Below are 60,948 nucleotides of genomic sequence, written 5' to 3'. Positions count from 1 at the left end.
GTACTTGGTACACACTGACCGTACCTCAGGGTGGGAGAAGAGAGGGGAAGGAAGCAAAGAACAGCCCCTCCTTTCCTGGTGCACCTTCAGATGTGCCGATGGGGCCCAGAATCACCACAGATGGCCCCCTTCCCAGAGACAGGGAGGATCCTCCACCCACTCCCCAGTCTCCATGACCATCCTGACTCCCGCCTTCAGGCACTCAAGTTATTATGCGTCTAGACATGTGGATATATTCAAGCTGGGCACAGCACAGCAGCCCCACCCCAGGCGGCTTGAAGTCAGAGCTGGGGTCCAAAGGGACCACACCCCAAGGGACTGTGTGGGGGTCGGGGCACACAGGCCACTGCTTCCCCCGTCTTTCTCAGCCATTCCTGAAGTCAGCCTCACTCTGCTTCTCGGGGATTTCAAATGTGCAGAGACTCCAGCACTTTTGCAGAAGCCCCTTTTGGTCCTAACTTGCACCCGGATGCTGTGGGGCTGCAGCTGCTGCTCGGGCTCCGGAGGATGCTGGGGGCCCGGTGCTCATGAGCTTTTGAAGCTCCCGGAACTCGGTTTTGAGGATGTTCAGGTCGAGGAGGACACCTGGGCTGTCCTTGTCCATGCATTTGATGACATTGTGTGCGGAAGTGAAAAGGAGTTAGGCCGGGCGTGGTAGCTTATGCCTGTAATCCCAGCACTTTGGGAGGCTGAGGCCGGTGGATCACAAGGTCAGGAGTTCAATACCAGCCTGGCCAAGGTGGTGAAATCTGTCTCTACTAAAAATACAAAAAAATTACCTGGGCATGGTGGCGGGCACCTGTAATCCCACCTACTGGGGGGGCTGAGGCAGAGAATTGCTTGAACCCAGGAGACAGAGGTTGCAGTGAGCCGAGATTGTGCCACTGCACTGCACTCCAGCCTGGCGACAGAGCGAGACTCTGTCTCAAAAAAAAAAAAAAAAAGAAGTGAAAAGGAGTTGTTCCCGTCCTCCCTCCTGAGGGCAGGCAACTGCTGCGGTTGCCAGTGGAGGTGATGCGTCCTTGGTCTGTGCCCGGGGGCCACCCCAGCAGAGGCCATGGTGGTGCCAGGGCCCAGTTAGCGAGCCAATCAGCGGGACCCAGGGGCAACCTGCCAAAGTCAACTGGATTTGATAACTGCAGCGAAGTTAAGTTTTCTGATTTTGATGATTGTGTTGTGGTTGTGTAAGAGAATGAAGTATTTCGGGGTAGTGTGGTAATGCCTTCAACTTACAAACGGTTCAGGTAAACCACCCATATATGTACATATACATGCATATGATATATACACATACAGGGATGTGTGTTCATATACATGAGGGGAGAGAGAGAGGGGGAGAGAAAGGAGGTCAGGGAGAGGGAGAGAGAAAGGAAAAGAGGAGACAGAGAAGGAGACAGCAAGAGAGCGGGGAGTAGAGAGAGGGAAAGGGTAAGAGAGAGGGAGAGGAGGAGAGAAAGGGAGGAAGAAGCAGAGAGTGAATGTTGAAGGAATAAGCAAAACATAAACAGAAAATCTGGGTGAAGGGTATATGAGTATTCTTTGTACTATTCTTGCAATTATCTTTTATTTAAATTGACATCAGGCCAGGCACAGTGGCTCACGTCTGTAATCTCAGCACTTTGGGAGGCCGAGGCAGGCAGATCACCTGAGGTCAAGTGTTTGAGACCAGCCTGGCAAACATGGCGAAACCCCGTCTCTACTAAAAATACAAAAATTAGCCTGGTGTGGTGGTGTGCGCCTGTAATCCCAGCTACTCGGGAGGCTGAGGCAGAAGAATAGCTTGAACCCGCGGCGGGGAGGAGGTTGCAGTGAGCTGAGATCATGCCACTGCACTCCAGCCTGGGCGATAGAGCGAGACTCAGTTTCAAATAAATAAATAAACATCAAAATAAAAAGTTACTGTATTAAAGAATGGGAGCGGGGTGGGGGGGGTGGGGAGAGGTTGCAAAAATAAATAAATAAATAAATAAATAAACCCACCCCAAAATGAAAAAGAGAGTGGAGGCGTCAGGCCTGTGTGGGGCTGGAGGGCTAATAGGGCCAGGCTTCTTATCTCTGGCCATAGAACCAGAGAAGTGAGCGGATGTGAGAGGTGCCAACCTCTAATGCCCAGCTCCAGAAGTGACTCCAGAACACCCTGTTCCAAAGCAGAGGACACACTGACTTTTTTTTTTTAATAGGCTGCAGGACTTACATGTTGGTGGGACGCCCTGCTTTGCGAACGGAAAGGAGGAGTTTGCCCTGAGCACAGGCCCCCACCCTCCACTGGGCTTTCCCCAGCTCCCTTGTCTTCTTATCACGGTAGTGGCCCAGTCCCTGGCCCCTGACTCCAGAAGGTGGCCCTCCTGGAAACCCAGGCCGTGCAGTCAACGATGTACTCGCCGGGACAGCGATGTCTGCTGCGCTCCATCCCTCCCCTGTCCATTTGTCCTTCATGCCCATCTGGAGTGGTTGCTTTTTGCAGAGGTGGCGCCCTTTTAAGCCCTCCTGTCTGACTTTTTTTGTTGTTTTTTTTTTAGACTGAGTTTTGTTCTTGTTGCCCAGGCTGGAGTGCAATGGCACAATCTCAGCTCACTGCAACCTCTGCCTCCCAGGTTCAAGCGATTCTCCTGCCTCAGCCTCCCGAGTAGTTGGGATTACAGGCATGCACCACCACGCCTGGCTAATTTTTGTATTTTTAGTAGAGACAAGGTTTCACCGTGATGGCCAGGCTGGCCTTGAACTCCAGGACTCAAGTGATGCTCCTGCCTAGGCCTCTCAAAGTGTTGGGATTACAGGCATAAGCCATTGCACCCGGCCTGCACGCGCTCTTTGAAAGCAGTCGAGGGGGCGCTAGGTGTGGGCAGAGACGAGCTGGCGCGGAGTCGCTGGGTGCCCAGCGACCAGGGGCAGAGCCACGCGGCGGGAGGACTACAACTCCCGGCACACCCCGCGCCGCCCAGCCTCTACTCCCAGAAGGCCGCGGGGGGTGGGCCGCCCAAGAGGGCGTGCGCTCCCGACATGCCCCGCGGCGCGCCATTAACCGCCAGATTTGAATCGCGGGACCCGTTGGCAGAGGTGGCGGCGGCGGCATGGGTGCCCCGACGTTGCCCCCTGCCTGGCAGCCCTTTCTCAAGGACCACCGCATCTCTACATTCAAGAACTGGCCCTTCTTGGAGGGCTGCGCCTGCACCCCGGAGCGGGTGAGACTGCTCGGCCTCCTGGGGTCCCCCAGGCCCGCCTTGCCCTGTCCCTAGCGAGGCCACTGTGACTGGGCCTCGGGGGTACAAGCCGCCCTCCCCTCCCCGTCCTGTCCCCAGCGAGGCCACTGTGGCTGGGCCCCTTGGGTCCGGGCCGCCCTCCCCTCCCTGCTTTGTCCCCATCGAGGCCTTTGTGGCTGGGCCTCGGGGTTCCGGGCTGCCGAGTCTACTCACGAGCTGTGCTATCCCTTGCAGATGGCGGAGGCTGGCTTCATCCACTGCCCCACTGAGAACGAGCCAGACTTGGCCCAGTGTTTCTTCTGCTTCAAGGAGCTGGAAGGCTGGGAGCCAGATGACGACCCCATGTAAGTCTTCCCTGGCCAGCCTCGACGGGCTTTGTTTTGAACTGAGCTGTCCAAAGATTTGAGTTGTGAAGACACTTTGTATGGGAGGGTTGCTTTCCAGCCTCACTGCTTCTTAAACAGCTGTTGTGAACGGATACCTCTCTCTATGCTGGTGCCTTGGTGATGCTTACAACCTAATTAAATCTCATTTGACCAAAATGCCCTTGGGGTGGATGTTAAAGTCTCATTCACGTAAGATGCCTGATGCCTTTCATGTTCAACAGAATACATTAGCAGACCCTGTTGTTGTGAACTCCCAGGAATGTCCAAGTGCTTTTTTTGAGATTTTTTAAAAAACAGTTTAATTGAAATATAACCCATACAGCACAAAAATTACCCTTTGAAAGTGTGCACTTCACACTTTGGGAGGCTGAGGCGGGTGGATCACCTGAGGTCAGGAGTTTGAGACCAGCCTGGCCAACATGGCGGAACCCTGTCTCTACTAAAAATACAAAAATTAGCTGGGCATGGTGGCGCACGCCTGTAATCCCAGCTACTCGGGAGGCTGAGGCGCAGAATCGCTTGAACCTGGGAGGCGGAGGTTGCAGTGAGCCGAGATCATGCCAATGCACTCCAGCCTCGGCAACAGCGCAAGACTCCGTCATAAAAATAAAAAATTGAAAAAAAAAAAAGAAAGAAAGCATATACTTCAGTGTTGTTTTGGATTTTTTTCTTCAAGATGCCTAGTTAATGAAAATGAAATTCTGTATTCGGATGATATCTGTCTTTCCAAGCTGTAATGCCATATTCTTTTCTCACCTTTTTTTCTGTCAGATTCAGTTGCTTCCACAACTTTAATTTTTTTCCCCTTGAGAATCACCCCAGTTGTTTTTCTTGTTGGCCAGAAGAGAGTAGCTGTTTTTTTTTTTTCTTAGTATGTTTGCTGTGGTGGTTATACTGCATCCCCGTAATCACTGGGAAAATATCAGTGGCATTCTTCTTGAAAATGAATAAGTGTTATCATATTTTCAGATTAGAGTTACAACTGGCTGTCCTTTTGGACTTTGTGTGGCCGTGTTTTCATTGTAATATGGTTCTGGTAACAGTGATAATCAGTTATGCAGGGAGACTCCCCTAGCAGAAAATGAGTATGAGCTGGGGTCCCTTGGGGAACCCTGGGCAATAATGCCCTTCTCTGCCCTTAATCCTTACAGTGGGCCGGGCGCGGTGGCTCACGCCTGTAATCCTAGCACTTTGGGAGGCCGAGGTGGGCGGATCATGAGGTCAGGAGATCGAGACCATCCTAGCTAACACGGTGAAACCCCGTCTCTACTAAAAATACAAAAAAATTAGCCGGGCGTGGCAGCAGGCGCCTGTAGTCCCAGCTACTGGGGAGGCTGAGGCAGGAGAATGGCGTGAACCCAGGAGGCGGAGCTTGCAGTGAGCAGAGATCACGCCACTGCACTCCAGCCTGGGCGACAGAGCGAGACTCCGTCTCAGAAAAAAAAAAAAAAAAAATCCTTACAGTGGATTACATAACAATTCCAAGTGAAATGAAATGACTTCAAACAGCTCCTTGAGAATGTTGGAGGGATTTGACATGTAATTCCTTTGGACATATACCATGTAACACTTTTCCAACTAATTGCTAAAGAAGTCCAGATGAAATGGATACATTAGCCACACAGATGTGGGGGGAGATGTCCAGAGGGAGAGAGAAGGCGCTAAGAGGTGCCATATGGGAATGTGGCTTGGGCAAAGCACTGATGCCATCAACTTCAGACTTGATGTCTTACTCCTGAGGCAGAGCAGGGTGTGCCTGTGGAGGGCGTGGGGAGGTGGCCCATGGGGAGTGGACTGCCTCTTTAATCCCTTCAGCTACCTTTCCGCTGTTGTTTTGATTTTTCTAGAGAGGAACATAAAAAGCATTCGTCTGGTTGTGCTTTCCTTTCTGTCAAGAAGCAGTTTGAAGAATTAACCCTTGGTGAATTTTTGAAACTGGACAGAGAAAGAGCCAAGAACAAAATTGTATGTATTGGGAATAAGAACTGTTCAAACCCTGTTCAATGTCTTTAGCACTAAACTACCTAGTCCCTCAAAGGGACTCTGTTTTCCTCGGGAAGCATTTTTTTTTTTTTTTTCTGAGATAGAGTTTTACTCTTGTTGCCCAGGCTGGAGTGCAATGGTGCAATCTTGGCTCACTGCAACCTCCGCCTCTCGGGTTCAAGTGATTCTCCTGCCTCAGCCTCCCAAGTAGCTGGGACTACAGGCACGTGCCACCACACCCAGCTAATTTTTGTATTTTTAGTAGAGATGGGGTTTCACCACATTGCCCAGGCTGTTCTTGAACTCCTGACTTCATGATTCGCCCGCCTTGGCCTCCCAAAGTGCTGGGATTACAGGCGTGAACCACTGCGCCTGGCTTTTTTTTTTTTTGTTCTGAGACACAGTTTCACTCTGTTACCCAGGCTGGAGTGGAGTGGCGCAATCTTGGCTCACTGCAACCTCCGCCTCCTGGGCTCAAGTGATTTGCCTGCTTCAGCCTCCCAAGTAGCCGGGATTACAGGCATGTGCCACCATACCCAGGTAATTTTTGTATTTTTGGTAGAGACGAGGTTTCACCATGTTGGCCAGGCTGGTCTTGAACTCCTGACCTCAGGTGATCCACCCGCCTCAGCCTCCCAAAGTGCTGAGATTACAGGTGTGAGCCACCACACCTGGCCTCAGGAAGTATTTTTATTTTTAAATTTATTTATTTATTTATTTGAAATGGAGTCTTGCTCTGTCGCCCAGGCTGGAGTGCAGTGACGTGATCTCAGCTCACTGCAAGCTCCGCCCCCTGGGTTCAAGCCATTCTCCTGCCTCAGCCTCACGAGTAGCTGGGACTACAGGCGCCCGCCACCATGCCCGGCTTATTTATTTATTTATTTATTTATTTATTTATTTTCGTAGAGATGAGGGTTCCCTATGTTTTCCAGGCTGGTCTTGAACTCCTGAGCTCAAGGGATCCTTTTGCCTTGGCCTCCCACAGTGCTGAGATTACAGGCATGAGCCACCGTGCCCAGCTAGGAATCATTTTTAAAGCCCCTAGGATGTCTGTGTGATTTTAAAGCTCCTGGAGTGTGGCTGGTATAAGTATAAGTAAATCCCACATTTTGTGTCAGTATTTACTAGAAACTTAGTCATTTATCTGAAGTTGAAATGTAACTGGGCTTTTTATTTGAGATGGAGTCTCACTTTGTCACCCAGGCTGGAGTGTGATGGTGTGATCTCGGCTCACTGCAACCTCTGCCTCCCGGGGTCAAGCAATTCTCCTGCCTCAGCCTCCCGAGTAGCTGGGACTACAGGCACGCACCACCATGCCTGGCTAATTTTTGTATTTTTAGTAGACGGGGTTTCACCATGCGGGCCAAGCTGGTCTCAAACTCCTGACCTCGTGATCTGCCCGCTTTAGCCTCCCAGAGTGCTGGGATTACAGGCATGAGCCACATGCCTGGCCTTTTTAAAATTTTTTTTATTTTTATTTTTTGAGACAGAGCCTTGCTGTGTCACCCAGGCTGGAGTGCAGTGGCACGATCTCGGCTCACTACAAGCTCTGCCTCCTGGGTTCGCGCCATTCTCCTGCCTCAGCCTCCTGAGTAGCTGGGACTGCAGGCGCCCGCCACCACGCCCGGCTAATTTTTTTTGGTATTTTTAGTAGAGACCGGGTTTCATCATGTTGGCCAGGCTGGTCTCAAACTCCTGACCTCAAGTGATCTGCCTGCCTCGGCCTCCCAAAGCGCTGGGATTACAGGTGTGATCTACTGTGCCCGGCCTGGGCGTCTTATATTCTTATTTGCTAAGTCTGGCAGTCCCACACAGAATAAGTACTGGGGGATTCCATATCCTTGTAGCAAAGCCCTGGGTGGAGAGTCAGGAGACGTCATAGTTCTGTCTCTGCCACTTGCAGACTTTGAGTTTAAGCCAGTCGTGATCATGCTTTCCTTGCTAAATAGAGGTTAGACCCCCTATCCCATGGTTTCTCAGGTTCCTTTTCAGCTTTAAAATTGTATTCCTTTGTAGAGATCAGCGTAAAATAATTCTGTCCTTATGTGTGGCTTTATTTTAATTTGAGACAGAGTGTCACTCAGTCGCCCAGGCTGGAGCGTTGGTGGTGCGACCTTGGCTCACTGCGACCTCCACCTCCCAGGTTCAAGCGATTGTCGTGCCTCAGGCTCCCAAGTAGCTGAGATTATAGGTGTGTGCCACCAGGCCCAGCTAACTTTTATATTTTTAGTAGAGACAGGGTTTTCCCATGTTGGCTAAGCTGGTCTCGAACTCCTGGCCTCAAGTTATCTGCCCGTCTTGGCCTCCCAAAGTGCTGGGATTACAGGCGTGAACCACCACGCCTGGCCTCAATATAGTGGCTTTTAAGTGCTAAGGACTAAGATTGCGTTTTGTCAAGAAGAGGGAAGAGGCCAGTTGTGGGTGAAGCATGCTGTGAGAGAGCTTGTCACCTGGTTGAGGTTGTGGGAGCTGCAGTGTGGGAACCGGAAAATGGGCTGGGGATCATCTTTTTCCGGGTCAGGGGTCAGTCAGCTTTTCTGTAGTGTGCCATAGACCATCTCTTAGCTCTCGTGGGTCAAAGTCTGTGTTGCATATTGTCTTGTTGTAGTTTTTCACGACCTTTTAGAAACATAAAAAGCATTCTTAGTCCGTGGGCTGGACAAAAAAAGGCCACGAGGGGCTGGATGGATTTGGCCAACAGGCCCTTGCTTGCCAAGCCCTGTTTTAGACAAGGAGCAGCTTGTGTGCCTGGAACCATCATGGGCACAGGGGAGGAGCAGGGTGGATGTGGAGGCGTGAGCTGGAAACCAGGTCCCAGAGCGCTGAGAAAGACAGGGTTGTTGCCCTTACAAACAGAGCAACTGAAATCTGATACCATCCAGTTCCAGAAAGCCCTGAAGTGCTGGTGGACGCTGCGGGGTGCTCTGCTCTAGGGTTACAGGAATGAAGATGCAGTCTGGTAGGGGAAGTCGACTCACCTGTTGGAAGATGTGATTAAGAAAAGTAGACTTTCAGGGCCACGCGTGGTGGCTCACGCCTGTAATCCCAGCACTTTGGGAGGCCGAGGCGGGCAGATCACAAGGTCAGGAGATCGAGACCATCCTTGCTAGCACGGTGAAACCCCGTCTCTACTAAAACTACAAAAAATTAGCCGGGCGTGGTGGCAGGCGCCTGTAGTCCCAGCTACTCGGGAGGCTGAGGCAGGAGAATGGCGTGAACCCGGGAGGCAGAGCTTGCAGCGAGCCGAGATCGCGCCACTGTACTCCAGCCTGGGCCACAGAGCGAGACTCCGTCTCAAAAAAAAAAAAAAAAGAAAAGAACAGTAGACTTTCAGGATGTGTGAGCTGAAGGAGCAGGAGGCAGAAGTAGAGGCCTCAGCCCCCAGGAGACCCCTCGGTCTCCGTCTCCTGATAGTCAGACCCAGCCTCACTGGAATGAGGGGAGACATTCCAGCCTGGGAGATAAGTGGGGAGATTTTAAAAACTGCTTGGCTTTTATTTTGGACTGTTTTTTAGTTTTCCTCAATTCAGAATACAGAATGCTTTTATGGATTTGTTTTTATTACTTTAATTCTGAAACAATATAATCTTTTTTTTTTTGAGACAGGGTCTTACTCTGTCACCCAGGCTGAGTGCAGTGGTGTGATCTTGGCTCACCTCAGCCTCGACCCCCTGGGCTCAAATGATTCTCCCACCTCATCCTCCCAAGTAGCTGGGACCACAGGTGCGTGTGTTGTGCTATACAAATCCTGAAGACAAGGATGCTGTTGCTGCTGATGCTGGGGATTCCTGAGATCCCAGATTTGATGGCAGGATGCCCCTGTCTGCTGCCTTGCCAGGGTGCCAGGAGGGCGCTGCTGTGGAAGCTGAGGCCTGGCCATCCAGGGCGATACACTGGGTGCTGATTCTTGTTCCTGCTGCTGCCTCGGTGCTTAGCTTTTGGAACAATGAAATAAATTAGAACCAGTGTGAAAATCGATCAGGGAATAAATTTAATGTGGAAATAAACAGAACAACTTAGTTCTTCGTACGAGTTTACTTGGTAAATACTTGTGATGAGGACAAAACGAAGCACTAGAAGGAGGCGAGTTGTAGACCTGGGCGGCAGGAGTTTTCTGTTTGTTTTCATTGGCAGCGTCTTGCTCTGTTGCTCAGGCTGGAGTTCAGTGGCGCAATCACAGCTCACCGTAGCCTCGACCTCCTGGACTCAAGCGATCCTCCTGCCTCAGCCTCCTAGTAGCTGGGACTACAGGCACATGCCACCATGCCTGGCTGATTTTAGATTTTTTTTGTCTTTTTTTTGAGACGGAATCTCACTCTGTCGCCTAAGCTGGAGTGCAGTGGCGTGATCTCGGCTGATGGCAAGCTCCGCCTCCCAGGGTCACTCCATTCTCCTGCCTCAGCCTCCCAAGTAGCTGGGACTACAGGTGCCCGCCACCATGCCCGGCCAATTTTTTTATATTTAGTAGAGATGGGGTTTCACCGTGTTAGCCAGGATGGTCTCAATCTCCTGACCTCGTGATCCGCCCGCCTCGGCCTCCCAAAGTGCTGGGATTACAGGCATGAGCCAGCGTGCCCGGCCTGTTTTGTTTTTCAATAGCGAGAGTTGTGTTTGCTTCGCCCCTCCCTTTAGTGGAAAAATGTATAAAATGGAGATATTGACCTCCACATTGGGGTGGTTAAATTATAGCATGTGTGCTAAGGAGCTTCGTTAATTTTAGGCTTTTTTGAAAGAGAAGAAGAAACTGAATAATCTATGTGTATATATATATTTTAAAAGCCATGGTTATCTTTCCATATCAGTAAAGGTGAGGCTCCCTGGGACTGCAGAGTTGTCCATCACAGTCCATTAAAAGTGCGCTGTTGGGCCAGGTGCAGTGGCTTGTGCCTGAATCCCAGGACTTTGAGAGGCCAAGGCAGGAGGATTGATTGAGCCCAGGAGTTTTGAGGCGAGCCTGGGCAATGTGGCCAGACCTCATCTCTTCAAAAAATACACAAAAAATTAGCCAGGCATGGTGGCACGTGCCTGTAGTCTCAACTACTCAGGAGGCTGAGGTGGGAGGATCACTTTGAGCCTTGGAGGTCAAAGCTGCAGTAAGCCATGATCTTGCCACTGCATTCCAGCCTGGGTGACAGAGCGAGAACCTGTCTCTAAAAAAAAAAAAAAAAAAAAAAAAGCAAATGGTGCACCATTTTCTTTTTTCTTATCAATTTATTATTTTTAAATTGAATTTTCTTTTGATTAATAATTTATAAATTATAAATTTATATAAAAATAAATGACAAATTATTATACATGAGATAAAACTTAGGATATATTAGGATATATAAAGTACATATTGAAAAGTAATTTTTTGGCCAGGCACAGTGGCTCACACCTATAATCCCAGCACTTTGGGTGGCCGTGGCGGGCAGATCACATGAGATCATGAGTTCCAGACCATCCTGACCAACATGGAGAGACCCCATCTCTACTAAAAATACAAAATTAGCCGGGGTAGTGGCGCATGCCTGTAGTCCCAGCTACTCGGGAGGCTGAGGCAGGAGAATCTCTTGAACCCGGGAGGCAGAGGTTGCGGTGAGCCGAGATCGTGCCTTTGCACTCCAGCCTAGGCTACAAAAGCAAAAGTCCGTCTCAAAAGTAATTGTTTTTAAGTTAACCTCTGTCAGCAAACAAATTTAACCCAATAAAGGTCTGTTTTTTAATGTAGTAGAGGAGTTAGGGTTTATAAAAAATATGATAGGGAAGGGTGTCCCTGGATTTGCTAATGTGATTGTCATTTGCCCCTTAGGAGAGAGCTCTGTTAGCAGAATGAAAAAATTGGAGGCCAGATTCAGGGAGGGACTGGAAGCAAAAGAATTTCTCTTTGAGGAGGAGCGTGATGTTTGCCAGGGTCTGTTTAACTGGACATGAAGAGGAAGGCTCTGGACTTTCCTCCAGGAGTTTCAGGAGAAAGGTAGGGCAGTGGTTAAGAGCAGAGCTCTGCCTAGACTAGCTGGGTACTTTGAGTGGCTCCTTCAGCCTGGACCTCGGTTTCCTCGCCTGTATAGTAGAGATATGGGAGCACCCACCGCGGATCACTGAACATAAATCAGTTAAAGGAACGAAGCAGGTGGAGTGGTGCTGGGTGCATACCAAGCACTCCGTCAGTGTTTTCTGTTATTCGATGATTAGGAGGCAGCTTCAACGAGAGGGAGTTGAGCTGAATCAGGATGTTTGTCTCAGGCAGCTGGGAATCTGCCCAGCCCAGTGCCCAGTTCATTTAGGTGCTCTCTCAGTGTTCCCTGATTATTTTTTCGTTTGTCATCTTATCTACAGGATGTGACTGGGAAGCTCTGGTTTCAGTGTCATGTGTCTATTCTTTATTTCCAGGCAAAGGAAACCAACAATAAGAAGAAAGAATTTGAGGAAACTGCGAAGAAAGTGCGCTGTGCCATTGAGCAGCTGGCTGCCATGGATTGAGGCCTCTGGCCGGAGCTGCCTGGTCCCAGAGTGGCTGCACCACTTCCAGGGTTTATTCCCTGGTGCCACCAGCCTTCCTGCGGGACCCTTAGCAATGTCGTAGGAAAGGAGATCAACATTTTCAAATTAGATGTTTCAACTGTACTCTTGTTTTGTCTTGAAAGTGGCACCAGAGGTGCTTCTACCTGCGCAGTGGGTGCTGCTGATAACAGTGACTGCTTCTCTCTCACTTTTTGGGGGGCTCATTTTTGCTGTCTTGATTCCCGGACTTACCAGGTGAGAAGTGGGGGAGGAAGAAGGCGGTGTCCCTTTTGCTAGAGCTGACGGCTTTGTTCGCGTGGGCAGAGCCTTCCACAGTGAATGTGTCTGGACCTCATGTTGCTGAGGCTGTCACAGAGTCCTGAGTGTGGACTTGGCAGGTGCCCATTGAATCTGAGCTGCAAGTTCCTCGTCTGTCACACCTGTGCTGCCTCAGAAGACAATTTTTTTTTTTTTTTTTGGTAGATGCATGACTTGTGTGTGATGAGGAGGAAATGGAGACAGAGTCCCCGGCTCCTCTACTGTTTAACAACATGGCTTTCTTATTTTGTTTGAATTGTTAATTCACAGAATAGCACAAACTACAATTAAAACTAAGCACAAAGCCATTCTAAGTCATTGGGGAAACGGGGTGAACTTCAGGTGGATGTGGAGACAGAATAGAGTGATAGGAAGCATCTGGCAGATACTCCTTTTGCCACTGCTGTGTGATTAGACAGGCCCAGTGAGCCGTGGGGCACATGCTGGCCGCTCCTCCCTCAGAAAAAGGCAGTGGCCTGAATCCTTTTTAAATGACTTGGCTCGATGCTGTGGGGGACTGGCTAGGCTGCTGCAGGCTGTGTGTCTGTCAGCCTGACCTTCACATCTGTCACGTTCTCCACACGGGGGAGGGATGCAGTCCGCCCAGGTCCCTGCTTTCTTTGGAGGCAGCAGCTCCCACAGGGCTGAAGTCTGGCGTAAGATGATGGATTTGATTCGCCCTCCTCCCTGTCATAGAGCTGCAGGGTGGATTGTTACAGCTTCGTTGGAAACCTCTGGAGGTCATCTCGGCTGTTCCTGAGAAATAAAAAGCCTGTCATTTCAAACACTGCTGTGGACCCTACGGGGTTTTTAAAATATTGTCCGTTTTTCATCGTCGTCCTTAGCCTGCCAACAGCCATCTGCCCAGACAACCACAGTGAGGATGAGCGTCCTGGCAGAGATGCAGTTGTCTCTGGGCGCTTGCCAGAGCTGCGAACCCCAGACCTGTTTGTATCATCCGGGCTCCTTCCGGGTAGAAACAACTGGAAATGCACTTCAGACCCACTTGTTTCCGTCACATCTGAGTTGGCCTGAGATAGACTTTTCCCTCTAGACTTGGAGAGTATCACAGTGGGTTTTGTTAGCAGAAAGTGCACTCCAGCCTCTGTATTCATCTAAGCTGCTTATTTTTGATATTTGTGCCAGTCTGTAAATGGATACTTCACTTTAATAACTGTTGCTTAGTAATTGGCTTTGTAGAGAAGCTGGAAAAAGATGGTTTTGTCTTCAACTCCTCTGCACGCCAGGCGGTGATGTGGATCTCGGCTTCTGTCAGCCTGTGCTGTGGGCAGGGCTGAGCTGGAGTCGCCCCTCTCAGCCCGCCTGCCACGGCTTTTCCTTAAAGGCCATTCTTAAAACCAGACCCTCATGGCTGCCAGCACCTGAAAGCTTCCTCGACATCTGTTAATAAAGCCGTAGGCCCTTGTCTAAGCGCAACTGCCTAGACTTTCTTTCAGATACGTGTCCATGTGTCCGTTTTTCAGGTTCTCTGAAAGTCGGAGTGGAGTCTGGGAAGGGTTGTGAATGGAGGCTTCTGGGCTGTGGGTGAGGTTCCAATGGCAGGTTAGAGCCCCTCGGGCCAACTGCCACCCTGGAAAGTAGAGACAGCAGTGCCTGCCGCCCAGAAGAGACCAGCAAGCCAAACTGGGGACCCCATTGCAGGCTATCGCCATGTGAAAACAATAACTCACAATTGCCAATAAAGTCTCATGTGGTTTTATCTACTTTTTTTTTTTTTTTTTGAGACAAGGCCTTGCTCTCCCAGGCTGGAGTGCAGTGGAATGACCATAGCTCACTGCAACCTCAAATTCTTGTGTTCAGGTGAACCTCCCACCTTAGCCTCCCAAGTAGCTGGGACTACAGGCACATGCCATCAAACCCGGTTAATTGAAAATTTTTTTTTTGTTTAGATGGGATCTCACTTTGTTGCCCAGGTTGGTCTCAAACTCCTGGGCTCAAGTGATCACCCTGCTTCAGCATCTGAATTGTTGGTATTATAGGCGTGAGCCACTGTGCCTGGCCTAGCTGCCATTTTTTAATGCAGAAGTAAAGACTTGTAGAAATGAAATAACTTGTCCAAGATAGTAGAATAAGATAACTTTTAGGGCTGGGATTTGAACCCAGGCAATCTGGCCCCAGAGCTGGGCCCTCGCTGCTGAAGGACACTGTCAGCTTGAGGGGGTGGCTATGGTCAGCTGTGTGATTCTAGGGAGTGAGGGCTGTTTTTAAAGCATCCCTATTCCATTTTCAGACAGCTTTGTCAGAAAGGCTGTCATATGGAACTGACACCTGCCTCCCCAAGGCTTCCATAGATCCTCGCTGTACATTGTAACCTTTTATTTTGAAATGAAAATTCACAGGAAGTTGTAAGGCTAGTACAGGGGGTCCCACATACCGTTCCCCTCCTTTCCCCCGTTGTGAGGACAGTGCACTGTTTTCACTTTCAACCTCCAAGGTCTGTGTTGAGAGAGTGAGTTGTGTGGTCCAGCTTGCCCCAAGCCCGTATTGCCATCATGAAGGATTTCCTGACTCAGCTGAATCTAGCTCAACAAAGCAAAGGACCAATTAAGCTGCAGATTTTCTCTCTGCTGGTCTTAGCCTGCATTATTTACACCTGTTTTCAGCTGGATGGGACCAAACTGGGGCCTTGACTTCCGGGGTTTCCACGTGATCCCCAAAGGGGTGACATCTATTCGTTCACTCAGGTATTTGCTTGTGCACCTACTGTGCGCCAGGTGCCAGGTCCAGGAATTGAAGCCCAGGAACAACTCTTGCAGTGAGCTTCCCGGGTTTTTGTTTTCTGAACGGTGGGAAGACAGGTCAGCAAATAGCCATGCACGTCTGCACACGTGTGGCTGGTGTCTGCAGGAGTACCGAGAAGATGGTGAGCTCTGCCCTGGATGGCGACAGGAAAGGGCATCCCTATGCTGCTGTTTGTCCTGGCACAGGTGGCAGGCTGCCAGTGGGACCAGGAAGGGAAGGGGAGGATGCACAGCCCGGAGGGAACGGAACGGGCACCGCAGGTGCGCTCTGCAATGTGGGGAAGGAAGCACAGGCTGGTTCCAGGATGTCAGAGAAGCCCTGCAGCCTAGGGCACTGCCCATTCCACGTGACCCAGTGAGTCAAAGCCTCCCAGAAAGACATTTAGTCACTCAAAGCCAGTGCAGGTCTCAGCTTTGTCCGGGGAGGAACTTTCACTCTAGAAAACACGAACTCATTTCCCTTTGAGGAAGTTGTTTCTCCAGGATATCATTTCCAGCCACCATCCAGGATGCTGGGCAGGTGCTGCGGTGCCCAAAGCACGGCTGCCCAAGAAGCTTGTCCCTTAGAAACCCCGTGTGGCCTCGGAGGCGCCCGCCTGCCTCCCTGAGAGTGGAACCCTGTTGGTCCCAGGCTCGCTGGGCAGGTGCTGGGGAAGCCTGGGTGACCGTGCGAAGCCCCTCACAGGCCTGGGAGTTGTGCTTAAGGAGGAGACCTCACAGCTCTTCGGCTGCCTCCCAATCACGGCCACATCTCACAAACGATACCACTGTCCACGAAAAATGAAAAGGTGCCTGGTTCTAACCCATGGCCCCAACCTTGCAAGAGCCCTTAGAATTTGGGGTTTTGACTCGAACAGTGGCTTTGAGTCTACCAGGGGGGATTAGCTTCCTAATGCCCTGAGTTACTGAATTAACCTGTTGGACAGGGAAACTCAGTGAGGTTCATTTTCTGTGGGGTGATGTTTGTCAAATGCTGTGAAATCAGTTGTAGCATAGGTGACGCTCAGCTGCTCCAACAGTGACTCAGCCACAGCTCCAGCTGCTTCCCCAGCCCTTTGGTGGAGGTGGCAGATGGTGTCATCAGCCTGGAGCAGAGGGCTCTGCCCGCTGGCATCACAAGGGCCAGGCCTGCTGGTCCTCCAGCCGCTGGTTCCAGGTAGTTACATATGGGTTTAAAAGAAGAGAGGCAGGGCTGGGTGCGGTGGCTCATGCCTGTGATCCCAGCACTTTGGGAGGCCAAGGTGGGTGATCATTTGAGGTTAGGAGTTCAAGATCAGCCTGACTAACATGGTGAAACCCAGCCTCCACTAAAAATACAAAAAAATTAGCCGGGCCTGGTGGTGGGCGCCTACAGTCCCAGCTACTCAGGAGGCTGAGGCAGGAGAATTGCTTGAACCCAGGAGGCAGAGGTTGCAATGAGTCAAGATCATGCCACTGCACTCCAGCCTGGGCAACAGAACGAGACTACGTCTAAAAAAAAATATCAATCAATAAATAATAAAAATAAGAGAGGCATGGTGCGGTGGCTCACACCTGTAATCCCAGCACTTTGGGAAGCTGAGGTGGGAGTATTGCTTGAGGCCAGGAGTTTGAGACCTGCCTGGGTAACAAAGCAAGACCCTGCCTCTACCAAAATAATAATTTAAAAAATTACCCGGGAATGGTGTGACATGCCTGTGGTCCCGGCTACTCTGGAGGCTGAGGTGGGAGGAACACTCGCACCTAGGAATTTGAGGCTGCAGTGAGCCGTGATCACACCACTGCACCACTCTAGCCTGGGCGGCAGAGCAAGACCTCATCTCTGGAAAAAAAAAAAAAAGAAGAGGCTTGGATGCTACATTGTTTTCTGTCACTTATAACTGGAGTTTCGTCCATCAAAAGCCCATTCTGCACTGATTTCAGTGATAGGGGTCTGATGCTGGCTTGGAAGAGAGCCTGACAGCCTAGAGACAAGCTTGGAGTTCCAAGTTGATGAAAGAACGATGAATAATGAAAAATAATGGGTTGTTCTAAAGCAGCGCCTTTTCATACTGGGCTAGGTTATAATTTGGGTCCATTTCAAGGGAAATATACTAGCAGAATTCATCAAAGCAGCCCCTCGAAGACTGGTGCCTGCTGCCTATGGGACAATTTAATCAGTGGTTCCAGCTGCACATCTAGGGTTGGAAACACTGAACCCAGGCTTTCTCATGCAGATGGGGTATGGATTGCTAATGTGGCTGTCTCCTAGTGCTGCAGCATGAGTGAAACACGTGTCCATTCTACAGAGATGCGGCTCTATGATGCTGAAACCTCCTTCTTCTTTTTTTTTTCTTTTGAGACGGAGTCTGGCTGTGTTGCCCAGGCTGGAGTGCAGTGGCACTATCTTGGCTCACTGCAACCTCCGCCTCCTGGGTTCATGCAATTCTCCTTCCTCAGCCTCCTGAGTAGCTGGGACTACAGGTGTGTGCCACCACACCTGGCTAATTTTTGCATTTTTAGTAGAGACAGGGTTTCACCGTGTTAGCCAGGATGGTCTCAATCTCCTGACCTCATGATCTGCCTGCCTCGGCCTTCCAAAGTGCTGGGATTACAGGCGTGAGCCACTGGGCACGGCTGAAACCTCCTTCTAGATAACAGCAGCATTAAGCACTTTTTTTTTTTTTTTTCTGAGATGGAGTGTTGCTCTGTTGCCCAGGCTGGAGTGCAGTGGTGTGAGCTCGGCTCACTGCAACCTCTGCCTCCCAGGTTCAAGCGATTCTTCTGCCTCAGGCTCCTGAGTAACTGGGATTTTAGGCATGAGCCACCATGCCTGGCTAATTTTTGTATTTTTAAGAGACAGGATTTCACCATGTTGGCCAGGCTGGTCTCAAACTCTTGACCTCAAGTGATCCACCCGCCTCGGCCTCCCAAAGTGCTGAGATTACAGGCATAAGCCACCACGCCTGGCCTTTTTTTATTTTCTTTTTTGAGACGGAGTCTCGCTCTGTCGCCCAGGCTGGAGTGCAGTGGCACGATCTTGGCTCACTGCAACCTCCGCCCCTGGGTTCAAGTGATTCTTCTGCCTCAGCCTCCCGAGTAGCTGGGACTACAGGCACACGCCACCAGGCCCAGCTAATTTTTGTATTTTTAGTAGAGACAGGGTTTTACCATATTGGCCAGGCTTGTCTCGAACTCCTGACCTCGTGATCCACCCGCCTCGGCCTCCCAAAGTGCTGGGATTACAGGTGTGAGCCACTGCACCTGGCCAAAACCTCCTCCTAGATAACAGTGGCTTTAAGCTATTTTTTTTTTTTTTTGAGATGGAGTCTTGCTCTGTTGCCCAGGCTGGAGTGCAGTGGTGTGATCTCAGCTCGCTGCAACCTCTGCCTCCCGGGTTCAAGTGATTCTTCTGCCTCAGCTCCTGAGTAGCTGGGATAACAGGCATGAGCCACCATGCCTGGCTAATTTTTGTATTTTTAGTAGAGACAGGGTTTCACCATGTTGGCCAGGCTGGTCTGGAACTCCTGACCTCAAGTGATCCGACCACCTCGGCCTCCCAAAGTGCTGAGATGACAGGCGTGAGCCACTGTGCCTGGCCTTTTTTTGTTTTTTAAGACAGGGTCTCGCTCTGTTGATCATAGCCACAGCTCACTGCAACCTCAACCTCCTGCCTGGGTTCAAGCAATCCTCCCACCTTGGCCTTCCAAGTAGCTGAGACCACAGGCACGAGCCACCACGTCTGGCCCTACGTAAGCTTTATGTGGGTGCAATAACAGATCTCAAACCAGCTCTCAGCTCAAGAGAAGGGGAAGCTGGGCACAGTGGCTCACGCCTATAATCCCAGCACTTTGGGAAGCCAAGGCAGGAGGATCACTTGAACCCTGGAGTTTGAGACCAGCCTGGGCAACATAGGGAGACCCTGTCTCTAACAAAATAAATCGATAAAAGAGAAAGAGAGAGAGGGAGAAAGGGAAGTCATCGGGAGGACACACGTGGAGCACGCAGCCCAAATGGGGCTCCTCTGTTCTCCCCGCACAGTCACTTCGTATCTTTCACATGCACAAAGGTGTTGATCCAACCGAAGCAATACTGATTCTTGTTATATTGCTTTATTGCGGGGTCAGTGTCAGAGTACCACGAGTTTTCATCATGCACCGTTCTTTCCCCAGCTGTAGTGAGTTTAGGGAGGGAAAGAGGCCCCACCCCCTATCCCTATCGCCTCTGCCTTCATGGCGGCTGCTACTCTGAGCACTGCTGAGTTCTTTCACCTTCCAGATCTAACATGCTAGCCCCTCCCCTAGAGAACAGGGCTGCTGGATGCCACGAGGCTCCCAGAGAGGGGCTGTGGTCAGGGAAGATGAAGCACCATGTCACTGTCCTCTGGCACACAAGCTCCAAGGGGGCAGGAAAACCCCAGAGCTGCCCATGTGCGGCAACACAGTCTGGTGCTGCAGGTGTGAGGATGGCTACAAAATACCTGAGCCATTCTGTCACTCTGTCTGAACTCCGTTTGAAATATTGTTTCAATAACTGCTAGGCTGGTTTTTCCTTCCTGACTATATTCCTCAAACCAACAAGAGCCTAGCAGAGGAAAGCATGGCCAAAACACCCCAAGAGGAGAGCCTTGGCTTCACCTCCACGGGCCACCATCCGGGAGGATGTCCTCAGACCTCTGACCCCCTCTCTGCAGGCTCTGCCCAGCCCTGTGTGGCGACCCAGAGGAAGCCTCCCCTTCGTTTAAGATTTAACCCCAGACCTTAGGCGATGGCTGCCCAACCTGTCCCTTCCACCTGCGTGGCTGCCCACGCGGGGGTTGCTCATGGGGCTAGTCCTGGGTGGGTGGGGTGGGGGCCTCTCGGCGGCTCCTCTGCCTCCCACCCCCACTGACACCCCACGCCTGTCCTAGAAGGTTCTCTCTGCCTGTTTTCTCCGTGAGTGGCTGGACAGGCAGAGGCCGGCCTTTCTGGAGGGGGCATTTGTGACTATGAGCGAATCCAAAGCAAGGTTTTTTCCTTGCGCAGCCCCCCGCCCAGCCGCGGGGCTCAGCCACTGCACTTCACCGGATGCCGTCTGGTTGGTCCTCAGGACTGATACAGACCAGGACCCCAGGGCCAGCCCGTGCCAGGCTCCTATGCTTCCAGGAGAGCGGGTGGGTGGTCCTGCTGCCTGACCGGCCATCCTCCTGGGGTCGGTCTCTGGCGGACCCTCCCTCCTCCTCTCAAGCCCTGCACAGCCCGGCCAGGCAGGTGCATCCCGTTTGGCTGTTGAAGAGCCGGGGGTTCAGGGAGATTAAGGAACGTGCCCAAGGACCCGGGGCCAGCCCGTGGGGACGCTGGGATTGGAGCCCAGGTCCCAGGTTCGCCGCGCGGCTCCCGACTTCCTCTCCTTTCCCCCAGGGGCGAGCGCGGCGACCGCAGAGAGGTGGGGTCGATCGCCCTGCGACCCCAGGGGGCCCGCGAGGCCAGTGCGCGGGCAGGAGCGGGGACGTGCTCAGAAGAGCCGCGCGCCGCCGCGCCCGCCCGCCCCCCCGGCTCCAGCGCCCCCCCCGTCCCCCGGCTCCCGGCTCCGCGCGCCCCCCGCCGCCCCCGGGGCCCCGACCCGTCCCCACCCGCCAGCCGCCCCCATGGCCCGGCTGGGCGCGCTGCTCAGCTTCGCGCTCCTGGCCGCCGCGGTCGCCAGCGACTACTGGTACATCCTGGAGGTGGCGGACGCCGGCAATGGCAGCGCCTGGCCCGGGCGCGCAGAGCTGCTCTCCTCGCACTCGGGGCTCTGGCGCATCTGCGAAGGTAACCGGCCACCCAGCTGGCCCTCCTCCCTCCGCGACCTCTTCCCTCCTACACCCCCCAACCCCGCCCTGCCCGTGTTGCCCCGCCAGACCCCCTCCCAGGACCCCTCCCTTGCATCCCGCTCTGCCCCAGGGTGTCTCTCAGCTCCCTCCCCATTACCCTCCGTCTCCCCCAAAAACTGACAGCCCAGGGGCTACGGGAGGGAAGGCGCCCTGTTCGGGGCCCCTCACAGCCGGAGGAGGGGGCTGTGGGGCGAGAGTGGGGGAGGGAAGCCTCGAGGTGCGTAGCTGGGGGGCCTCATCCAAGTCACCAGGGGTTGTTTCTTAATCACGCTCCCCGGGGTTTGGGCCCGGCAGCCCCTTGTCCCCCTCCCTGTCAGGCACTGTCCGAGCTGCTCATCCCACACCTCCTGGTGCGGTGGGGGCAGGGGTTCCAAATGTGTACAGAGGCTTCAGAGTCCGGGGAGAGAGAAGGGGATCCCAGCAGGCTGGAGGGTCCACAGGGCCCCCTCCATTCCCCCCAGCTCCCCTCAGGAGCTGGGGCCAGCCTGGGGAGCTTCCCCTGCACAGGGCGAGGGCTGGCACAGCAGGGATGTGTGTGTGAGTGAGCATGTGTGTGCATCTGAATATGTGTGCATGCGCTGAACATGAACATGTGTGAGCACCTGGCTGTGTATGTAAATGTGAATGTGTGAGTGTGTGTGTAGTTGTGTGTGCATGTGAATATGAGTGTGTGTGAGCATGTCAGTGTGCATGTGTGTGCATGTGAGAGTGTGTGGGCATGTATATGAGTGAGTGCATGCGTGGGTGGTGCGCGTGTGCTGGTCTTCTTCGGTGCAACTGGGGAGGAGTTAGGAGCCGTGTGTTCATCCATCCAACAGACTGTGCCTAACTGTGCTCCAAAGACCTCCTGACATGCACCTGTGTGCACGTGTGCACAGGTATGTGCCTATGCAGGTGGCTCTGCACGCGTGTGAGAACCAGAGAGTATGTATGCCCACGTGACACAAGTCAGGAAGATTCTGGAGCGAGGCTTCCCAGGAGCCCGTTTTGCACACACCTTTTTCCTTTCAGGCAAAGCCTGAGTTCCACACACAAACGCATTACAAGGACCCCTGCCTGAGGGACTGACTCTGAAGGGGCCTCCATGGAGCGTTTGAAATTTTAAACACGCATCTGTGCAGGCATAACTTGCACGTGAAAATAAACAAGGCGAAAGGTCTCAGGCCTTTCATCCCACTTGGAGTCCCAGCCCCGAGTTTCAGCAGGAGAGAGAAGCTGGCAGGGCCCTGTGGTGCGCGGGGGTCCCCGGGCTTGGGGAGAGGCTGCTGGGTGCACCACGGCGCCCAGGCCCCAGGCTTTGAGGCCTCTGTTTCCCAGGGCAGAACGGCTGCATCCCGCTGGTCGACCCTTTCGCCAGTGAAAGCCTGGACGTCTCCACTTCGGTGCAGCACCTCATCTGTGAGTCCTGGGTGTGGCCACCTCTCCATCCTTTCCAAATATTCAGGCAAGGCCGATCCCAGCCATCCCCATCCCGCAGCACTGCTTCCATCGCCCCTGTATTTCCAAGAGGACGTTTCCACGCAGACCTGTCCCGGTGCTGTGCTGCTGTCCCTAACCACAGGTGCCCGGCTCCCAGCCTGTCCTGTTTTCCCGTCTCAGTTTCCCTCTCAGTGGCGAAGGCTCATCCCTTTGTTGTTGGGGAAGCCGGGCAGCTCTGAGCATGGCTGGATCCTGCGGGCCCTGCAGACTCCTGGCTCCCCGTTTAGGACTCCATTCTTCCAGATGGCCTGCTGTCTACCTGGCTGGCACCTTCCACCCTGGTGGGTTGGGGGACATGTGAGGCCTGGGGCTGGGGGCTGGGAGGGTTCTGGGGACACCTCCCTCCCCTGGCCTTAGGAAGCCCCTGCCAGAGTGAGAGGGGGCCACTGGGAGGGTCCAGTGGTTTTCACAGAGATGGGTGTCAGCCGCTTTTCCTGAGAAGATGAAGCACCATGTCACTGTCCTCTGGCAGACAAGCACTGAAGGGCCCACCTGGACCAGAATTCTCACCCGAGGCCCCTTTCCTGCAGTGCTGCACCGCGCCGTCATGGTGGTCCTGCCTCTGAGCCTGGTCCTTCTCGTGTGCGGCTGGATCTGCGGCCTGCTCAGCTCCCTGGCCCAGAGCGTGCCTCTGCTGCTCATCACGGGCTGCTACTTCCTGCTGGGGGGTGAGTCTGGGGCCCTGGGGGAGTGGCTCCAAAGATGGGACCTGGGCCACAGGTCCTGGGAGTGGGGTGCTGCCTCTCCTGTTGCCCTCGTCCCCTGCTCCCTTCTGGGCGGGTGCTGAGCCTGGCGATGGAGCCATGGCAGGCGGCTCCCTGTGGTTCCAGAAGGTACCCATGTGTATTTGTTCTCACATTGCTGTAAAGAAATGCCTGAGACTGAGTAATTTATAAGGAAAAGAGGTTTAGGCCAGGCACAGTGGCTCGTGCCTGTAATCCCAGCACTTTGGGAGGCTGAGGTGGGTGGATCATCTGAGGTCAGGAGTTCAAGACCAGCCTGACCAACATGGTGAAACCCCTTCTTTACTAAAAACACGAAAATTAGCTAGGCTTGTAAAGAAAAGAGGTTTAATTGGCTCATGGTTCTGCACGCTGTAGAGGAAGCATGATGCTTGGCTTCTGGGGAGGCCTCAGGAAAATGACAATCACGGGCGGAAGGCCAAGGCAGGGAGCCAGTATTTCACATGGCTGGGATAGGAGGAAGAGAGTAGGGAGGTGTTACACACATTTTTTTTTTTTTTTTGAGATGGAATTTCACTCTTGTTGCCCAGGCTGGAGTGCAATCGCATGATCTCGGCTCACTGCAACCTCCACATCCTGGGTTCAAGCAATTCTCCTGCCTCAGCCTCCTGAGTAGCTGGGATTACAGGCATGCGCCACCACACCCAGCTAATTTTGTATTTTTGGTAGAGACGGGGTCTCTCCATGTTGGTGAGGCTGGTCTCGAACTCCTGACCTCAGGTAATCCACCTGCCTCAGCCTCCCTAAGTGCTGGGATTATAGGCGTGAGCCACCGTGCCCAGCTGGGTGCTACATACTTTTTTTTTTTTTTTTTTTGAGACGGAGTCTTGCTCTGTCTCCCAGGCTGGAGTGCAGTGGCACGATCTTGGCTCACTGCAAGCTCTGCCTCCCGGGTTCACGCCATTTTCCTGCCTCAGCCTCCTGAATAGCTGGGACTACAGGCGCCTGCCACCACACCCGGCTAATTTTTTTTGTATTTTTAGTAGAGATAGGGTTTCACCATGTTAGCCAGGATGGTCTCAATCTTCTGACCTTGTGATCCACCTGCCTCAGCCTCCCAAAGTGCTGGGATTACAGGCGTGAGCTACCGCACCTGGCCCTGGGTGCTACATACTTTTAAACAACCAGATCTCAGAACTCACTCAGTATCCAGAGAACAGCACCAAGGGAAATGGTGCTAACCCATTCATGAGAAGCCACCGCCATGATCCAGTCATCTCCCACCAGGCCCCACCTCCAACACTGGGGATTACCATTCCATATGCGATTCGGGCTGGGACACCAAACCATAGCACCGTGATAGGAGCAGGGCTTCTGGTTGTGGGTCAGAGCCTGGGACAGGGAGGAGCACCAGGGTCCAAGCTCCTTGGTGTGGGGGGCATGAGGGCCTCCAGGGCAACCCCAGGACCTGCTCCGCTGAGTCAGATAATGCGGGGGGGCCTAGGGCCAGCCCCTCACCACACCCTTCTCGTTCCCACACTGTCCTGGTGGGAGTAGCAAGGGCTCAGGGGTTTGGCACAGATGAGGCAGCGCCAGGCACGAAGGCAGGTGCGACGGGGCACCAGAGGCCTCAGCTTTGACCCCAGCACAGGCTGAGACCGTAACTGGTAACCACCCATCCGCTGACGCGGCTCCAGCTCTGACTACATGCCGAGTGCTGGCCACGTGCTCCTCCGAAGGCCCCCCAGTCCCAGCTGCAGGGGAGAAATCTGAGGCCTGGAGAGGGCCAAGGGCCTGGGCTCCCCTTCACCCCTGCTGGTGCTGTCTCCTCAGTTTCCACCGAATGCCCAGCACTGGCTATTGCGGAAGGTGGACTGGGGGCTCCTGACAGTCTGTCCTCAGCAGCCCCTGTCAACCAAGGCTAGGCCTGAGCCAGGCCTGGTGTCTCAGGCCAGCTCCACTGTCGAGGCTGTGGCCACAAGGAGCAGACCATCCAGGGCTGGGGGCACCCTCCCTGTTTCTCTGGGAGGCCTCTGTCACTGAGGAGGCCCGACTGGGTGCAGTGATTGGGGAAACCAGCAGCCTTGGTATTGGTCACAGGCCACATGAGAACAACATTGAAGTCAAGGTCTCCTCTAGACAATGAAATCAGGAAGAATCCAAATGATCCGACCCTGCAGCCCATCTGTGAGTGTTCAAAATCCAATTAAGAGGACCTTCGGGAGCCAGCGACGGGAGTAATCAGGTTGGGATTGTAACCGGAAGAACTTACAGGGACACGGACCCTCTGCATTGTGCCTGGAAACAAAGGCACCAGCTAGGGGGTGGAGGGGCTGGAGGTAGCTGGTGGATGGGTGGGGGTTCCACTGTGACTCCAGCCTCCCCAGGCAGAGGGGGCCTCCATCCTAGTATGAGGGTCAGCTGTGGGCTGAAGCACAGAGGGCTCTCAGGATGTCACACCAAAGGCACCTGCCTGGTGTCAGCTAGGCCCTCATCCCTCACTAGCACTGCAAGGAGGGGGAGGGAGAGGGAGATGGAGGGCCCCAGATGGATTGGGTGCCCTTCCCTGAGACAGGATAATGGGGGGCCTGGGGGACCGACGGGGCCCGTGGTGACAGAGTCCTTTAGAGTTTCCCAGCTTGAGGTTGCAGGTGCCAGCCGCGGAGGCCTCCTTTAGGAGGTGGGAGGCTGAGAAGGAGGTCCGCCAGAAGCTGAGCCCAGGCCCCATCACCAGGGAGTTGGGAGGCACTTCAGGTCCCAGTGTGGGAGCTTACTCTTCACCTTCATTTTGGGAGAAAGGCCGTGTCCTCGGCCAGGCTACAGGAGGCAGCTGGTGTTTGGAGAGGGCTCAGCTGGTGGGGTGGCCTGCCAGGAAGTGGGGCCTTGGGCTGCAGCTGCGGCCAGTGCTGCAGGCAGAGACAGGCACCTCCTGCTGCACATTCAGCCCCCACTGCTGGGGGCTGACCCCCACCCCTGCTTCTCCCAGGGCCCGCTACATTCAATTTGGCTTCACATTCTTCCCCAAATTAAATCCATAATTTCTGTTGCTACGCTGCCCAGCTGAGCAGGCATCCATGTGTCCTCCGTTCTTCGGCCTCCCCATGCCTTCTTCTCCCCACTCTCTGTCCCACTCTTCTTCCCAAGTTTGATTCCCAGGAGGAATCGCAGAAGACCAGGCTGGGTTGTGCCCTTTCACTGGGCACCAGTGAGATCCAGACCTGGCCCTGAATGGCAGCTTGAGTCAGTTGCCTTCTTTTGGCTGGGCAGTGCCCAGAGGTGACCCTATGCACCCAGGAAGTGCCTGTGGGGAAATCAGGGCCACCTGCCCCCCTGGCTAACCTTCCCTACAGTCGGCACCAAGGACAGGCTTTCTCATCAGCCTGAAGCTGTGGGAAGGAGGTGGCACTCCGGGCTGGTTCCTCCAAGCCCAGTGGACAGGAAAATGCCCTGGAGGCATGGGCCGAGTCCCCTACCCAGCTCTTTGCTGGACCCTGAACTGCCGGTTGAAGCCTGGTGCCCACCACCCTGTGCAAAGCCCGGCTTCATTCCTTTGACAACAACTTTGACCATGTGGAGAGTGGGAGGGAGGAGCGAGGAAGGCCCAGGGCAGGCATCCTCCCCTGGGGAAGGGCCCGAAACTCAGAGCTGGGAGGACAGGGGGACTCTGGAAGGGGAGTCAGAGGGAGGGGGACGTTAGCCCCAGAGGTAGGGAGGGCAAAGGTGTGAGGAAGAGGAGGCGGGGGTGCAGGGCACGGACTCATACTGATCAGAGCACTGGGCAACCCTGCTGCCAGCAGAGGCCATGGCTCTGTGTGTGTGTGTGTGTGTGTGTAAATGTGTGCGAATGTGTTCGTGTAGGTGTGTGTGTGCATGTGCGTGTGTGTGCTGGGGGCCATGGAGGGTACAGAGTGTGTGGGGGGCAGTTATGTGAGTGGGAACCATGTTGAGGGGCAGGTGGCACTGTTTGCAGGAGGCTTTGTGGGATGAGGTCTCTGGGGTTTGAGGACTGAATTGGAGGCTCTTAAAGCTCCACTCCCCCAAATGCAGTTGACTACCTTTAGTCCTGTCCGACCCCAAGCAGGAGGTGGTATCTGGGAGAGGGGGCCAGGTTGACAGCCAGGCAGGGCTAACCAGGACAGGAAGGGCGGTGCGCTGCCTGCAGCTCTGCCTGAATGCCAGCGGGCCGGGGATGCTGAGGCCATGTCTGCAGGACCATCTGGGCCTGGGCCGGCCGGAGCAGACACTGAGCAGCTGCCCTCCCCATCTCTCCCCCAGGTGTCCTGACACTGGCGGGGGTCAGCATCTACATCAGCTACTCACACCTGGCCTTCGCGGAGACGGCGCGGCAGTATGGCCCACAGCACGTGCAGGGCGTCCGCGTCAGCTTCGGCTGGTCCATGGCCCTGGCCTGGGGCTCCTGTGCCTTGGAGGCATTCAGCGGGGCCCTCCTGCTCTCAGCTGCCTGGACCCTCAGCCTGAGCCCCCCACTCTGTGGTCATCTGAGTCCCCAGCAGGTGGGAGGGAGGTGAGAGGGGGCTGGGTTTCCCTTTGCACCTCCCGGGATTGGGCGGTCAGGGCCAGGGCCCCTTGAGAGTCTGGGAATCCCTTCTCTGGGCCTGGCTGGGGTCCTGACCAGGAAGGGGCCAGGGGGTGACAAGGGGTGGGGGGCAGAGCCAAGAATCCAGCTCCTCAAGTTTCTCCGTAGATATTTGGGGAGGCCCCCCTGCCCCGGCAGGCTCGTTAGGGACTAACTGGTTCAACCGCCTCTTAGAGATGAGAAGAGCCAGTCCAGAAAGAGGAAGTAAGTGGCCCAGGTGACACAGGCTGAGTGGCAGAGTTGGGTGGGGGCGCCTCTCAAGGGTGTGGCCTGAACTCGCCCCTTCCCCAGCAGGCTAGTGAGCCTCTTCTGCCCCCATTCCTAAGGACCTGGGAGAAAAGTAGGTGTCTGTTAAATGCTGAGGGGCTGGGCTCCATGCTGCTCTCCAGTCCTGCAATGGCCCTACTCAATGGCTACCCTTTATCCATTTTACAGAGGGGGAGTCTGAGGCCCAGAGTGGCAGAGGGACCCACCCAGATCACCTGGCACCAGAGAGATGCCGTCTCAGGCCGAGGCCTCCCTGGCCTCTGTTCTGTCCACTCTCCCCGGAGGGCAGGCTTGGTGGAGAAGAGGCTGAGGAGAGGGCCCGAGAGCCCCCTCCGATGTGCAGGTGTGGGGGGCAAGGAGCTGAGCGACCCAGTTATGCCCCTCTGCCCCCTCCCTTGTTTTCAAGCCTGCTAGGTACTTTCCACTGAGCGCTTCCGGGGAGAGCAGGCACCCAGATCTCTGTCCTTGTCCTGGCACAGGCTGCTGCTGCTTCCGGCCCCCGACCCTTCCTCTCTGCAGCAACCTGGGGGAGGGATGCCATTGTGAGTGCCCTGGTGGGCACACTGAGCTGGCAGAGATGGAAGTCCCAGAAGGGTGGGGTGGGGGTGTCATGCCATGGTGGAGGAGTTTGGGGCCACTCCTTGCCTGCCTCAAAGGGGGCCTGGCTGAGAGAGGTTCTTGACCACAGGGGCCAGGGCTGCCTAGGGTGGCGCAGGGCTGGGCCTGGAGTTTGGGATGCAGGCTTGTTAAACAAAGGGCAGAACCCCAGGTTGGGAGGGGCTCAGCTTGCAGGCCCAGGCCCACAGGCCCACTGCCGGTCCCAGGGAGAGACAGGTGAGAAGAGGGATGGCCAGCACACACTTGAGTCCCCTTGGGCCACAAAGTCTGGGGCACGCCCACCGTTATGCAGATGGACAGTTGAGGCCGCTGCAGGAGAAGCGTTCCCAGGGCCTGTGCAATACGTGGAAGCACTAAACGGCCTCGTTTGGGGTTTGGGGGCCCTTCCCGAGTCTTGAGAGGTGTGCTGGGGAAGACGGCAGCCTCTTGGCACTTGATCTTCCTCCACCCTGCCCCACCCCTAGGTCTCTTTATTGATTCAAAGGTTAAGGAAGCTCCTGGGGGCTCCAGGGGGTGGCACAGTTTTGTTGGGGCCCAGTAAGGACAAATCTGGGGGGTGAGTGGGGCCTCCTCTTCCTCCTGGTGTTTGAACACTTACCGTTCCATGTGGGACCATTGTGCCCATTTGTCCTTACATAAATCACTTGTGCTGTGTGCAGTATAAGCCTTTTTTCTTACAACTTTTCAAAATAGGTAACACATGCCCGTCTGTCATAAACAGTACAAAGGTGAGCAAACACTGTCACCAGCTGTGCGCGTGTCTGTCTGTCCATTCAGAGGTGTTCTGAGAGCGTGTGTGCACGTGTGTGTGTCCACTGTGAAGTCATCTGCAGACACACAAGCCTACTTCTTATTCCCAGGTCAGCACAGGGAGTGGGGAGGGGGGCCTGGGTCTCCGTGTTGGAAACGGGGGCTGGCTTTGTGGACACGTCCTGTCAGCTTGGGAGGAAAGGTGTGGGGGACTCTTCCTCTCCTCCTCCTGGCCCCCAGTTTCTGCTGAGGAGGCTTCTCCTGGGGGTTTGCTGGGAAGCCAGGGGTATGAGCCTAACTTCAGGCCTCTCATGGCAGATGGGCTTGGGCTCTGGGGATAGGACACTGAGGAAGACACACTGGGGAGGGACTGCTGGGACCACCAGAGTTCCCGGAGAGTGTGTGTGGTGGGGAGGGTGTGCTGCTTGCCCCTTCCCTTCCAGAACAGACCTGCCCACCTTGCCTCCACGTGTTCTGGGGGGTGTGGAACTTAGCCAGGCCAGGTAACTTCTTCACTCTCTCATTGGCCAGCCACATCCCTCACCCTCTGATTGGCCAACCCTCACCCTCTGGTTGGCTAGTGGACTCCCTCATGCTCTGATTGGCTAGTCAACTCCTTCACTCTGATTGGCCAGCCACATCCCTCACCCTCTGATTGGCTAGTTGACTCCACTCTGGCCAGTTGATGCCCCACACTCTCTGATTGGCCGGTGAGTGATCCTCACCCTCTGAATGGCCAGTTAACTCCCTCACTCTCTGGCTAGTCTCCACAGTGATTGGCCCAAGGGGTCTGTCTGTGTTCATGGTTCTCTGAGTGTCAGGCTTTGCGGCTGTGATTAAGAAGCGGATGAGTGCCTACCAGGGAAGAGACAGTGCATGGTTCAAGGTCACCCAGAATAGACAACATGACGTCAGGCTCAAATGGTGCTGCGTTGTTTATAGCAAGAGGAAAGAGCTGGTGCACCAAATCCGCTTGCAGTGGTGCTTCCCACGGTTGGACCCACTGGCCCAAGTGGGCCTTTTTCTTAGATTTTTCTTAGAACTTTTCAAAATAGGTAACCCATGCCCGTGTGTCACAAACAGCACAAAGGTGAGTAAACACTGTCACCAGCGGTGCACACGTCTGTCCATCCAGAGGTGTTCTGTGCATGTGTGTGGGCAAGCGTGTGTGCGTGCCAGAAACTAGCCCTGACTCAGAGGCCCGTCCGCCAGCATCAAAGGCTCTTGCTCCACTCGCCACAGCAAAGCCCTTTCTCCAGGGATGGCCCAGCTCCGCCAGGTCCTGGGCCCACTGGCATCCCACTCTGGCATGTTTATCTGCACCACCTGGTAGGTGCCCCTGCCAGGGGCCTGACTTCTGTGAGGACAGGGGCCTCTCATCAGCTCAGGCCCTATGCCCAACCGGCATTTATAAATGCAGTAGGCAGCCCGCAAGAGAGCCCCCATCTGTCCTCATCTTCTGGTGCTCACCCCTCTGTAGGCCTTACCACACTGAGTCAGAGCTGACTTGGGTGTCAAGTAGGAGGTACCAGCGTGTGAGGAGGTCATAAGAAGGCAGCTTCTGCCTCGGTCTCAGACTGCTCACCCTAGGGGAAGCAAGTCATCAGACACTCAGGAAGCCCAGAGGAGACGCTCACATGGACAGGACTGAGGCCTCCGCCAAGAGCAGCAGCAGCGTGTCAGCTGTGTGAGCACACCACCTGCGAGAGGATTATTCGGATAATGCAGTTCTCACTGATGTCTTAACTGCAACCTCGTGAGAAACTCCAAGCCAGAACTTTCCAGCTGTAAGCCACTCCCACATTCCGCCTCGCCCCCTTTTTTTTGAGATAGGGTCTCACTCTGTCACCTAGGCTGGAGAGCAGTGGCTCCATCTCGGCTCACTGAGGCATGGCCCTCCTGGGCTCAAGTGATCCTCCCACCTCAGCCTCTCAAGTGGCTGGGACCACAGGTGTGAGCCACCAGGCTTGGTTACTTTTTGTTTTGTTTTGTTTTTGGTTTTTTTTTTGAGACGGAGTTTTTGCTCTGTCGCCCAGGCTGGAGTGCAGTGGTGCGATCTTGGCTCACTACAACCTCTGCCTCCCAAGTTCAAGCGATTCTCCTGCCTCAGCCTCCCAAGTAGCTGGGGTTACAGGTGCGTGCTACCATGCCCGGCTGATTTTTGTATTTTTAGTAGAGATGGGGTTTTACCACGTTGGCCAGGCTGATCTCCAACTCCTGACCTCAGGTGATACCCCCCGCCTCGGCCTCCTAAAGTGCTGGGATTACAGATGTGAGCCACCACACCCGGCCACCTGACTACTTTTTGTTTTTGTAGAGACAGAGTTTCACCATGTTGGCCAGGCTGGTCTCAAACTTCTGGGCTCAAGCAGTCCACCTGCCCCGGCCTTCCAAAGGGCTAGGATTGACTACAGGTGTGCGTGAGCCATCACACACGGCTCACTCTCCATTTCCTAACCCACAGTGCTATGGGAAATAATGATAGTTATTTTATGATATTTAATGATAGTTGCTTTAAGGCACTATGTTTTGGGGTCATTTGTTATGCAGCAATGGATAACCAACATAATGCACTTTTGCTGCTGCTTGCCCCAGACAGGACAGTAAGGGAGACATAGAATTACAGGGGCTTAGAGTTACTGGCTTTTTTCTTTTTTCTTTTTTTTTTTTTTTTTGAGACGGAGTCTCGCTCTTGTTGCCCAGGCTGGAATGCAATGGCATGATCTCGGCTCGCCGCAACCTCCGCCTCCCGGGTTCAAGCGATTCTCCTGCCTCAGCCTCCTGAGTAGCTGGGATTACAGGCACCTGCCACCATGCCCTGCTGATTTTTGTGCTTTTAGTACAGACGGGGTTTCTCCCTATTGGCCAGGCTGGTCTCGAACTCCTGACCTCAGGTGATCCACCTGCCTCGGCCTCCCAAAGTGCTGGGATTACAGGCATGAAAGTTGCTGGCTTTCTTTTGAATCTCTGAGTTACCACCTTCTCAAGCACAGGAGAGCGGTTCTGGGGCCCTGGGAACTCCTGTATACTGGATCTTCCACAGTACGGATCTGGATTCTTCTAAGAGATGGAGGGACAGAGGGAGACTCCCCTTTGCCTGCCATGTGGACTCTTCTCCCCTTACACTCACTGCAGTCCAAGATTTCCACCATCCCCTCCCTCCCTCCCTTCCTTCCTTCCTTTTCTTTCTTTCATTTCTTTCTTGAGACGGAGTTTCACTCCGTTCTCTGGTGCCCAGGCTGGAGTGCAATGGCGTGATCTCAGCTCACTGCAACCTCCGCCTCCCGGGTTCAAGTGCTTCTCCTGCCTCAGCCTCCCGAGTAGCTGGGATTACAGGTATGTGCCACCATGCCCGGCTAATTTTGTATTTTTAGTAGAGATGAGTTTTCTCCATGTTGGTCAGGCTGGTCTTGAACTCCTGATCTCAGGTGATCCAACCACCTCAGCCTCCCTAAGTGCTGGGATTACAGGCATGACCCACCACACCCAGCCCATGCTGTGGTTTCTCATAGCACTTCCTCTAGTCCAGGCCCTCTCCTGAGCTCTGTGCTTATATTCCTGGCAGCTTCTTAACCACCTCTTCTTGGGGTCTCAAAGTGAACACTCTTAAGCTAAAGTCTCTACCATTCTAAAACCAGTCCTCCTTCTGGGATTCCTAATAAGGGCTTTCTAAAGCACTGATGTGACTGTATACCTCTCCTCTTTAATACACACACACACACACACACACACACAGATTTATATACATATATACATATCCAGAATGAAATAGACAAAAATATTAATAGTTATTCTTGGATGATAAAAATATAGGTAAGTTTTATTTTCTTCTTCTTTTTTTTTTTTTGAGATGGAGTCTCACTCTCTTGCCCAGGCTGAAGTGCAGTAGCAGGATCTCAGCTCACTGCAACCTCTGCCTCCTGGGTTCAAGCACTTTTTCTGCTTCAGCCCCACTGAGTAGCTGGGATTACAGGCACACGCCACCAGGCCTGGATACTTTTTTGTATTTTTAGTAGAGATGGGGTTTGCTATATTGGCCAGGCTGGTCTCAAACTCCTGACCTCAGGTGATCCATCTGCCTCAGCCTGCCAAAGTGCTGGGATTACAGGCATGAGCCACTGTGCCCAGCCTCTTTATTCTTTTTAATATTATCACAAGTTATTTATTTATTTATTTTTTTTTTTTTTTTTTTTTTGAGATGGAGTTTCACTCTTGTTGCCCAGGCTGCAGTGCAATGGCGCAATCTCAGCTCACTGCAACCTCTGCCTTCCGGGTTCAAGTGATTCTCCTGCCTCAGCCTCCCGAGTAGCTGGGATTACAGGCATGCGCCATCATGCCTGGCTAATTTTGTATTTTTAGTAGAGACAGGGTTTCTCCATGTTGGTCAGGCTGGTCTTGAACTCCTGACCTCAGGTGATCTGCCCTCCTCGGCCTCCCAAAGTGCTGGGATTACAGGCGTGAGCCACCGTGCCTAGCCATTATCACAAGTTACTTATACTTCCTTTCTCTTGTTCTTGATCAGTCTCATTAGAGGTTTATCAATTTTATTACTCTTTTCAAAGAACCATCTTTTGTTTATCTGGATATTTTCTCTTGATTTACCTCCCTCTTCACTAATTCTCTCTCCAGCTGTGTCTCATCTACTATTAAACCTATCTAACTGAGTTCTTAAGTTATTGTATTTTTCAGTTCTAGAATTTCCATATGACCTTCTTATAGTTTCAAGATTCCTGCCAATTTTTTTTTATCTTGCCTTATAATTCCTTGAATATTTTTTTTTTTTTTTTGAGATGGGGTCTCTCTGTGTCACCCAGGCTGGAATGCAGTGGCACAATCTTAGCTCACTGCAACCTCCACCTCCTGGGAGGTTCAAGCAATCCTCCCACCTCAGTCTCCCATGTAGCTGGGTCTACAGGTGCCACACCTGGCTAATTTTTGTACTTTTAAGTAGAAACAGGGTTTTGCCATGTTGCCTAGGCTGGTTTCAAACTCCTGGGTTCAAGCAATCTGCCTGCCTCGAACTCCCAAAATGCTGGGATTACAAGCATGAGCCACCACACCCAGCCTAGAATATTTAATTTAATTTATTTATTTATTTATTTATTTATTTTGAGACAGAGTCTCACTGTCACCCAAGCCGGAGTGCAGTGGCGCAATCTTGGCTAACTGCAACCTCTGCCTCCTAGGTTCAAGCGATTCTCCTGCCTCAGCCTCCAGAATAGCTGGGATTACAGGTGTGTGCCACCATGCCCAGCTAATTTTTGTATTTTTAGTAGAGATGGAGTTTCACCATCTTGGCTAGGCTGGTCTCGAACTCCTGATTTCAAGTGATCCACCCACCTCAGCCTCCCAAAGTGCTGGGATTACAGGCATGAGCCACCACACTCAAGCTATTTATTTATTTTTTTAGAGACGGGTCTCGCTCTGTCACCCAGGCTGGAGTGCAGTGGCATGATCACAGTTCACTGCAACCTTGAACTCTTGGGCTCAAGTGATCCTCCCACATCAGCCTCCTGGGTAGCTGGGACTACAGGCACAAGCCACTTTGTTATCTGGGTCACCTAAGGGTCTGTTTCTTTTTTTTTTTGGATACAGAGTCTTGCTCTGTCACACAGGCTGGAGTGCAATGGTGTGATCTTGGCTCACTGCAACCTCCACCTCCTGGGTTCAAATGATTCACTTGCTTCAGCCTCCCAAATAGCTGGGATTACGGGCCCGCACCACCATGCCCAGCTAATTTTTTTTTTGGATTTTTGGTAAAGATGGGGTTTCACCATGTTGGCCAGGCTGGTCTCGAACTCCTGACCTCAAGTGATCTGCCCGCCTCTGCCTCCCAAAGTGCTGGGATTAGAGGCATGAGCCACCATGCCTGGCCTCTTTTGTCCATTTTTTTCTCATTTTCAATCACATCTTGTCCCATTCTATGCCTGGCTATTTCTGATTGAGTGGGGGCATCCCATGTGAATAACTGTAGAGGAAATTGGAGGTTCTGGGAGACGTCGCCTTCCTCCAGAGAAGACGGATCTTTACTTCTGGCAGGCCTCTAGGCCAGAGGCACCCGCCACCCCGGATTGCCGTAATCAGGGATTACAGTGCTTCACAGCTGGCTTCACTTCTCATGATGGTCAGTCTACTTCCAATTGCCCTTACTCCCAGTGGGTGGCCCCTCAGGGACCCAACCCAAAGCTTGAGGGTTTTTTTGTTTGTTTGTTTTTTGAGACAGAGTCTTGCTTGAGGGACTCTTACCAGGGTCTTTCAGCAGGCCTTGAACTTCAGCTTCTGCCCTCAGCCCTGCGTGCCTGTGAAAAGTTCTGCTCAGTTCCTCAGCTCCCGAGCAGATGCATAGAGGAAAAGTGTCCCAAATGCCAGGCTCACCTCTCTAGGTTCCCGCTTCTCCCAGATCTTGACCTCACAATTCATGACTGCCTTGCAGGCTCTTCAGTACTATCAGATTGTTTGTTTGTTTATTTGTTGAGACAGGGTCTCCCTCTGTCACCCAGGCTGGAATGCAGTGGTGTGATCTCGGCTCACTGCAGACTCCACCTCCTGGCCTTAAATGATCCTCCTACCCCAGGCCCCTGCGTAGCTGGGACCACAGATGCACACCCCACCATGCCTGGCTTCATTTTTTTTTTTTTTTTGACTGAGTCTGCCTGAACTACCCTAAGAGTTGCTAAAAGTGAGATTTACTCCCAAATCATCTACAATACAGACATATTATTTTGTTAAGCAGAGTAATTTCTTTTCTCTTTTTTTTTTTGAGACGGAGTCTCACTCTGTCACCCAGGCTGGAGTGCAGTGGCGCAATCTCGGCTCACTGCAACCTCCACCTCCCCAGTTCAAGCAATTCTCTCACCTCTGCCTCCCGAGTAGCTGGGACTACAGGCACGCACCACACACCTGGCTAATTTTTGTATTTTTAGTAGAGATGGGGTTTCACCATGTTGGCCAGGCTGGTCTCGAACTCCTGACCTCAAGTGATCCGCCTGCCTCAGCCTCCCAAAGTGCTGGGATTACAGGCGTGAGCCGCCATGCCCGGCCCTGAGTAATTTATTTCCTAAAAAGGAAAATACGTATTAGAGGACCACAAGATAAAGTGGAAATCCTTCACCACGGCAGTTAAAGCCCTCGCCATCAAGTTCCCATGTCCCTTTCTGCTTCCTTCTCACGGTTCCCTTCCTGAACTCAGGAAGCTGTCACTGGCCACGTGGCCCTGAACAAAGGGCTCCTCTGTGACCTAGAGCGAAGGCCTGCCCTGCTGCCTCCTGAGCTCTGGTGACGGCTGGAAGGGTGTCCTTCCTGTCCCTGCACCCTGTCCCAGACACTGGAGGAACTCAGTGTGTGCTGACAAGCATGGGGGAGGTCCTAACCCTGAGTGTTGTGGGGGTGAAGGGGACCAAAGAGCCACGAGCAGGTAACGCCTCCTCTGCTGCCTGCTTGCTGGGAACACCTCCACTCCCTGCTTCCATCCCAGCCCAGGCACAGGGTCCCAGTCACTCTGTCCTCAGGACTCCAACGGCCTCGGCACCAGTTCAGTGTCCTGTGCCGAGACGTCGAGGTGCCACACGGTAAGCATGGACTGCTGTGTCCATAGGAACAGCGGCATCCACGCCACGTGGCCCGTGTGGGCCACCTGGTCAGCACTCACGGCCCTCAACCCAGCCGTGCTCGCCATCACCATGTTCGTCTCCACGAAGGTGGGATCAACTGAGCAGACGGACAACACCAGCTCCTGGAGTCCTGGGCCAGGTCCTGAGGTGAGCGGAGACGACCCCAGGCCCTGACCGTGACCCCATTGCCCAGCAAGGTCACCCGGGAGGCAGGGGGCAGTCCAGTCGCAGTGGGGGAAGGAAGAGCCCTGTGTCCTGACTTGACCTTTGCAGTCGCACAGACTGGGCTCTGCTGCGTTTAGCTGTGTGATCTCAGACAAGCCTATTGACCTCTCTGGGCCCCTATTTCCTCATTGTGAAGTAGGGACGTCATGGGGTTGTTGGAGGGCTCAGCGAACAGTTGAAAGACCCGGGTTAGAGGCTCTGCTGGACTCTGCAGAGCGTCACAATCCTGGCTGTCCACCAAGGGCTTCCCCAGGCCGGACTCTGCACTGAGTAGGGTCTGCTGAAGCAGCTGGTGCCCTGGGTCCCGCCCTAGTGACTCGCTGGCCACCCCAAGTCCCAGGATCCAGAAGCCTGCAGGCCTGCTGGGGGACCCCCGACAGCACAGCTCAGGCCAAGTCAGAGGAAGCACAGGGAAGCGAGGGTGGGGCGTCCTGTCCAGGCACCTTTGGTGATTCTCTGGACGTTCCCGTGGTCTTGCCACGGTGCCTGCTTTGTGTCAACCAGTCCCACCAGGGCCACCGCAGCTAGCATCCCCACCTGGTGCACGCTTCCACCCAGGGCTTTTTGGAGGTGCCAGGCTTCTTCAGTGAAGTCCTTGGGCCTCCCAGCCAGGGACCCCACTGGGGCGCCCAGGCCCTGGGAGGTGGAGAGGAGAGACTCCTGCCAACTTACATCCCTGTCCTTGGGCTGGGGTGGGGACAGATGCGTCGCCCTGTCTGCAGAGGTGTCAAAGGGGAACCTGGGGCCAGCTGCCAGGGATGGAGCTCAGGAATCCAACCCTGCCTCCTGCTGGGGCGCCCCACCCCACCTGTCTGTGGGAGGCCAGCCCAGGGCTTTCCCACCTTGGAGAGGCAGAAAGACACAGAGTCACAGGTGCTCCACAATGTGGGTCGGCGGGACATGCAGGGCCAGCGCCACGTTCATCAGCTGGGCCCCGTCCAGGTGGACCCAGGCCCCATAGGTCTGGGCCAGGAGGTGCACCTGGGGACGAGGTGCGGGCAGAGTCAGAGGGGCCAGGCCTGAGGGAGGCATAGAGGGAGGAGGGGCCTGGGCTTAGCTGCCTGAGGAATCAGGAGGGATCAGGAGACCTGGCTGGTGACTGGCTCTGGTGATCTGGGACTCGAGCAGTCAGGCTGTGCTGCCTAAGCCTCCATGCTGGGCTCTGGGAGGGGCTGGGGGTGCACATTTAATCCAGCTTTGTCACACACTGACCATGGGCCAAACGACCGTGGGCCAAGGGTAAATGTGTGTCACCTCATTTAGGCTGCACAACAACTCCAGGGAGACGCCACTGCTCCCATTTCACAGGCAAGGAACGCAAGGCTTGGAGAGTTAGGCTGCTGCCTAACTAGCGTCTGGTGAACAGCAGAGCTCAGACACTGCGGCCTCTTCACCTCGTACGCGGGTGGCAAGGACCAGGTGGAGGGCACTCACACGAGCTTGTTCCTACAGCCTCATGGGGCGCACGTTTCCAGACCAGGGCAGCAGGCCCTGGTGCTGCTCTGGGACTCGGCTCTGGGGACTTGGGGGTGGGGGCATCTCTGCTCTTGGGCTGGTGCAGGGACTAGGGGCCCTGAGCTGGGGCAATAATTCCCTTTGTGTTTCAGCCTAGGACCACACGTGTGTCCTTCCTGTGACAGGTCTGGCCGCTGCTGGGTGCCCATGGCATAAATCAGAGGGGACTGAACCCCAGGATGGGCCAGGGGCACAGGAAGCCAGGATCAGGCTGATGGGGGACACACAGTGGTGGGGCCGGGCCTACCTGGCGAAGGTAGTCGATGGGGAGGACCCGGACACCCGAGCTGCTGCATGAGTTCTTCAGGCAAATGAGCTCGCAGACCTGGTGGTAGGGGCTCTGGAGGCCCCGCGTGATCATCCTCCCCAGCTCAGCCAGGTCCAGGGTGCCGTGGGGCAGCTCTGGGAGGGAGTGGGAGTGCACTCTAGCCATCTGTGGGTCAGGAAGGGGATGAGGGCTGCGGGGTCCAGGGGCACCTCTTGGCGGAGTGGGGGGCTCCTCTGGAGTAAGGAGCCAGATCCTGAGTTCTATGTCTGCTTCCCCGAGGTCTGGGCCTTGGAGCATTTCCTCTGGTCTGTGCATCTGGACAGACGTCCCAGCTGGGGAGCACTGGGCCCCTCCCCTGTTAACTCTTCAGATGCTGCTGTCTGGCTCCCGTCGGGAGCGCGGGAGTGCTCCGAGTGTCCGCTAGAGGGCACCAGGCACCAAGCGCCGCCCAGGTGTCTGCCCGGCAAGCCTGGGGCCAGCCGCTGCTGCTGCCGCCCCCACGTGGCAAATCTGGGGCTCTGCTCTCCTTCCTTCCTCCCCTGGAGATGCCGCCATCCCAGCCAGCATCTCCATGGCTGACCTTTTCTCCCCTCTGCAGGTCTCAGCCTGGTGCCTGGGAAGTGGGTTTGCCCCTGAGCAGCCTGCGCTGGCTGGAGGATGCCCGGGGCCCCAGGTGAGCAATGCCTGCGCCTTACCTGAGCCGCCCCACCCTGCTCATAGACGTGGAGGTGGCACTCCTGCCCAAGGAGGAGCTGGGAGCCCCGGCGCCGGCAGTGACACATCACTGAGACAGAAGGAGGGCAGGTCTTGGCATTGAGTCTGGAGGCATGTGGCCCTGCTCAGCGTGGCTAGGCTGAGCCCTAAGGCTACAGTCAACTCACAAATGCCTGAGGCCAGCAAGGAAACAGCACCTTCAAGACACCTCAGTGCCACGTGCTGGAAAACCATGCCATTAAACACACAAGTCTAGAATGGCTGTGCTGTGCTGGGAATCGCTGGGCCATGCCCAGCCTGCACACCCGCGCCCCGAAGCCCCTCCGCAAAGCATCGCCTGCTGGAGAAGCTGCTGCAATGCTGCTTCTTGGTGGACAAGCAGCCGAGGCACCTGCAGCCATCAGACCCTGGCAGGAAACAGATGGCACACACACACACTGGGAAACTGGCAGTGTTTAATCATGGGACAGTTTACAGAGGGGAGGCAGGAGCAGGGAAGCCCGGAGGACAGGCCTGAGGGGTGAGAGGAAGGTGTGGCTGCAGGAACCTGGAGCCAGGGCTATGTGGAGAGGTCCCTGGTGCTGGCCCAAAGGCCCTGGGGACCCTCGGAAGAGGAGCCGGGGAGGAGCAGACCTGCAGCCCCCACTCTCCTCCTCCCCCATCTCCTTCCAGGGCTCCCCGCCAGCCGAACCCAACAGAAATGCAGGAATGTGGTCCACGAGTGTCACAGCTCCCCCGCCCCCCATGCGCTGAGGACCTGCTGGGCAGACAGAAATCGCTCCGCGCTCACCAGACATGAGGTTGGCCATAGTGTTGGAGGGCACAAAGAGGGTGCGCTCCAGCCCTAGCAGCTCCGCAGCCATTTCTTGCAGCTCTGCGGAGGGACAGGGAAGCCACTGTGCTCGCACACTTGGGTGTCAGAACCGTCCACACTGCTTTCCCTGTGTCACTTGGGCCAGAGCACGCTCTGAGCCCAGGTGAGGCCCCTAGCCCGAGGCTCCGGTGAGCGGCCGAGTGGGTTTGGAGCCCCGTCCACCAGCTGCACACTCTGTGGGCTCAGCAACCACACATCCAGCTCCACGGGGCCCTCAGTCAACTCTGCACCTCACCTACCCTGGGCCATGGCCTCTCCCCGCTCCCCCCAGTAACCTCTCTTGTGGTTTGAACCTGTCCCCGGCAGACCTCACACCTGTCTCACTTCCTTTCCCCTCAGCCCTTTGCAGGTGGGGCCTGTGGTTTCTCTGCTGACTTCCTTTCCTTGTCAGGAGGGGTGAGTGGGGGGCTGGACAGGGCATGAGGGTGCAGCTGGAGGGTGAGGAAGGCTCCCGCTCTTGCTGTAAAGCCCACTGTGGTCCCCCCAACTGTGGCATCAAGTCCTTAGCATGACACTCAGGGCTGGCGTGACCTGGCCTCTGCCCCCGCTCCTCAGAGCCTCCTGCACTCTCCACTCCTGCCACATGCCCACCTGCGCCCTGAAGACCTTTCTCACCAGTCTGCTTCTGCTCCTGAAGCCCCCTGCCCTGTGGGCCGGTGCTCCCTTCCCTGCCTGGGAGGCTTCCACTCAGCCTGCAGGAGGGTTCCTCTGTGAAGGCCTCTTCCCAGTGAGCCACAGCTTCGCCCCATCCTCTGCTTCCCAGGGCACCCTCTCTAGACTCCCATCAACTCAAGCGCCTCCCCAGCCTCTCCTTGAGCAGCAGTGACTTGTTGACATGTGAGGCTGCCTGGGAGCATGGAGATCAGCATCTCCAGCAACACTGGGCGGCAGCTGGATACATGCTTAGCCCCAGCCATCCCTTAACCCCTTAACAGACGGGCCCTCAGGATTCAACTGGGGACCCTATGGCTTGTCCTGGCCTAGCTGAGGGGTGTGCACACCCCAACAGTCAAAGTGGTTCACTATGGCAACTCATGACCCAGGGCTGGGGCTGGGGGTCGCTGTACCCTGGAGACACTCCCTAGGTTATTAGAACCCACTCCTTGCAAGGTGCGGCCTGTAGAACCTGCCCCTTTCTACATCTATTTTCCATTTGCCTTCTGTGGGGGAAGGCAGTGCAGTAGAACAGTTGTGGATTTCAGAGTCAGAAGACCCGGGTTCAAACCTTGGTTCTGCCATTTACTAAGTATGGGGCCTGGAGCACCTCCCTCCACATCTCAGAACCCTCCTCTGCAAGACTGGACATCACCCATCTCAGGGGGCAGCTGGGTGACAATGCAGGACACACACAACCACCTGGTAGGCCCGTAGAAATGCAGGTTCTCCTCGGCAGGCCCTGAGAATCTGCATTTCTTTTATTTATTTATTTATTTTTTATTTTTGAGATGGAGTCTCGCTCTTGTTGCGCAGGCTGGAGTGCAGTGGGACGATCTCGGCTCACTGCAACCTCTGCCTCCCGGGTTCAAGTGATTCTCCTGCCTCAGCCTCCTGAGAAGCTGGGATTACGGGTGCCCACCACCACGCCCGGAAAATTTTTGTATTTTTAGTAGAGATGGGGTTTCATCATGTTGGCCAGGCTGGTTTCGAACTGCTGACCTCGTGATCTGCCTGCCTCGGCCTCTCAAAATGCTAGGATTGCAGGCATGAGCTACTGCGCCCGGCCGGAATCTGCATTTCTAACTTTCAGATAACAGCGGCACGCACGCAGATAGCATGCCTATCCTGTGGCAGGTGTTCATTAAACCCATTTATGTCGAAGGTTGCAATTTTTTGAATTTTTGCCATCAGACCTTGGCGATGACCTTGAGCAGTAGGACATAAATACCTCCCAGATGCTTAGCGTTCCAATAATGGAACACTAGGCATAAATGGGTTTTAAGCGCCTGGGGAGCCACTTCCCCTGCGTCCCAGACCATCACGGACAGAGCTCTGCTGCCGCCTCCACGACGGTCTTCGCCGTAGTCGTCGTCCCCCACGACCGCCTCGGCCATGACGCGCCTCATGGCCGGCCTGGGCCTGGTCACCTTGTCGCTGCGCAGGCCCACCACGTGGGCTGCGACCCCCGCGCCCGGAGCGCCCCATGTACCGGGGCCGCCGCTCGGGCCAGTCTGCGGAGCATGGCGCGGGCAGCGCCGGCTCCCCACCCCGGCGGGAGCTGCTGACTCCTCTACTCCCCAGCGAGGGCAGCGGGAGCGGCGAGGTCGGTACTGCCAGAATTCCTAGAGCTGGGAGGCAGCCGCCCTGGGCCGGGGGTCCGGGGAGCGGGCCCCATAGCACGCTGGGAGTTGTAGTTCGCACTCCCTCGAGGCGGGCATGCGCGAGCCTCTGCGAACGGGCCCCGTGGCACGCTGGGAGTTGTAGTACACGCTGCGTCGCGGCGGAGAACCTGCGAGCCCGTGATGCTGGAGCGGAAGGTTCTGCTCATTGAAGGAGAAACCGAGGCCGAGCGAGTGTGTGTGTGTGAGAGAGAGACAGAGTCTCGCTTTGTCGCTCAGGCTGGAGTGCAGTGACGCGATCTTGACTGACTGCAACCTCCGCCTCACGGGTACAAGCAATTCTCCTGTCTCAGCCTCCCGAGTAGCTGGGATTACAGGCGCGCGCCACCACTCCCAGCTAATTTTTTTTTTTGTTTTTTTTTTTGTATTTTTAGTAGAGACGAGGTTTCACCATGTTGGCCAGGCTGGTCTCGAACTCTTGACCTCAGGTGATCCACCCGCCTTGGCCTCCCAAAATGCTGGGATTACAGGCGTGAGCCACTGCGCCCAGCCCTGGGCAAGCTTTTATAACGCAGACTCTCATGTGGCACTTGCCATGTGCCAGGCTCTGCCCCAGGCCTTTTGCAAATGTTAGCTCAGTTAAACCTCCCGACGACTCTAGGAGACAAGCGCTATTGCTATCCCTGTCTTGCAGATGGGGAAGGGGAGACGCGGAGCTAACGGACAGCCGGAGGCCACTTGGGTAGGAATTGGTCGGGGCGGGGTGCGGCTGTCTCCAGAGGGCAGCCCTAAATCACCGTTAAAGCCCCTAAAACGCAGCTTCCCTCGTTTACCGTCTTCAGTATTGATTTGTTGAGCAAGTTCCGTGCGCCAGGCAGTGTCCAGGTGCCAGGCAGGGGGACAGGGCGATGTCTCCACCCGGGTCCCAGTCTAAGGGGTGACTGCTAAAAGGATGCGTGGGGAACCCCCCCTCCATAGGCCCCTGCCCCTGGGCGGACTGCCTCCATGGGGGCAGGGTGGTGCTGAAGTTCAAGCCAGCTGTGTGGCCTTGGACAAGCCATGTAGCCTCTTTGTGCCTCAGTTTTCTCAACTGCAGGTTGGGCTGTTGTGAGCATTCAGTGACTGGATATGTGTTTGGTGCCTGACTTGCTGTAAGCTCAGGGTGGTCACCCCACTGTGGCTATTTTTTAATTTTTTAAGACAGGGTCTCACTCTATCCCCCAAGCTGGAGTGCAGTGGTGTGATTACGGCTCAGTGCAGTCTTGACTTCCTGGGCTTGGGTGAGCCTCCCACCTCAGCCTCCCAAATAGTTGGGACGACAGGCAAGTGCTACTATGCCCGGCTAATTTTTCTGTATTTTTTGTAGAGACGAGGTCTTGCTGCGTTGCTCAGGCTGGTCTCAAGCTCCTGAGCCCAAGTGATTCTCCCTCAGCCCCACAAAGTGCTGGGATTACAGGCGTGAGCCACCACGACCTGCCCAGCTGTGGCTGTTATTATCATTGTCGTTACTGATCCCAGCTTGGAACCCTGAGGGCCCGGGGGCTTTGGGGTGAACTCTGACTCAGTCCAGACTGTGGGGTGCCCTTCCCCCACACAGGGGGCACAGGCACCCATTGCCACTCAGTGGCTCCTCTTCCTCTTTCTGCCCCCATAGGAGAAAGTAGATCCAGGAGGGGCCATAGCTGCTGGGCCAAGCGTCTGGTGAGGGTGGCCCTTGGTGAGGAGGACACCCATCCTAGATGAGTCATGGCCAGGCCTCTACCACAGGCCAGCTCCAGGTCAGGCCTGGGAACTCAGGGCGAGCGGAGGTGGCCTGCCCTCCAGAGCTCAGGTCCCAGGGGTGGGGGACAAGATGCTGGCCGTGAGAGGATGGCAGCGAGGGAGCAGCTCTAACAGGCCCAGTCCAGGCAGCAGGGCAGGCTTTCTGGAGGAAGCAGTGATTAGGCTGAGCTTCGAAGATGGAGCCGACTTTGGACAGAGGGAATAGCAGGGGTGAAGGCTCCGGGTAGAGAGGAGCTGCTGCATTTGTGGCCCCGAGGGCCAGTGTGGCTGGGGAAGTGAGCAGGGGTGGGGATGGAGCCCAAAAGCTACATCCGGGGCCTGGTGACCTCTCAGGGGCTCTCCATCTCTCTTCCTTCAGCTTGGTGGGAATCTTAAGTACCCGCAGGGTCTGTGGTCCCAAGGACACCCATCTGAAGGACAGGCTTGCTGCCTTCCCCTCCCCAGAGCCCTTCTGGGCCTGACCCACAATCTGCACCAAATTCCTGCCCTTAAAAAACAAGCCCCTTATCTCATTGTCTGGCTCCAGACCTTCTGCTGGGAAGTAGGGGGTGGGGAACGGAGGCCTCTGTGGGAAGGAAGGGAGGTGGATGGTCTGGCGGGGCAGGGATTGGGGGCAGGGATAGCAGCTCTCAGGGGAGAAAGGGGACAAAGAGATGGATCCCCGGCCCCTCGAGCTATGGCAGAATCACAGAATGGCCTCCTGTTTGCCGAGCTTCGCAGTCTGCAAAGCCTGCCCTCTGCAGCTTCCCTGCCAATGGTCCCAGCAGCCTTGCAGTGGGAGGATGGGCAGGGAGGCTGGGGTCACAGAGGCCTGAGGACCCTGCCCGAGAGGCACAGCTGGTCACCCAACAGGGCCTTTCTCCCTTTCTCCCAAATCGGAGCTGTCTCCCCAGATAGGTGGCCGCTCCCTGGGGGAACCTGGGGCAGAATAGTTTCCTTCTTCCAGGTCCTCCTGTCTAGTCCCCAGGTCACCTGGGCCAGCCCTGCCTTGTCCCAGTGGGGTCTGACAGTGTGGAGGAGCAGGAAGGGTGGGCTCTCACAGGGAAAGGTGCAGTGAGGCCTGTGGCGGGTGGACCCCCTGACCGCGGCTTGGCTTCTGGGGGGTTGTCTAGGCTCCTACATGTGTGTGTGTGTGTGTATGTGTGTGTGTGTGCGTGTGTATGTACATGTGTGTGTCCGTGTGTGTGCATGCGTGTGTGTGCACATGTGTGTGTGCACATGCATGTGTGTGCATATGTGACCCTGGCTGCAACTGAGATCTGAGTTGTCTTGCCGGTAAGCTGGGGACAGGCCACAGTTCCCAGGCTGGGATGAGAAACCCAAGGCCCTCTGGGGAGCCAACTCTACTTGCCCCCATCCCTGTCACAGCACTGACCCTCTTCCCTCCCCCTCTCTGCAGTTCTTCTTGACATTCTCACCAGAAGGGTCACCGTCACTGGAGGTCCTGGGGTCATCTCCTGCCCTAATGCAGTCTGGCCCCGCCCCCACATGCCAGCTGCTCCCTTCTCTCCTGAGCCCCTGCCCCCCAGGACTGACCCCTGCAGCCCAGCCCTCCCCAAACTTCTGAGTTCCTCTGTCCACGGGTGCAGTGGGGCCCCTCGGCGGGGCTTCCTCCCTGGCCTCTGTGGGATCCAGCCCTTCTGCCTCCCAGACGCCTCCCCACCCCACACTCTGGCTTGCAACACTTCTGTTCCCGAATGCACTGGCCTCTCTTTCACCCCGAGACCTCTGCACCTGCATTCTGTCTGGAAAACCCCCAACCATCGGCACGCATCCCTGGTCACCACCTTCTCAGTCTTCAGATCTTAGCTGAGACACCTCATTCTCCATGAAGCCCTCCTGGCCCAGCCCAGTGGGGGATGAGGTAGCCCTCCTCCTGTGGTGCCTGTAGCACCTTTTCTTCCCACTGCCTATGGGTCACAGCTGCCTGTTTACTCCTCTGACTTCTCCGTGTGGCTGATGCTCTGCGCCCGCAGGGCCCAGACGCCCTCATCCTTTGGTGTGTCCTGCATGCCTAGCCCAGTGCTGGGGCCACAGGACTCAGTAAACACCAGCCAGGTGACTGACACTGGAGGGACATGTGGTTCGCCATCCCCTGCCCCTGGGACCCCCAGGCAGCATGGGTGCATTGTGTGAGACCCCTGTGCAGAAGGACATGGCGAGGATTCCAGGAGAATAGGGGCTGGCCTGGCCTCAGCCTTTCAGAGTCAGGTCTGGGGGTCCTGAAGACAGCCCCCTCCCTGGCCTTCTTGAGAGATTTGCGGCTCCCCTGAGCAGTGGGAGGCCACTGGGCCGGCTGGAGGGGGGGCTTGCGACATAAGCCCCAGGTGGGCTGCTTTTCACGGCACCCCTGGCTCCCTGGCACCCGCCCAGGCGCAGGCGCTGGGGTGTGGGCACACACTCACATGCTGAGTTCAGTGTGCGGATTCCTGTAACGCTGGGCTGCTGGCAGGAAGTGCGCGCCGGGGAGGCTGCTGCTGGGAACCCGGGGCTGGCCCCGCTGAGATAAAGGGAGGCAGCAGATCGCAGCTGGAGATAGCGGCCCTGGGTCCTGGTAAACAGGTGGTGGGGGAGGTGGGGGGGGAATGTCCTTTCCATCCCATCCTCTTGGCCCTGAGCCTGCAGGATCTATAGCGCCCTAGCCTAGGCCCAGCCCCGATAGCTTGGGATCCAGAGGGGAGCTGTTGGCACTGCCATCATCATTCCCAGTCTGGGGGGCTGGGTGGCAAAGGACAGGGCGCTGGGCCTGGGGGCCTGGCTGGGCCTATGGTGGGCATGCACTTGGCCCACGTGGGGGCGGGTGTCACGGTCATGTGTGCTGTTGGGAGGTTGGGAAGGGGAAGGGAGGGAGCTCCTCCAAGCCCCTGCACTTCCCCAACTGGGACCCCCCAGTGGGAAAGATGTCCCTCTCCAGGTTTGCCTTCAGCAGCATCTCTGGAAATCCAGAGTGAGGTGCCATGAGGGTGTGAGACCGGGAGAGAATGGGGGGGTGGAGTGAGGGGGGTGTGGGGGCTGTTCCCCAGCCAGGTGCAGAGCAGGGGAGCTACAGAGCTGGGGAGATCCTGTGCATGACCCCAGCGGGCAGCCACAGGACGTTCACCTGCACTCCATCAGCTCACCGTGGGCTAGCGGGAGCTCGGCGTGGCCCATCCCCAGTGCCCAACACAATGGGCGCTCAAACACACTTGCTTGTTTAAAAAATGAAGAAATTTACCACTCATACAGAAATGCTCATGAAGCATATTTGTACAGTGTTACGAATAAATACATATAAAATAAACTCCCGTGCCATCGCCACTCAGATCAAGAAATAGTCCATGGCTGGGCGTGGTGGCTCACGCCTGTAATCCCAGCACTTTGGGAAGGCGGGTGGATCACCTGAGGTCAGGAGTTTGAGACCAGCCTGGCCAACATGGAGAAACCCCGTCTCTACCAATAATACAAAAAATTACCCAGGCGTGGTGGTGGGCGCTTGGAATCCCAGCTACTCGGGAGGCTGAGGCAGGAGAATCACTTGAACTCGGGAGGCAGAGGTTGCAGTGAGCCGAGATCTTGCCATTGCACTCCAGCCTGGGCGACAGAGCAAGACTCTGTCTCACACACACACACACACACACACACACACACACACACACACGAAATAGACCATGGCCAGGATTCCAGAAGCTTCCTTCCTATTTACAACCCTCCCTCTGCAGAAGTTACTGCTGCCCTGACATTTTTCTTTCTATATATATATATATATGTTTGAGACGGAGTCTAGCTATGTTGCCCAGGCTGGTTTTGAACTCCTGGACTCAAGCAGTCCTCCCACCTCTGCCTCCCAAATCTCTGGGATCACAGACGTGAGCCACCCAGGCCTGGCCTGGCCTGGCCTCACTTTGATGGCCAGGACTTGCTTTTCTTTATGATTTTGCCACCGTGGATGTATCCCTTAATAGCAGTTGAGTGTTGAGTGTGGCCTGTGTGTGAACTTTACAGAAGTCAAATCAGGGTGTCTCCTTTTATGTCTGGCTTCATTAGGCCGTTTGCAAGAGTCACCCGTGCTGTGGCTGTCGTTTATTCTCTGCTGCCAGGTACTTTTCCACTGGGTCCCTAGAGCATAGTTTATTTCTCCATTCTACCTGTTTAGGGACATTTGGGGTTTTGTTTCCAGACTGGCCATGTACGGTGGTGCTGGTGAGCATTCTTATTCCTGTCTGCTGGGGCACAGGTGCCTGCTTCGGGAGGGCGGACGCCTGGCGGTGGGGCTGCTGATTCTGGGGTCTCTCATCTGCAGCTATACTAGGTGGGCCAAATCCTTTCCCAAAGTGCTGGAAATGCCCTCCTCCCCAACTTTCCCACACTTGTCCATTTCAGTAACACTAGTGTTATCAGACTTCTTCATCTCAGCCGTCCTTCTGACATGTGATATCTCCTGGCAATTTTAATCTGATCTTTTTTTTTTTTTTCTTTGATAGAATCTTGCTCTGTCACCCAGGCTGGAGTGCAGTGATGCAATCTTGGTTCACCACAACCTCTGTCTCCCGGGTTCAAGCGATTCTCCTGCCTCAGCCTCCCGAGTAGCTGGGATTACAGGCACCCGCCACCACACCTGGTTAATTTTTGTATTTTTAGTAGAGATGGGGGTTTCACCATGTTAGCCAGGCTGGTCTCGAACTCTTGACCTCAGGTGATCTGCCTGCCTCAGCCTTCCAAAGTGGTGGGATTACAGACATGAGCCACCGTGCCCAGCCTCTTTTTTTTTTTTTTTTTTTTTTGAAGAAACTGAGTCTTGCTCTGTCACCCAGGCTGCAGTGCAGTGGTGCAATCATAGCTCATTGCAGCCTGAACTCCTGAGCTCAAGCAATCCGCCCCCTCAGCCTCCCAAGGTGCTGGGATTATAGGCATGAGCCACCGCACCGGGACCTGCTCTTTCTCTTAACTGCTAAAGGAGAGCACCTTTTCTTATGTTTTAGCCGTTTGAATTCCTCTTTGTGAGCAGCCTGTTCTGGTCTTTTCTCATTGACTGGTCAGGCTGGTTTGTATGTGCAAGCATACTGATCCTTGTGGGTTCTGTGTGTTGCAAAGATTTCACCCCAGGGCCGGGTGCGGTGGCTCATGCCTTCAATCCCAGCACTTTGAAAGGTCAAGGTGGGTGGATCACAAGGTCAGCAGTTCGAGACCAGTCTGGTCAACATGGCGAAACTCTGTCTCTACTCAAAATACAGAAATTAGCCGGGTGTGTTGGCACATGCCTGTAATCCCAGGTACTGGGGAGGCTGAGACAGGAGAATCACTGGAACCCAGGAGGTGGAGGCTGCAGTGAGCTGAGATCGAGCTACTGTACTCCAGCCTGGGTGACAGAGCGAGACTCTGTCTAAAAAAAAAAAATTTCCCCCGTGCTGTGGTTTGTCTTTTTTTGTTGTTGTTTGAGACAGGGTCTGACTCTTTTGCTCAGGTTGGAGTGCAGTGGTATGATCATAGCTCACTGTAGCCTCAACCTCCTGGGCTCAAGCAGTCCTCTGGCCTCAGCCTCCAGAGTAGCAGGGACATACCACCATGCCTGACTATTTTATTTTATTTCATTTTATTTGCAGACATGAGGTCTTGCTATGTTGCCCAGGCTGGTCTCAAACTCTTGTCCTCAAGCAATCCTCCCAACTCGGCCTCCCAAAGTGCTGGGATTACAGGCATGAGCCACTGCAGCTGGCTTGTTTTTCTTTTTCTTTTCTTTTCTTTCTTTTTCTTTTTTTTTTTTTTTTTTATTTTTGAGATGGAGTCATGCTCTGTCGCCCAGGCTGGAGTACAGTGGTGCGATCTCAGCTCACCGCAACCTCCACCTCCTGGGTTCAAGCGATTCTCTGCCTCAGCCTCCCCAGTAGCTGAGATTACAGGCACCGACCACCATACACAGCTAAGTTTTGTCTTTAATAGAGAGGGGGTTTCACCATATTGGCCAGGCTGGTCTTGAACTCCTGATCTCAAGTAATCCACCCGCCTTGGCCTCTCAAAGTGCTGGGATTACAGGCGTGAGCCACTGCACCCGGTCCCCCTTCTTTCTTTAGATATGGTTGCAAGCTGTGGTGTGTGTGGACAGGGGAATGGGGACTTGGGGATTGGGCTGGGGGGACCCTTGGGAACCCCTCTACTGCCTTCCAGGTGTCCCCAGCTTGGGCTGAGACCAGGGCACCCCCTTGTGCCTTCTGCCCCCACCTGCTCCCTCCTGGGCCCACCAGCCTGCGGCCGCACTGGCTGCTGACAGCCGGGACGCGTGCTGGGGTCTGGCGTTATTTACTGAGGCAGCTTCCTCCTCCTTCCAGGAACTTCTCCTCTAACTTGGGGCGGCAGCGAGGCCTCTAATCTTTCGGATCTCGTTTACCGGCATTGGCCTCTCACTTCCTGTTACTAGGCCTGGACTGAGGCACAGGGTCAGCTCCGTGCACTACGCCTTGCCTGTTCCCGGGGCCTCTGTTCTGACCCCTCGGCAGGGAGGACAGAGGGTCAGATGCCGGGCCTCAGGCACGGTGGCCATCTGGGGTAGGGCCAGCTCCACAGAGGCAGGGGCCCCAAGGCTGAGCCTGCTGTAGGCTCTGCTCCCTGGAGTCCAGGGTCCAGCACGGGGACCAGGTTACTCCTTCATCCCTCCTGGCTTGGCAGAGCGTCATGGAAGGTGGCCTTCCCCAGACTCCCCCACATCCCCTCCTCCCACTTCTGCAGCCACCAGGGCCATGGCCCTTGTGGGAAAAAGGACAGGGAAGGCTCAGGAGTTTGGGCACAAACAAGATCCCTGGAGACCATGGGGTCTGCTGCCCCGGAGATGTGGAATCCCAGGGCTTGCCCACCTCCTCCACCCTGGGTGGGTTCCCCAACTACCCAGGGGAGTGCTGGCATCTCGGGGCCACCAGGGCATGGGCAACAGTGGCTGCCCAGACCCCGCTGAGGGACTGAAGCCAGGGCCAGGCAGATCCTGCCTTGTAGAGCAGTATCTGCAGTAAGGGCTTTGTGTGCCGAACACCTGCTGTGCGCCCTGCCGTCAGTCACTTATCCCAGAGATGGGATTCAAACCCAGGTTGCGCAGTGCAGCAAAACAGCATTCTCCTTCTGCATCCATGAAGGAAGCTTTGTCTTCTAAAAGCCCTAGCCCTTCTGTTACCTTGTCCTCAGCCAGCCTGCTTCTGTCCCTGTGCCATAAGCCAGATGAATTTCTCTCCCAGGGTGGCCTGCGGAGGATGAGAGATGGCCCTTGTTAGAGGCATCCTGGGCACCCCAGGCATGGCTCCCCGGCTGATGATAGAACAGCTGAGACAGACCGGGCATGGTGGCTAAACCTGTGATTCCAGCACTTTGGGAGGCCGAGGCGGGCAGATCACTTGAGGTCAGGAGTTCGAGACCAGCCTGGCCAACATGGTGAAACCCTGTCTCTACTAAAAATACAAAAATTAGCCAGGCGTGGTGGCAAATACCTGTAATCTCTGCTACTCAGATGGCTGAGGCAGGAGAATTGCTTGAACCCGGAAGGTGGAGTTTGCAGCAGTGAGGTGATTCTAGCCTGGATGACAGAGTGAGAATCCGTCTCAAAAAAAAAAGAAAAAAAGGAAAGAAAAGGAAAGAAAGAAAGAAAGAAAGAGAGAGAGAGAGAGAGAGAGAGAAAGAAAGAAAGAAAGAAAGAAAGAAAAGAAAGAAAGGAAAAAAAAAAAAAAAAAAAAAAAAAAAAAAAAAAGAAAGAAAGAAAGAAAGAAAGAAAGAAAAAAGAACAGCTGAAAAGTATGGTCTTCACAGTGGCAGAGTTTGCGGAGGGTCTTTGGGAAGAAGGAAGGTTGGAACTTGAGGCTGGGGGATGGATCAGAGGGGAGGGGGTCCATCCTAGCTGGGGAGGGGAGGGCTGTCCTGCTGACATTGGCCTCTAGAATGGGATATACAGGATGACCCCCTGGGGCAGGGAAGAGAATGTTATACTTAGCATTTAAATCTCATTCTTTTTAAATGCCTATCTTTCGTGAATGTTTTATAATGCAAGTAATGTATTTATATGGTCATGGAAACTTGTAATCTAAAAATAACTATGCATATATCATTTTTATTGGTAAGGGTATATGATCAAAATAGTGTGAAGGTTTGAAGGTCACTTTCTCCCAGGTCTTATTATTTCTTTAATTACTTTTTATTTATTTATTTTTTTTTTAGAGATGGAGTCTTGCTTTGTAACCCAAGCTAAGGCTGCATCATCGAACTCCTGGGCTCCAGAGATCCTCCTGCCTCAGCCTCTGGGGTAGCTGGGACTGTAGGCGTGCGCCACCGCATCTGGCTCTAGGTCTTATAATTTCTGTCCTTGGCCACCCACCTGCTGATTCCAAGGTCTACGATGGCAGGATGAAGGAAGGTCCCACATTTGGGGACCTGCAGGACAGGCTGCAGCAGAAAGGCCTAGTTTAATGAGTAGCATAGGCGGACCTGAAGAGCAAGAGGCGATGTAGGCACACATGGGACTCGGGCCTCTCTCTGGTGAGTGCTTTGCCCCCACTGGAAGCAGAGACAAGACCCTGGCTGGGCCCTCTGTTTTGTTTTGTTTTGTTTTCTGAGACAGAGTTTTGCTCTTGTTGCCCATGCTGGAGTGTGATGGCGCTATCTTGGCTCGCTGCAGCCTCCGCCTCCTGGGTTGAAGTGATTCTCCTGCCTCAGCCTCTCGAGTAGCTGGAATTACAGCCACACACCACCATGCCTGGCTAGCTTTGTATTTTCAGTAGAGACAGGGTGGCCGGGCGCGGTGGCTCACGCCTGTAATCCCAGCACTTTGGGAGGCCGAGGCGGGTGGATCACGAGGTCAGGAGATCGAGACCATCCTGGCTAACACAGTGAAACCCCATCTCTACTAAAAATACAAAAAAATTAGCCGGGCGTGGTGGCGGGCGCCTGTAGTCCCAGCTACTCGGGAGGCTGAGGCAGGAGAATGGCGTGAACCCGGGAGGCGGAGCTTGCAGTGAGCCAAGATTGCGCCACTGCACTCCAGCCTGGGCGACAGAGCGAGACTCCGTCTCAAAAAAGAAAAAAAGAAAAGAAAAAAAAAAAGAAAGAGACAGGGTTTCTCCATATTAGCCAGGCTGGTCTCAAACTCCTGAGCTCAGGTGATCCGCCCGCCTCGGCCTCCCAAAATGCTGGGATTACAGGCGTGAGCCACTGCTCCCAGCCATGGGCCCTCTGATTAGGAACCCAAGAGCTCCTTCCTGGGAACGAAAGGACAACTGGCACCGGCTGAGGCACGCCCACTTGCCAAGCTGCCCTGGGATCCCTGGGCAGAGCGTCATCACTGGAGAACCTAATTCCACAACAAATATTTGTCACACTCCTGCCAGGGCCCTGGGCAGGAGCAGAGGCGGTGTGTGCTGCCATGCATTCTGGTGGGTGATTGAAACGTACAAGACGCCAGCAGTCCTGAGAGTCAGGTGCCTTCCTGGACCCCTTGGTGAGCGGAGGTGAGTTGCCATCAAGGAGGGAAGATTCAGGAAGATAACTCCAAGGTTCTCAATCCATCCACCAGTCAGTGGATGACAAACATAATCCATGGGCACTGATGTGGTTTGCCAGCCCATGCTGGGTGCTGGGGTCAGTGTTCTTCGTCTCCTGCCAAGGGGAGAGGACCTCGAATGGGGGGCTGGGACCAAGATCCCCTTTGGCTGGGGAGGAAGCAGATTAGGGAGGAAGGGAACCTTGCTGGTGAGCAGTAAAGCCAGGGTTGGAACGTGCGCCGCTAAGGTCTCTGCCTTCCTTTAGGACCCACCCTGGCTGTGTGAACCCCAGGTGTGTGTGGAGTCAGCTGGGGGCAGTGCTGGCAGGGCCTCCAGGCACTGTCCAACCTCCTCCTCTTCTGCACTTGGAAGAATTCCAGCTGGTTTTCAGCCTCTCTCTTCCTCCAGGAAGCCTTGCATGATAGCCCTACCCCTCTGCCAAGACACACACCCTCTTCCCCCTTTTTCCTTGGCACCTGGCTTATCTCACAGTTGCCTTTGTCGTTGGCCAGTGTCTCTCACTGGGTTTCAGGCTCATGGAGGGCAAGACCTGAGTCTTTCGTTCTCAGGATCCCTAGCAGGGGGCTTAGGGCATAATGAGCATTCAGGAAATAACTGGAGAAACGTGGATGAGGAAACAGATAGCAGAGGGTGGAGAGGGGCTTGCTTCTGAAGGTGAGATGTGAACCGAGAGGGATGACCAGGCAGGGTGGGGGTGGTGGGGAGTTGTGGGGAGGCCAGTACGGAACATCTCCAGGGAGGGCATGGAGCATGGTGTGAGCAGGAGGCCTGTCTGACCTCCTGGGATGGCCCCGTGGGACAGAGGACCTTGAAAGCCAGGCAGAGGGATGGGATCAGATACTAACGTCCATGGGGAGCCCTGGCAGGTCCTTGAGCAGGGGCATGGCAGGGTAAGCCTTCCTTTAGCCCAGGGTGAGCCTGCGCCAACCCGTCCTGCAGAGGAGAAGGGCATGGAGGATAGCTACTCCCTCTGGGAGTTCTTCTAGCCTGGCTGCCCTCAGCCAGAGCTCAGGAATCACACTCCCCTGGAAACTGGAGTTTTGGGTTCAATCTTTATTCGATAAATGGCTTATTGGGAACCGACAGGGTGGCTAGAGCCTGCCTGGTGTTGGGGTTGGGGGACCCTGCCTGGGGGTTTGGGCTCTGTAGGTGTGTGAGGGCCCCTCCACGGTGGTGCTGGCGTTCCCCACCCCACTCTGGGCTCATTGCCCCTTCCAACCCCCCCCCCCCCCGCCCACTCTGGAAGCCAGGTCCCGTGGTGCTGGGGGAGGCACTGGCTTGGGCAGGAGCCCCTGGCTGGTCCTCCCAGAGGAGAGAGACTGTGGGGTGGGCCTCCACAGCCCTGCCGGGCCCCACACGGGCAGCTGTTCCCGGAATAGGGGTTTGAAACTTTTCTTTTGTTGGCGAATATGCATGTGGTCTTAATTATTTATATGCAGCACTTATCTACCCCAAATGTTTTATCGAGATTCGGCAGATCCGAGTGTGCAGGCAGCGGGTGCGGGGGCAGGGCAGGGATATTAGGGGAGCACTTGGAGGCCCCAGAAGCTGGAGTGTCCCCCAAATCAGCTGGACGACCCAGATGACGGAAAGACCCTGGTTAACGATGGTCGGGTTAACTCTTTCAGGCCCTGCCCAACGCTGCAAAATCGTACCTGGGTGTTTGGCCTGGACAGGCCTACCGCGCCTTTCTGGGGTCTGGCCTGTGCTGATGTCTCCTCTGCCCCACAGGACCCTAGGGGACGGGAGGGAAGGTAGGGAGCCACATCTCTCAGCAGCAACCCAGGACTTAAGAAGGGCCACTGCCCTTTTCTGGTGGGGGTGAAGGAGGAGGAAGCAGCGTGACCTTGGAATCCGTCACCTATTAACTTCCCGCGTATCAATCACCTGATCTCATTCCGCGTCCACCACCCCTTGGATGTGGGCTTATCGGGCCCATTTTTAGAGGAGGAAACCAGAGTGAGAGGAGTCACAGATCTGAGGACCTCCAGCAGAGCAGGGAGGTGCCCAGGTGGGGGGCGGGTGGGTGGTGTTTCTTTTGGGGCAGCATCGCAAGAGAAAGGAACAAAAGCAGGGGGCGTGGCTCTCCTCACCCCCCGCTCCCCGGCTGCCGTCCCCCCTCACTCCCCGGCAACCATCCCTGCTTGGCCAGGGCCTTTTGGGCAGTGCCGCTGGAGATTCCTTTGGAAGTGCCTTCGGGCCACACACACACGCACACACACACACATCCTCCGGGGCCCTCCCAGCCCCTCACTCTGCACCTCCCCGGTTTCCAGGAGGGCTCCAAGGCCAGCCCGGAGCCCTGCAGGACCCGGGAGGAACCTGAGCCTGGAAAGTCTAGGAGCCAGCCGTGTCTGCTTTCCAGTGCCCCGCGTTCCCTTGGCCTGATCCCCGATCCCGTGCACCCTGCACCCAGTAGGCCCTCCGGGGCCGGGGCTGAATCAGCTGCGGGGGCTTCAGCAAGGCATTGCAGAGGGTCCCTATGGGAGGTTTAGCCCAGGGCACTCGCAGTGTTGTGGGACGCTGGGCAGGGCTGATCCCAGCCACTAAGGAGTCTTCCCGCGCAGAGAGCAGGCAGGGGGGCATTGGGATTTGGAGGGGCACCCGGGAGCCTCCTGTCCCTTCCGGGCCGCCTCCCCTTACCCTGATTTCCCTTGCAGGGAGGGCTGTGCAGGTTTGTGGTGGGGTGGGGAGGACTTCCTAGAATTTGCCGCTGTGATTGGAATCTTCCCTATTGGGACGGGGTTGGGGTGAGCTCTTGCCCACCCCGCCCACCCCCTGCCGCCGGCATCCTGGGCTCCCTCTGTTGGGTTGGGTTGGGGTGGGGGAGCTTCATTTATGGCATCCCTGAATTCACCCCAGGCTTTGAAGTCAGGCTTGCTCCACAGGAAAAGCTCTTCTAAGAGGGAGATTGCCTGGAGCTCCTGGGCCTCCGCCTGGTAATTGGCGCTTCGATTAACAGCTCTGGTGCAAGGGGCACTTCAGTGGGGGGCGGGGCGGCTGAGTCAGGGGCCCAGCCCAGGGGAGATGTTACAGGAGGGAGGACGGGAAGGGAGGCGGGGAGATTGGTAATTCCAGACTGAGGAGGGTCTCCGTAGCTCTCTGAGTGGGTGAGGGCCCCTGGGAGGCAAGTGTGGGGTCTCCCAGGGCCTGCTGGGCCCCCTTGGGCCCCTGGAACAATGGGTTCCCACTAGCCAACCTGTTCCCACAGCCAGAAGTTGCCATGGTGACCCCCTCCCACCTTCAGCTACAGCTTTTCCAGTAAAACCACTGCAGAAATCCATACTTCCCGACAGGCACGCCCGGCCCCCCACCCCCCACTCTGCGCGGTCTTGGAGCCTCAGGGAGTTAACCCTGCACATACCGGTGTCTGTTGTTTGGGGGAGACGGGAGTGAGAGCCGGCAATGTGGGCCCCGGGCTGGAGAGGAGAGGGTGGACAGGGGGCAAGAGCAGCTGCCCTGTCCTTGAAGGCCCCAGCGAGTGACTTGAGCAACTCCAGGAAGTTGGAGCGGAGCAGTGAAGCTAGCTCTGACCTAGGGGCCCCCTTGGCACAGAGGAGGCCTAGCTGGGGCCCACAGCGCAGCTCCTCTTGGAACCTGAGGGCTGCTCCGGGGCTTCACCCCTTCTAGAGTGACCCCTGCCGCAGTCGCTGGGACACGAGACCCTTCCCGGCCTGGCTGCAGCTGCTACCCTGTTAGCTGATCCCCTCTTCCTCCTCTCCCCTCCCGGCACAAACCTTTTTCCCGGCGGCAGAGAGGGCTCAGCCCCAGGTCCCTATGGCCCTGCTGCCAGCACCTGGCGGCCCCCAAGGGCACTGCGTACCTGGAGCCCGGCTTTGCATCCACAGGTCTGCCCTAGGGGGCTGTTGAACTCCAGAAGTCGCTGCCTGCTCAGCGTCTCCGTGTCCTCCCCCTGAGAAGTGGGGATAATGATCTGGGCTGCTTCCAAGCTTGGGGAAGAGGATCCCCCTAGAAGGTTCTGTCCTGCTGCCTCTGCCAGGGGGAGGGGCCCCTGGGGACACCCGAGGCTGCAGGGGCTCAGGGGGCTCCGTGGCCCAGGCCCAGCCTCACTTCTGCAGCCAGAGCGAGCAAGGAGATGCTCTAATTGTTCTCTCTGTAGCCCAGGATGAATAATTGAGAGGTCTTTGAAGAGAATTAATTAGCCAGCTTATTGACTGTAAACGCTTTGCTGCAGATGATAAAGGGAGGATAGAAGCCTGCGTGGGGCCCGCTTGCCGGCTGGGGCCGCACCAGACATTTAATTCACACCCATGGCTGCTCAGCGGGACCAGGGGCTCGGCCTTTGCCTAGGACCTGCTCTCTCCTGCTCAGGAGGAAGTAGGGGAGCTGAGCCCCAACTTGGCACCCTGCTGTGGTTCCGTCCTGATGTCTGGTATGGGGGGGCAGCTCCCCTTAGACTCAACTCTGCTCCCTCTATCTTCTAAGAGGCAAGATGGGGACTTCTCCAGGAGAGGGGGTGGGTGTGGTTCAGTCTTGGGAGCAGTTCCCTTGCAGGACAGACTCTGGTCCTGGGCTCCTTCAGTCCAGCCCACCCCACCGCCTGAGCCCCAGCCCCTTTTCGGGAACTAGGGAGTGACAGGAAAAGACGAAAGCGTTCTTGCCTGCAGGCTGCAGGGGGTCAGACGTGTCGACGTCCCTGGTGAGGCTGAGGAGGGCCGGTTCTCATGGAATGGACAGGGCTGGGGCGCTAGGCAGGAAATGCTGGATCACTAGCCCCGGGTACCCGTCATTCATAATAGTAGTAAACATTCCTCCAGCAGGCCCTGTCCTAAGCACACTGCATGCACTAACTCCTGTAGACCCTGTGAAGACAGGGGGTGGGCTTGCTCCCCAGCTGGGTCTGCAGAGCCTCAGGGCAGAACCTGGCACAGATAAAGGTTTGTTGATTAAATGAATGAGTGAATGAAGGAAATGAATGTGAGGAAGCTGAATGGCAAAACTGGACTCACACATCGGGTTTGTTTGTTTGTTTATTTGTTTGTTTGAGATAGAATCTCTCTCAGTTGCCCAGGCCGGAGTGCAGTGGCGCGATCTTGGCTCACTGCAACCTCCGCCTCCCGGGTTCAAGCGATTCTCCTGCTTTAGCCTCCCGAGTAGCTGGGATTACAGGCATGTGCCACCACACCTGGCTAATTTTTGTATTTTTAATAGAGATGGGATTTCACCATGTTGGCCAGGCTGGTCTTAAGCTCCTGACCTCAGGTGATCCACACACCTCGGTCTCCCAAAGTGCTGGGATTACAGGTGTGAGCCACCGTGCCCAGGCTCACACACCGTTTTTAACCTGGCTCGAGGACCCATGCTCTGATGCATCCTCCAGTCCCAGGCAACATCAACATGGAAGATGTGGGCAAGAGGCAAACAGCCATGGAGGGCTTGGGCCACGTGGAGGATGAGCAGGAGGTGGGGGCCCTGAGAGCAGCCCAGGGTTCAGCCCTGCCTCTGCAGCTGCTGGAGCACCAGTGAAGAGAGAGGGCAGGTGCCAGCAGGCATGGTGCAACTATGGGGGACACGCACGGGGCAGGGGGTACCTGGGTGGAGCTGGTTGGAGACCATTGCTGTTGGTCCAGATAAGGCATGACAAGGCCTGGGCCAAGACCCCTGAAATGGGGCATGGAGAGTCTGTGACAGCTCTGAGATATGTGGAGGGGAAGGGGAATGGGACCTGGTGACTTGTGGACCTGCGGAATGGGGGACAGGAGCTGAGATGACTCCAGCTATCTCCCGACATGAGCATGTGTATCCGCAAATGAGGCGGAGGTCAGGAGGCACAGGGAGCTTTGCTCTTGCACCGGTGGCCTAGGACGCCCTGGGCTGTCATCCTTCCACTCACCCCTGACCTGCTCCTGCTTGCTGAGGGAGGCTGCCTTACAGGGGCCTATCAGTGGCTCCCTCATCCTCTGTCTCTGTGGAGCCCACAGTGGGAGGCACCTGCAGAACATGGGGGTGGGGGACAGTGCAGTTGGGGGCGTGGGTGTTCCTTCCTCTATCTGCCTCCCTCACAGTGTTGTAACTGAGCGAGTTGTAGAGAAACACCACTCTCTGAGACGAATTCAGGAGTCCTTTATTAGCCAGTGACTGAGAGACCGCTAGTGCTCACAGTTCTTTCTGCCCCCAAAGAAGGGGCTAGATTTTCTTTTATACTTTGTTTTAGAAAGGGGCGGGCGGGGGGGAGGGGAGTCTAGTTAAAACAATCTTACAGAAGCAAAGCAGGCAAAAAAGTTAAAAGGATAAATGGTTACAGGAAAGCAAACAGTTTCAGGTGCAGGGGCTTTAAATCTATTTCAGGGTGATAGACGTGGGGCTTTGGGTGTTATCAACCGGACACAAACGCGGTGGCTCTGGGTGCTATCAACCGGGCGAATTCCTAGGAACTGCGGATATAACTTGCCACAGTATCTTATCAGTTAATTGCATCCCTGGATGCGCTGGGAGTCTGCTTGCACAAGTTAAGCCCTTGAGGAAGGGGGTGGGTAAGGGGCTGTAAGTGAAGGAGCCAAGATGGAGTCTGTCTGGCTCTCTCAGCTAAGGGAGAGTCAATTCAGGTTAAAACAAGGTTGGGTATCAAAATAGCCCTCTCCATGCCTCTCTGTCCAGGGCTGGGATTGGTCGGCATACTCTGCATGCCTTTCCCCAGCCCTCCAGCTGCCCTAGAGTTGAGCTGGGATAACCCTCCAGCCACCCTGTGAGTTGCACTGGGATCAGGCAGGTGTACTCTGCATGCCTCGCCCCAGCCCCCGAGCCGTCCCGTGAGTTGGGGTTGTTTGCCTCGCTGGTTTTCTGTTCTCAGCTGACTTTGTTGGGACGTCAACAACTCCCTAT

At 55.2% G+C, this 60,948-nt stretch overlaps 3 protein-coding genes and 1 pseudogene across 5 annotated transcripts; 3 read left to right on the top strand and 1 right to left on the bottom strand.

Moving 5' to 3' along the window:
• The first annotated feature begins 2,736 nt into the window (after nt 1-2,736).
• On the top strand, nt 2,737-13,826 carry BIRC5 (baculoviral IAP repeat containing 5). 3 transcript variants are annotated; one of them, XR_004033394.1, is made up of 5 exons: nt 2,737-3,182; nt 3,435-3,544; nt 5,434-5,551; nt 11,361-11,525; nt 11,942-13,826. XR_004033394.1 is itself a non-coding variant. In XM_030828119.1 (4 exons), exons 1-4 carry the CDS (start codon nt 3,072-3,074, stop codon nt 12,029-12,031), a joined length of 429 nt encoding a protein of 142 aa, XP_030683979.1. In that variant the 5' UTR covers nt 2,737-3,071; the 3' UTR covers nt 12,032-13,826. The 3 variants fall into 3 exon arrangements, 2 of the variants coding, with proteins under 2 accessions (XP_030683979.1, XP_030683981.1); XM_030828119.1 differs by lacking the exon at nt 11,361-11,525; XM_030828121.1 differs by lacking the exons at nt 5,434-5,551; nt 11,361-11,525.
• A 6,031-nt stretch (nt 13,827-19,857) lies between these two features.
• Nucleotides 19,858-29,330, top strand: TMEM235 (transmembrane protein 235). Its single transcript, XM_004090480.2, has 6 exons — nt 19,858-19,928; nt 20,490-20,557; nt 20,709-20,879; nt 22,951-23,088; nt 27,379-27,628; nt 28,136-29,330. Exons 1-6 carry the CDS (start codon nt 19,858-19,860, stop codon nt 28,146-28,148), a joined length of 711 nt encoding a protein of 236 aa, XP_004090528.2. The 3' UTR covers nt 28,149-29,330.
• Nucleotides 29,331-36,366: 7,036 nt separating this feature from the next.
• Nucleotides 36,367-40,868, top strand: LOC115838264. The gene is made up of 4 exons (XM_030827109.1): nt 36,367-36,380; nt 36,657-36,749; nt 36,930-37,092; nt 39,552-40,868. The coding sequence occupies exons 1-4, from the start codon at nt 36,367-36,369 to the stop codon at nt 39,768-39,770; spliced, it is 489 nt and encodes a 162-aa protein (XP_030682969.1). The 3' UTR covers nt 39,771-40,868.
• Nucleotides 40,869-56,442: 15,574 nt separating this feature from the next.
• LOC105740809 lies at nt 56,443-60,023 on the bottom strand (annotated as a pseudogene).
• Between the last annotated feature and the right edge of the window lie 925 nt (nt 60,024-60,948).

The sequence above is a fragment of the Nomascus leucogenys genome, chromosome 14 (genome assembly GCF_006542625.1).
Source record: "Nomascus leucogenys isolate Asia chromosome 14, Asia_NLE_v1, whole genome shotgun sequence".
Lineage (NCBI taxonomy): Eukaryota > Metazoa > Chordata > Mammalia > Primates > Hylobatidae > Nomascus > Nomascus leucogenys.
Note: the sequence above shows the minus strand (reverse complement) of the source record. Positions and strands in the feature narration are given on the sequence as shown.

Bases quoted from the DNA above. Each gene is read 5' to 3' on its own strand.
- BIRC5 (XM_030828119.1), top strand. From the start codon at position 3,072: ATGGGTGCCCCGACGTTGCCCCCTGCCTGGCAGCCCTTTCTCAAGGAC. The intron at 3,545-5,433 runs GTAAGTCTTCCC...TGATTTTTCTAG, and splicing joins GAGCCAGATGACGACCCCAT to AGAGGAACATAAAAAGCATT. The intron at 5,552-11,941 runs GTATGTATTGGG...CTTTATTTCCAG, and splicing joins AAAGAGCCAAGAACAAAATT to GCAAAGGAAACCAACAATAA.
- TMEM235 (XM_004090480.2), top strand. From the start codon at position 19,858: ATGGCTGCCCAACCTGTCCCTTCCACCTGCGTGGCTGCCCACGCGGGG. The intron at 19,929-20,489 runs GTGGGTGGGGTG...CCTTTCCCCCAG, and splicing joins GCTCATGGGGCTAGTCCTGG to GGGCGAGCGCGGCGACCGCA. The intron at 23,089-27,378 runs GTGAGTCTGGGG...TCTCTCCCCCAG, and splicing joins CTGCTACTTCCTGCTGGGGG to GTGTCCTGACACTGGCGGGG.
- LOC115838264 (XM_030827109.1), top strand. The intron at 36,750-36,929 runs GTAACGCCTCCT...CTGTGTCCATAG, and splicing joins GACCAAAGAGCCACGAGCAG to GAACAGCGGCATCCACGCCA. The intron at 37,093-39,551 runs GTGAGCGGAGAC...TCCCCTCTGCAG, and splicing joins GTCCTGGGCCAGGTCCTGAG to GTCTCAGCCTGGTGCCTGGG.